This window comes from Pholis gunnellus, assembly GCF_910591455.1.
Source record: "Pholis gunnellus genome assembly, chromosome: 4".
In the NCBI taxonomy this organism is placed as follows: Eukaryota; Metazoa; Chordata; class Actinopteri; order Perciformes; family Pholidae; genus Pholis; species Pholis gunnellus.
In genome coordinates this window covers 685,919-758,007 of record NC_136530.1, presented here as the reverse complement: position 1 = coordinate 758,007, position 72,089 = coordinate 685,919, and the positions used below count along the sequence as shown (strand labels likewise).

General features: G+C 40.2%; 3 protein-coding genes across 3 annotated transcripts in view; 1 reads left to right on the top strand and 2 right to left on the bottom strand.

Annotated features, from left to right (window-relative positions):
- cnga3a (cyclic nucleotide gated channel subunit alpha 3a) overlaps positions 1-763 on the bottom strand; it is a gene marked incomplete at both ends in the record, with an annotated part of 8,387 nt that extends 7,624 nt beyond the window's left edge. Inside the window, 2 exons of the mRNA XM_079158155.1 lie at positions 484-561; positions 663-763. Of these exons, the coding sequence (XP_079014281.1) occupies positions 484-561; positions 663-763 (179 nt within the window). The remainder of the gene's footprint in view (positions 1-483; positions 562-662) is intronic.
- Positions 764-12,876: 12,113 nt separating this feature from the next.
- tmem131 (transmembrane protein 131) lies at positions 12,877-50,976 on the top strand. The gene is made up of 41 exons (XM_079158153.1): positions 12,877-13,060; positions 18,210-18,271; positions 18,390-18,430; positions 23,175-23,243; positions 27,055-27,175; positions 30,412-30,528; positions 30,615-30,737; positions 31,751-31,831; positions 32,294-32,444; positions 32,522-32,578; positions 32,663-32,724; positions 34,492-34,600; positions 35,307-35,415; positions 35,494-35,647; positions 35,870-36,040; positions 36,185-36,295; positions 36,893-37,027; positions 37,605-37,709; positions 37,785-37,871; positions 37,946-38,098; positions 38,229-38,304; positions 39,507-39,621; positions 39,744-39,882; positions 39,964-40,073; positions 41,650-41,722; positions 41,808-41,959; positions 42,666-42,808; positions 43,271-43,457; positions 43,843-44,028; positions 44,114-44,269; positions 44,806-45,260; positions 45,351-45,538; positions 45,990-46,120; positions 46,198-46,316; positions 48,074-48,226; positions 48,315-48,465; positions 49,177-49,292; positions 49,380-49,452; positions 49,572-49,675; positions 49,786-49,931; positions 50,043-50,976. The coding sequence occupies exons 1-41, from the start codon at positions 12,949-12,951 to the stop codon at positions 50,343-50,345; spliced, it is 5,406 nt and encodes a 1,801-aa protein (XP_079014279.1). The 5' UTR covers positions 12,877-12,948; the 3' UTR covers positions 50,346-50,976.
- Positions 50,977-68,830: 17,854 nt separating this feature from the next.
- Positions 68,831-72,089, bottom strand: part of LOC306695049 (inosine-uridine preferring nucleoside hydrolase) — a 5,512-nt gene continuing 2,253 nt past the window's right edge. Inside the window, 5 exon segments of the mRNA XM_079158160.1 lie at positions 68,831-69,417; positions 69,502-69,638; positions 70,134-70,245; positions 71,096-71,164; positions 71,168-71,278. Of these exon segments, the coding sequence (XP_079014286.1) occupies positions 69,055-69,417; positions 69,502-69,638; positions 70,134-70,245; positions 71,096-71,164; positions 71,168-71,278 (792 nt within the window). The 3' untranslated portion in view covers positions 68,831-69,054.

The following is a 72,089-nucleotide window of genomic DNA, read 5'->3' as shown; positions in this document are numbered from 1 at the left end:
GGCCTCAGATGGTCAACAGAGACGTCTGAGGGGTCCAGAGATCTTTAGATTCATATTTGGGACTGAATCTTTTCTTTTTTTTTGTTTACCTTCTTGGGCCTATATCATTATTTAATTGAAACCAGATGTTGGTTCCCTCTGGTTTATTATTCTACAACAACGTGCTTGTATTTTATTTAAGCTTATTGTTTTGTTTTTATGTCGTGTTTGTATGTAAATCCAGTCAGATTGTTCTCAATAAAAAGCTGTGCATTTTAATTCTTATATATTCCACAAAATCAATTTGTACGTAATCTACGAAACCGTAAACCGAGTCAGGTGACGTAGTGTGAAGAGCGATGAAGGCCTCTGACGTTCGTAAGTTCTGATCTGTTGTAGGAGTTGAACCCGGCACTAGATGTTAAATGAATGCGGTGGAGCAGAAGTATTAAAATACTGAGATCAACTCTCCACCACTGGTGCAACAACAGGTGTGATAGTTACCTGGCCATGGCCCCGCCTCCTGTGAGGGAGTCTGAGGACAACGCCGTCTCCGAGTTGTCTTCACAGAGAGACGGAGCCCTGTGAGGACGGCAGGGAGGGAAACGTTACGGAGACATGATGAAGATCCATTTCACACATGAAGCACTCAGAGGAGGAAGACGCTGCTGTGGGGTAGAAACCTGCTGTCCCCGTTTTCGATGACGGCGAGCTCGTCATCGGGCCGGTTGGAGGACAGACGCTGTCTGCTGCAGAAGGACTTCTCACAGCCGATCTTTGCCATGTCGTCTGCAGGCTCTGCAGCACACAGACACACAGACACACAAACACACAAACACACAAACACAAACATCACATGTTAAAGCTGTGTGGTCAACGTGTTTACTGAGTGTGTCTGAGAGTAGACGGCGCCTATAAATAGGAGCTCGTTATGTCCTTAACACTAAACAGGATCAGGGCCGCTCTCTCTGCGGACGATCAGCTGCTTTTTAAAATAACTAAGCTATGGCTTACAGGTGGAGACCAAAGAGTCGCTGCGTTCAGGCAGCGTGTGCGGCGGGTTAAGTCCATTAGAGCGCAACTTTAAGAACAGGTCCACCTGTAGGGGTGAAGATCTGACTCTGATCAGGGTTCAGGCTGCAGAAACAGCCTTATGCTGCATTCTGCATTCAAAAAGCTCTTTATGTTCATATATTCATGGTGCAGCATGGAGTCTAGAGATGCTCTCTGCTGGTGAATAATGACTCTGATCTCTGGGGGACACCGATGGTTGTGACACGTGCACACGTGCAGATTAGTGCTAATACCGGAGTTAACCAACCCCCACGACTTACCTCACAGAGGAGCAGAGTTCAGGTCTGAACACTGACTGTGAGTTGCACAATCAATCACCTCATGCACGCAGCACGTTATTGATCCTAACGATGCACGTTAATGATGGGGGGGGGGGCATATCTGATATTATATTGTTTTATTAAGATTCAGACTGGTGGAAATATCCGATATAGCACAAAACATTAAAGTGAAGTAAATACCACCTGATGCACAAAACCTCATATTTGACTAAAACAAATGATTATTAATAATAATAACGCTTTGATTCAGTGTTTAACTGCTATTAATTACTAATAGGCTACTTACTTATTAAAAATGCTGTACACTTAATATTTGGTTCTTCGTCATTGTCCTCATTTAATCCAGCAATAATATTAATCCACTTCTTATTACTAATAGTTTAAATGAATTAATTTCTCCATAATCTCCTGTAAAAGGTAAACATGTTCTATCAGCTTCCAGCCGCTGCTGAAGACTAATAATCACATAATGACTCTATTATATCTTCAGATCGTGTCGTTATCTGCGTGTTTTTCATGTAACACGTTGAAAACTAGGTTTAGTGCTTCAGACACTGAAGTCTTTAAAACACAGACTGCAGAACAGCTGAGAACAGAAACACCGACAGACGGTTTAACATGAACTCACCCGGTTGAAGCCGTTTCACGCTGACTTCTGTTTCCCGACAGAAGCGTTAATCCCACTCTGACCTCTTCTGTTTGATTCCATCCTCAGAAACACACCAACGCGATGAAAAGTTCTGCGCTGAATTATTTACGATCCTTTAGTTGAATCATTGGCGGCTTCGTGTCTTTAATTGGCTGCAGCGGCTCTGATGAAGAGACGAGCTGCTGAGCGCACAGGTCCCAGATCAGAGAGGGGGAGGAGACCTGTCCATCACTGAGCCCTCCATCTTTGTAGTCCAGTGCTGTAGTCCATCACTCTAGACCTGTTCATCAGTAGACCTGTTCATCAGTAGACCTGTTCATCAGTAGACCTGTTCATCACTAGACCTGTTCATCAGTAGACCTGTTCATCAGTAGACCTGTTCATCACTAGACCTGTTCATCAGTAGACCTGTTTACCAGTAGACCTGTTCATCACTAGACCTGTTCATCACTAGACCTGTTCATCAGTAGACCTGTTCATCAGTAGACCTGTTCACCAGTAGACCTGTTCATCACTAGACCTGTTTACCAGTAGACCTGTTCATCACTAGACCTGTTCATCAGTAGACCTTTCATCAGTAGACCTGTTCACCAGTAGACCTGTTCATCAGTAGACCTGTTCATCACTAGACCTGTTCACCAGTAGACCTGTTCATCAGTAGACCTGTTCACCAGTAGACCTGTTCATCAGTAGACCTGTTCATCACTAGACCTGTTCATCAGTAGACCTGTTCACCAGTAGACCTGTTCATCAGTAGACCTGTTCATCACTAGACCTGTTCATCAGTAGACCTGTTCATCAGTAGACCTGTTCACCAGTAGACCTGTTCATCAGTAGACCTGTTCATCACTAGACCTGTTCATCAGTAGACCTGTTCATCACTAGACCTGTTCATCAGTAGACCTGTTCATCAGTAGACCTGTTCACCATTAGACCTGTTCACCAGTAGACCTGTTCACCAGTAGACCTGTTCATCAGTAGACCTGTTCATCACTAGACCTGTTCATCAGTAGACCTGTTCATCACTAGACCTGTTCATCAGTAGACCTGTTCATCAGTAGACCTGTTCACCATTAGACCTGTTCACCAGTAGACCTGTTCACCAGTAGACCTGTTCATCAGTAGACCTGTTCATCACTAGACCTGTTCATCAGTAGACCTGTTTACCAGTAGACCTGTTCACCAGTAGACCTGTTCACCAGTAGACCTGTTCATCAGTAGACCTGTTCACCAGTAGACCTGTTCATCAGTAGACCTGTTCATCACTAGACCTGTTCATCAGTAGACCTGTTCACCAGTAGACCTGTTCATCAGTAGACCTGTTCATCAGTAGACCTGTTCACCATTAGACCTGTTCACCAGTAGACCTGTTCACCAGTAGACCTGTTCACCAGTAGACCTGTTCATCAGTAGACCTGTTCATCACTAGACCTGTTCATCAGTAGACCTGTTTACCAGTAGACCTGTTCACCAGTAGACCTGTTCACCAGTAGACCTGTTCATCAGTAGACCTGTTCACCAGTAGACCTGTTCACCAGTAGACCTGTTCATCACTAGACCTGTTCATCACTAGACCTGTTCATCAGTAGACCTGTTCATCACTAGACCTGTTCATCAGTAGACCTGTTCACCAGTAGACCTGTTCATCACTAGACCTGTTCACCAGTAGACCTGTTCACCAGTAGACCTGTTCACCACTAGACCTGTTCACCAGTAGACCTGTTCACCAGTAGACCTGTTCATCACTAGACCTGTTCACCAGTAGACCTGTTCATCAGTAGACCTGTTCACCAGTAGACCTGTTCATCACTAGACCTGTTCACCAGTAGACCTGTTCATCACTAGACCTGTTCATCACTAGACCTGTTCACCAGTAGACCTGTTCATCAGTAGACCTGTTCATCAGTAGACCTGTTCATCACTAGACCTGTTCATCAGTAGACCTGTTCATCACTAGACCTGTTCATCACTAGACCTGTTCACCAGTAGACCTGTTCATCACTAGACCTGTTCATCAGTAGACCTGTTCACCAGTAGACCTGTTCACCAGTAGACCTGTTCATCACTAGACCTGTTCACCAGTAGACCTGTTCATCACTAGACCTGTTCATCAGTAGACCTGTTCACCAGTAGACCTGTTCACCAGTAGACCTGTTCACCAGTAGACCTGTTCATCACTAGACCTGTTCACCAGTAGACCTGTTCACCAGTAGACCTGTTCACCAGTAGACCTGTTCATACATCCTCAACCCTCTCTGTAAAAACCTTGAACTCTATCCCGTCATGGCTCTAATTTTCACATTTATGTCCTAGAAATGTACAAAAATAATCACATATTTTAGAAAACTGTAGTGTATGAATTTAATTTCTATAAAATTAAAATCTAAATCTTAATGTAAGTATGATGTACAGCCCCCCCCCCCCCCCCCCCCCCCCCCACATCACCTGAAGGCATGAGGTGAAAAGAGAAATCCTTTGGCACTATACGGAGCAGCAGCACTAATCCAGCTTAGACCTGAGCTCCTGTTTCATGGATTTGCTCACTGAATACGACACTTTTGTACAACATTGTTCCCTCAGAGCCAACATTACACCGACTCATGAACAGCTGCTCTACTGATCATTATGACTCATGACCTCTGACTCTTCATCATATATATATATATATATATATATATATATAAATATATATATTCTACTCCAGACATGAACTGCTTCTTGGTTGTGTTGTTTTCAGCATCTGTGTTCGTCTCAAACTGAAGGGATTTAGCACCGTAATAGACTTTGGATTGTCCTCACTGAGAGTGGGGTTTAGGGCAATCCATTAATAGAAACACTGTACTGGATACCCAGAAAAGGTGCTTATATGCATGAGTCTGTGGACGCTTAGAGCACTGACACTAAACACGCTGAGCTGTGAGGTCATCGACAGCCACAACTTACTTTTGTTTTGTTTCTTTCACTCAGCTGCTGCTTTGGTCACATAAAGACCAATCACTCTCCCCTTCTCCAGACCGCATTAGGTTTAGTCTCCAGGTGCAGAGATCTATTGAAAGCCTCTTTACATCTCTGCCAGAAGGCACATGGTATTTACTGCATCCTAAAGCTCTCTCACACCGGGCGACTGTTGTCTGCATGCCGGCCTCTCTGTGCATCAAGTCACTCCGCCCGAGCAGCCTCTTCACGTGAATCACAGCTGAACCAGACCCCTCAGATCTCAGCCGTAGCATTTTTAAAGTATATAGTATTTTATTAGTAATATATATATTTTACATTTTTTCATTCTTTTTTTATTTTATTCTTATTATTCTTTTAATTTTCATTTTATTTCATTTTATTTCATTTTATTTCATTTTATTTCATGAGTTTGTTCTTATCATATAGGTTTTATTGTTTCATCTATCGTTCTGTTTAATGTTTAATGAAGCTCACCGTTGAGCTTTCTTTGTAAACAGTTGTTAAAGCTGCTGTATTAATAACGTTGTTATTATCTTGACTCTGATGATCACATGTATGTATTAATGAAGAACAGGACATGCCTGTGAGGTAGAACCGGAGCCACGTCTCCTCCTGAGTGGCCCTCAGATGTTCCTCTTGTGCTGATGAGTTGTTCATCAGATTCTGACGATGATCACTTGAACCTCGTTCTTTGTTTTCATCCAATCAGAGACGGCGATTCATCCTCCACGCAGCGTAACCACGACAACCTGAGTCAGGACAAACACAACATGTCGAGATCTTTTGTTTCATAATCATAATAATTGTGCCGTCATTTCACCGACTGTAATCAGTCTGTTCCCACTCTCAATCAGTGTGTGTTTGTGTGTGTGTGCGTCTGTGTGTGTGTGTGTATGTGTGTGCGTGTGTGCGTTTGTGTGTGTGTGTTTGTGTGCGTCTGTGCGGGTGTTTGTGTGTGTGTGTGTGACGACCCTCTCTGCGCTGTCTGCCTGTTCGTGTGGCTGCTCTCCTGGCAGGTGTGGCAGGTGTTGCAGGTGTGGCAGGTGTTGCAGGTGTGGCAGGTGTTGCAGGTAGTGCAGGTGTTACAGGTGTTGCAGGTGTGGCAGGTGTGGCAGGTGTTGCAGGTGTGGCAGGTGTTGCAGGTATGGCAGGTGTGGCAGGTGTTGCAGGTGTGGCAGGTGTTGCAGGTGTGGCAGGTGTTGCAGGTGTTGCAGGTGTGGCAGGTGTTGCAGGTGTGGCAGGTGTTGCAGGTGTGGCAGGTGTGGCAGGTGTTGCAGGTGTGGCAGGTGTTGCAGGTGTTACAGGTGTTGCAGGTGTGGCAGGTGTGGCAGGTGTGGCAGGTGTGGCAGGTGTGGCAGGTGTTGCAGGTGTTGCAGGTGTGGCAGGTGTTGCAGGTGTGGCAGGTGTTGCAGGTGTTACAGGTGTGGCAGGTGTGGCAGGTGTGGCAGGTGTGGCAGGTGTGGCAGGTGTTGCAGGTGTTGCAGGTGTGGCAGGTGTTGCAGGTGTGGCAGGTGTTGCAGGTGTTGCAGGTGTTGCAGGTGTGGCAGATGTGGCAGGTGTGGCAGGTGTGGCAGGTGTTGCAGGTGTTGCAGGTGTGGCAGGTGTGGCAGGTGTGGCAGGTGTTGCAGGTGTGGCAGGTGTTGCAGGTGTGGCAGGTGTGGCAGGTGTTGCAGGTGTTGCAGGTGTTGCAGGTGTTGCAGGTGTGGCAGGTGTTGCAGGTGTGGCAGGTGTTGCAGGTGTTGCAGGTGTGGCAGGTGTTGCAGGTGTTGCAGGTGTGGCAGGTGTTGCAGGTGTGGCCGAGGGTCGTCAGTGGAAATACCTGAGGCCATTAGCAGCACTGGTCCTGTGTCTCAGAGCACTCTGTATTAAAACCCTTTGGATCCTCAGTGGGTCGCTCTCTCCTTCAGAGACACCCGTTTTGGTTTTGGTTGCGGTTATGGTTTGTTTCTATACTATACAACACTGCATATACACTTTCCATGCACACACTCACTCACACTGCTGAAACCACTGACTTCACATGTCACTTAGTTTATGTTTGTCTTTTACGTTACTTTAAACCTAATAAATAATTGTTAAGCTGCTTCATTGAATGCATCTCTCTTTGTTGTCATAGCCGTTCGGCCTGGTTTGTGACGTGAGTGTGTGTGTGTGCGTTTGTGTGTGTGTGCTTACCTTGACTAATAAAATATTTCACCTGGTAAATTATTCACATGTAGCAACATTTTAGTTTGTTGTGCTGATTTAATTAAATAAGTCGGTTGATAAACATCTGAATTTCTTTTTGTATTCATATTGCATCTCTTCTTATTTGCTTTGTGTCTCTTTGTTGTCATTTGTCTCTTTGTAGTTCTTTTGTCTCTTTATTGTTGTCATTTGTCTCTTTGTAGTTCTTTTGTCTCTTTATTGTTATTTGTCTCTTTGTAGTTCTTTTGTCTCTATATTGTTGATATTTGTCTCTTTGTAGTTCTTTTGTCTCTATATTGTTGATATTTGTCTCTTTGTAGTTCTTTTGTCTCCTTATTGTTGTCATTTGTCTCTTTGTAGTTCTTTTGTCTCTATATTGTTGATATTTGTTTCTTTGTAGTTCTTTTGTCTCTTTATTGTTATTTGTCTCTTTGTAGTTCTTTTGTCTCTTTATTGTTATTTGTATCTTTGTAGTTCTTTTGTCTCTATATTGTTGATATTTGTCTCTTTGTAGTTCTTTTGTGTCTCTATGTAGATGATATTTTGTAGAGACTTTGGGCCCCTGTGCCCAGTAGGTCTGTTCAGTAATCCATCCATGACACATAGGAATAAATAAATAGGAACGTATGACCAGGTGTGTAATATTCAGGCCATGAATGTGAGACGGGAGTTAACTGGAGGATAGCGTGTCTATTGAGAAACTCTGGACTTTAACCTAAAATTGCTTTAAAGTCCTATTTGTCACACAATAAGCTCCCATAGCTTATATTTGATCAGACTTTTTATTTATTATGTTGTGTTGTTCACTCTTCCCTTTTTATGTCAAAACTGTGATGGAATCCTGAGAAAGGTTTGTTACACTTCTGCCCTCTGCAGGAGACTTTAGGAAATGCTCCCAGCATGTCATGACTTATGGCTGACGTGCTTCACACCAACTTGAATGTGAACATTCATGTGCATGTTGTAATCTCTGCTGCCTCAAATATTCACCTACAGGTTCATTTAAAAGCTGTTTTTCTACTTTGATGGCCTGTCAGGGTTTAAGGTCTCTTTGTTCTCAGAGTTCAGGTTCTGCAGCTTGTCCATCAGGCCTCCAGCTACAAACCAGTAAACAAGCCTGAAGCCTGAAGCTTGAAGCCTGAAGCTTGAAGCTTGAAGCTTGAAGCCTGAAGCTTGAAGCCTGAAGCCTGAAGCTTGAAGCCTGAAGCTTGAAGCCTGAAGCTTGAAGCTTGAAGCTTGAAGCCTGAAGCCTGAAGCCTGAAGCTTGAAGCCTGACTCTTTACAGGGTTTCTATTTTCTCTGACAGTGAACTCAACATGTTGTCTGGTTTTTAAACTCACCTATTAGAATATGTTCACTTGGTTTTCAGCAGGTGGAAGAAGAAGATCTACTAAAGTAAAAGTACTCATTGTGCAGAATAATATGTTATATTGTACTATAATTATTGATGCATTCATGTGTTCATCATTTTAATGTTGCAGCTGGTAAATGTGGAGCTCATTTCAATAATTACTGCCAGGTAGTTTAATAATTGATTACTTATATTTTATATCAATAATCAAAATTCACAAAGTAACTAAAGCTTTTGAATAAATGTATAGCAGTAAAAGTACAATATTTCCCTCTGAGAGGAAGGGGAGTAGAAGTATAAAGTACAAGTACTTAAAATTGTACTTAAGTACAGCCCTTGGATTAATGCACTTAGTTATATTCCCCTCTGGGTTTCATGTTCCACTTCGTTTTGACTTTATATTCACTAAACAATCAAAGGATTATTAACGAAAATAACAGTTATATATTTCATAATTAAAATAATGATTGCAGCCTTACAGTACTTCTATGGCAGAATAATATCAACTTTTTTCAAAAAAACTGGATAAAACAAAAACAAATAAATAAATAAATGAATAAGGTCTTAAAACTAGATTTTCAAACAGCCTTTGAAGCAGCTGTCCACCAGAACTGGCCTACATACAGTATATGATATATTAAAAAAAAATGTAAATGTTTATATTTGTATCTGCAGAAAAAAAGAGGATTTATAATATGTAGAAATTAAAGACAAAATAAAATGATGTATCACTTATTACAGCTGTGCATTTAAAGTAGACCTCATCATCTTAAAATGATACCCGACATACAAACAGTGACGAACTATTCATACTCTGTAAAAAACATATTAACAGTGTTGAGCTGATAATTAGAGGAGCAGCAGAAAGTCAACCTTTGTCACCCTAAACGTAATCATTACACAAGTAATAAATTATATCTTATCTCACTATGAGTTAGTCATACAGTCTGCTGAGATACAGTCCTTCTAGTCTGCTCTTTATTGTTGATATCGTACAATAACTGGGTAACATGACTCAGGCTCCAGTTTCTATTGATTGGTTAATCTCAAGTCAATTAAATTCAATTAACTTTTTGCAAAGCCCAAAATCACAAATTTGCCTCAGACAATAAACCTGAACCAGCCCTAACTATAAACCTGAATCAGTCCTAACTATAAACCTGAACCAGTCCTAACTATAAACCTGAACCAATCCTAACTATAAACCTGAACCAGCCCTAACTATAAACCTGAGTCAGCCCTAACTATAAACCTAAACCAATCCTAACTATAAACCTGGGCCAGCCCTAACTATAAACCTGAGTCAGTCCTAACTATAAACCTGAGTCAGTCCTAACTATAAACCTGAGTCAGTCCTAACTATAAACCTGGGCCAGCCCTAACTATAAACCTGAGTCAGTCCTAACTATAAACCTGAGTCAGTCCTAACTATAAACCTGAACCAGCCCTAACTATAAACCTGAACCAGTCCTAACTATAAACCTGAGCCAGTCCTAACTATAAACCTGAACCAGCCCTAACTATAAACCTGAGTCAGCCCTAACTATGAACCTGAACCAGTCCTAACTATAAACCTGAACCAGCCCTAACTATAAACCTGAACCAGTCCTAACTATAAACCTGAGTCAGTCCTAACTATAAACCTGAACCAGTCCTAACTATAAACCTGAGTCAGCCCTAACTATAAACCTGAACCAGCCCTAACTATAAACCTGAGTCAGCCCTAACTATGAACCTGAACCAGTCCTAACTATAAACCTGAACCAGTCCTAACTGTAAACCTGAACCAGCCCTAACTGTAAACCTGAACCAGTCCTAACTATAAACCTGAGTCAGCCCTAACTATAAACCTGAACCAGTCCTAACTATAAACCTGAATCAGCCCTAACTATAAACCTGAACCAGTCCTAACTATAAACCTGAACCAGTCCTAACTATAAACCTGAACCAGTCCTAACTATAAACCTGAATCAGTCCTAACTATAAACCTGAACCAGTCCTAACTATAAACCTGAACCAGTCCTAACTATAAACCTGAACCAGCCCTAACTATAAACCTGAACCAGCCCTAACTATAAACCTGAACCAGTCCTAACTATAAACCTGAACCAGTCCTAACTATAAACCTGAGTCAGTCCTAACTATGAACCTGAACCAGTCCTAACTATAAACCTGAACCAGCCCTAACTATAAACCTGAACCAGTCCTAACTATAAACCTGAACCAGTCCTAACTATAAACCTGAACCAATCCTAACTATAAACCTGAACCAGCACTAACTATAAACCTGAGTCAGCCCTAACTATAAACCTAAACCAGTCCTAACTATAAACCTGAGCCAGCCCTAACTATAAACCTGAACCAATCCTAACTATAAACCTGGGCCAGCCCTAACTATAAACCTGAGTCAGTCCTAACTATAAACCTGAACCAGTCCTAACTATAAACCTGAGTCAGTCCTAACTATAAACCTGGGCCAGCCCTAACTATAAACCTGAGTCAGTCCTAACTATAAACCTGAGTCAGTCCTAACTATAAACCTGAACCAGCCCTAACTATAAACCTGAACCAGTCCTAACTATAAACCTGAGTCAGTCCTAACTATAAACCTGAACCAGCCCTAACTATAAACCTGAACCAGTCCTAACTATAAACCTGAGCCAGTCCTAACTATAAACCTGAACCAGCCCTAACTATAAACCTGAGTCAGCCCTAACTATGAACCTGAACCAGTCCTAACTATAAACCTGAACCAGCCCTAACTATAAACCTGAACCAGTCCTAACTATAAACCTGAGTCAGTCCTAACTATAAACCTGAACCAGTCCTAACTATAAACCTGAGTCAGCCCTAACTATAAACCTGAACCAGCCCTAACTATAAACCTGAGTCAGCCCTAACTATGAACCTGAACCAGTCCTAACTATAAACCTGAACCAGTCCTAACTGTAAACCTGAACCAGCCCTAACTGTAAACCTGAACCAGTCCTAACTATAAACCTGAGTCAGCCCTAACTATAAACCTGAACCAGTCCTAACTATAAACCTGAATCAGCCCTAACTATAAACCTGAACCAGTCCTAACTATAAACCTGAACCAGTCCTAACTATAAACCTGAACCAGTCCTAACTATAAACCTGAATCAGTCCTAACTATAAACCTGAACCAGTCCTAACTATAAACCTGAACCAGTCCTAACTATAAACCTGAACCAGCCCTAACTATAAACCTGAACCAGCCCTAACTATAAACCTGAACCAGTCCTAACTATAAACCTGAACCAGTCCTAACTATAAACCTGAGTCAGTCCTAACTATGAACCTGAACCAGTCCTAACTATAAACCTGAACCAGCCCTAACTATAAACCTGAACCAGTCCTAACTATAAACCTGAACCAGTCCTAACTATAAACCTGAGTCAGTCCTAACTATGAACCTGAACCAGTCCTAACTATAAACCTGAACCAGTCCTAACTATAAACCTGAACCAGCCCTAACTATAAACCTGAGTCAGTCCTAACTATAAACCTGAACCAGTCCTAACTATAAACCTGAACCAGTCCTAACTATAAACCTGAACCAGTCCTAACTATAAACCTGAGTCAGTCCTAACTATGAACCTGAACCAGTCCTAACTATAAACCTGAATCAGTCCTAACTATAAACCTGAACCAGTCCTAACTATAAACCTGAACCAGTCCTACCTATAAACCTGAATCAGTCCTAACTATAAACCTGAACCAGTCCTAACTATAAACCTGAGTCAGTCCTAACTATAAACCTGAACCAGTCCTAACTATGAACCTGAACCAGTCCTAACTATAAACCTGAGTCAGTCCTAACTATAAACCTGAACCAGTCCTAACTATGAACCTGAACCAGTCCTAACTATAAACCTGAACCAGTCCTAACTATGAACCTGAACCAGTCCTAACTATAAACCTGAACCAGTCCTAACTATAAGCATTATCAAAAAGGAAAGTCTGAAGCCTACTCTGAAATGTGGTGAGGGTTTCTGCCCCCCGGACTGAAACTGTAAGCTGGTTCCACAGAAGAAGAGCTTGACAGCTGAAGGTTCTGGTTCCCTTCTTACTTTTTGAGACTCTATGAACCAAATTGGGCCCGTTTAGAATATGTATGTTGTTTTTGAAAACAATATAAAATGTAAAGACAACATATATCATTTAATTATTACTTTATTTGACCAAATAACGTAAAAATAAAGGGTCTGATTTGATTATCTCTGCACTGCATCTTCCGGTACGGTAGATGGCGGTACGCCCCCTAAAACCACCGACCACACACCACCACGGAACGAAAAAGAAGAAGCCGATCGAGAGAGGCCGACGTCCTGCTCGGTGGTTAGTTAGCTGGTCCCTCTCGGCTATGATTGACAGAGTCAGAAGAAGAAGAAGAAGAGCTTCACCCGCTCGGTTGTTGTCACCGTAACAGAAGAACAAACTGCGGCATGGCGAGTGAAGAACGAGCCCCGAGTTCAACAAGAAGAAGACCACCATGTTTCGGATTATTGAGGATGTTATTTATTGCTTTTATTCAAACCACGCGGGCCAATAAACAAGGTTTGTAAACTTAGCATGTAGCGCTAACTTCATTAGCATGTAGCGCTAACTTCCGTAGGCATATTCCTACGTAAGGCCCTTACGTAGGAATACTTTTTGACACAGCTAACTAACTTAGCTCCGGTAACGTCTGCTAGCTAACGCTTAGACACAGCTAAACGTAGTTATTTATCTTAAACATGTATCACGAACTGTCACTACAAACTGGAGCTGGGTTGACAGTTGATCAGTAAAGTGCTAACTAGCTTTCCGTTAGCTCTGTGTGGCCTGTTAAACGGTAAACAGTAAACGTTAGCTTCGGTTGTAGCTTGTTGTCATGTGTCCATATAAGGCTAAAGTCAGACTAACACCGTTAATCACAAACATAGAGAAGTAATCCGGAATAAGAGCAGCTTGTTAGCATCATAGCTAGCTGTAATGCTAGCTTCTGTTATCTATTTATTTATTTATTTATTTATTGGTTTATTAGGGACACATTAATACAAACATAACTGTAAATGCTCCAAGAGGCAGATGTTACAAAGTAAACCGTAAAACATAATATAAGATTACATTTGCAAAGTTATGCAATATTGACCCTTTACAATGAAAGAAGTGAGCATATTAATATCAGTAGAATCATCATTCAGGAGACTCTTGTACTACAATACTAACAAGACAAATGCGACACAGTGATAACTGTGTTAAATAGAAACATGGACGAAAGACAAGATTATGCTGCATTGTTAGACACTAAAACATCTACTGTGTGATCTTCATGTATTGGAATTAGTTTTAATTGCAACACGGTCTCAGGCTTCCTGACATTACTTCCTCTCAATAGAGGAAATGTTTGAATCAGTCAGCTGATATTTGTAAACGTGGCTGGGAGGTGTGATCGGTGGCAGGAGGTGTTCTGTTATTAATCCAGCTGTGTGATCTACTGATCATGTGAGGTCACAGGATGAGCTGCAGGGCCAACCTTTACTCCTGTAACGTGTTTACACTGGTCCCATTGCACATGCAACACAACCTGTGACTTTATCTTAAGACTTGAGCGATAAAGGAAGTTATCACTCAGATTCAACTTTATTGGCCAAATATGTGAACACATACTATGAATCTGTAATCTCTCTCAATGCATCACCTCCACAGACAGACACAGTTGGACAAATACAAGCAAAGCATAGACTCTTATGTACACTGGTATGTGAGTGTATGTTGAAATATATATATATATTATAAATATAAAGCATCAATGCAGCAGTGTTTGATTTATCTCTTGGTCAGCGTGACGTCCTGCAGGAGGAAGCTGTTCTTGTGTCTGTTAGTTTTGGGCCGCGTCGTTCTTCAACTCTGTGAAGCTTAGAAACCAGAGTCCGTGTTAACGCGCTCGCTGCTAGCTGTCTGTATCTAAACTACCCGCACCAAGTTAAACTGGTCCGTGTTAACGCGCTCGCTGCTAGCTCTGTATCTAAACTACCCGCACCAAGTTAAACTGGTCCGTGTTAACGCGCTCGCTGCTAGCTCTGTATCTAAACTACCCGCACCAAGTTAAACTGGTCCGTGTTAACGCGCTCGCTGCTAGCTGTCTGTATCTAAACTACCCGCACAAAGTTAAACTGGTCCGTGTTAACGCGCTCGCTGCTAGTTGTCTGTATCTAAACTACCCGCACAAAGTTAAACTGGTCCGTGTTAACGCGCTCGCTGCTAGCTCTGTATCTAAACTACCCGCACCAAGTTAAACTGGTCCGTGTTAACGCGCTCGCTGCTAGCTGTCTGTATCTAAACTACCCGCACCAAGTTAAACTGGTCCGTGTTAACGCGCTCGCTGCTAGTTGTCTGTATCTAAACTACCCGCACCAAGTTAAACTGGTCCGTGTTAACGCGCTCGCTGCTAGTTGTCTGTATCTAAACTACCCGCACCAAGTTAAACTGGTCCGTGTTAACGCGCTCGCTGCTAGTTGTCTGCATCTAAACTACCCGCACAAAGTTAAACTGGTCCGTGTTAACGCGCTCGCTGCTAGTTGTCTGTATCTAAACTACCCGCACCAAGTTAAACTGGTCCGTGTTAACGCGCTCGCTGCTAGTTGTCTGTATCTAAACTACCCGCACCAAGTTAAACTGGTCTGTGTTAACGCGCTCGCTGCTAGTTGTCTGTATCTAAACTACCCGCACCAAGTTAAACTGGTTCGTGTTAACGCGCTCGCTGCTAGTTGTCTGTATCTAAACTACCCGCACCAAGTTAAACTGGTCCGTGTTAACGCGCTCGCTGCTAGTTGTCTGTATCTAAACTACCCGCACCAAGTTAAACTGGTCCGTGTTAACGCGCTCGCTGCTAGTTGTCTGTATCTAAACTACCCGCACCAAGTTAAACTGGTCCGTGTTAACGCGCTCGCTGCTAGCTGTCTGTATCTAAACTACCCGCACCAAGTTAAACTGGTCCGTGTTAACGCGCTCGCTGCTAGTTGTCTGCATCTAAACTACCCGCACAAAGTTAAACTGGTCCGTGTTAACGCGCTCGCTGCTAGCTCTGTATCTAAACTACCCGCACCAAGTTAAACTGGTCCGTGTTAACGCGCTCGCTGCTAGCTGTCTGTATCTAAACTACCCGCACCAAGTTAAACTGGTCCGTGTTAACGCGCTCGCTGCTAGTTGTCTGTATCTAAACTACCCGCACCAAGTTAAACTGGTCCGTGTTAACGCGCTCGCTGCTAGTTGTCTGTATCTAAACTACCCGCACCAAGTTAAACTGGTCTGTGTTAACGCGCTCGCTGCTAGTTGTCTGTATCTAAACTACCCGCACCAAGTTAAACTGGTCCGTGTTAACGCGCTCGCTGCTAGTTGTCTGTATCTAAACTACCCGCACCAAGTTAAACTGGTCCGTGTTAACGCGCTCGCTGCTAGCTGTCTGTATCTAAACTACCCGCACCAAGTTAAACTGGTCTGTGTTAACGCGCTCGCTGCTAGCTGTCTGTATCTAAACTACCCGCACAAAGTTAAACTGGTCCGTGTTAACAGTGATGACGTGATGCAAATGAGAGAAATTATAATCGTCCTGCTTCCTTTCTGTTTGGCCACGAAACTCACGGTTGCACTCGGCCATCGTTCCAAAAGGATCGAGCACCGACGAGGATTTTCAGTTTGTTGTTTTGTTAGTGATGATTAGTGATGTAACTTCCTCTGTGGTTTGAACCTGATCTCAGGGGAAGGAGCATAACGAGCACGACATTTGAAGGACTTCCATGAGAACATACTTCAGACTTTTTATGTGTCATTTTACGCCACGCAGTTCTGTTCCACAACATGAAGACGTAACGCACGGGACTAACGCAGCTCAACAGCACTTTGGGACGTGGACACTGGTTTTATGTTTGACTCTCCCTCCACAGGTAGTCTTCCTCACATGTCATCCTCGTACGTTCACGCTCCAGTCATCACCGACCACACGGTGTAACAGGACACGCAGGAAGCATGAATGTTATTTTTTGCACACTAAATGTCGTTCGTGCAGCGTTCAGTGAGAGCAGGCTGAGCTCTGCTTTACTCTTGTGTTCTTCACAAAGACACCGTATGAAAAGCTCTAAACTCACCAGAAAAAGGTGAACTTGAAGCTCAGATGCTCACCCGTTGCAGAACATCTCTAGTGTTGGAGCTGTGGTGTGTAACGTGTGTAACGTCAGCAGTGAGATCTAAAGGAAAATGAAAGCGTGATGAGATGTGCTGAGACATGTTTTATAACCAGCAGCAGTTTGATTAACCAACACGTGAGCTGTGAACAGGATGTCCGTCGGGTGAGAAGCGTCTCAATAGAGTGAAAGCGTCAGAAGTACGGAGTCAAACTTCAGCTCCAAGCTGGAAGATTCCTCCGATCAGATCAGCACCAAAGACCCACTGAGGATCCAGATTCACTGATCCAGATCTCTTTGTTGGTTGATTACATCAGCCGGTCTACAAGGATCCAGATCTCTTTCCTTCTGTCTGTAAACCATCAAAAAACTAAATGTTTTACTTTGTTTTAGTAATTTAGTGTTTTTGTAGATTGTATTTTTATTGATTAAAACAAATGTCATTAGTCGTTTAATGATGTTATTACATTGAGAAAACCTTCAGGACTTTTCATTTGTCGGGTATTTAACACAAATACCTGGTGATTTAAAATCAGCTATTAGTTGAACTACCAGAAAACTCTTGTGTTCTCTCGTCCACCGGTACCGGGCCACAGAAAGAATAAATATTATATTATTTTCATTTTATTGATTATCAGAGTCTGAAAGAAGTTTTATTTTGAAAAATGACCGGATTCTCTCCCAATTTCATCCGCCTGAGCCTCTTGACGCGTCGAGAAGCTCGTGAAAATGAGTCAAACACTTCTGGAGGCTTCTTTGCAAAGAGGAAAGGCCACTAGAAGAAAGCTTCATTTAACAGACAATATCAGGAGTCTAATTAAATATCAGGAGTATTTCTGACGGCTCTGCAGAACAAGAGGCCACAGAGGAGGATCAGCTGCTGGAGGTTGTAGATGACGGAGGCCTTAAAGTCTGTTTGAGACAACAGCTCTGCTGGTGTTTAGATTAAAGGCTGAATATCTGAGATCTCCACTAAAGCACTGAAACCCTGCTTCCATGTCACACATCCTCTCTGTGAAGATGTTCTGCAGTGACCGCAAAACTAAACGCAGTAGTCTGGACATGAGGAACACCTCGGGTGTCATCGTCTCCCATTAACACAGACGGGACGTCTCGTTGCAGAGAAACCAGCTCAGGGCTCCACTGATTCATTGCGAGTTGTATTTTGTATGCATTTAGTTTTATTTTCATGCCGGTCGTATCATTTTATTTCGTCGTGTTTATCCGCCACACCTTGAAGGCCGGTCCGTTTGTGGACCTCAGCTGTAGTCCATGAAACACACTTCCACACGAAGACGAGCAGAACGAGTTTCTCTTTACTAGAAATATAACTCTGTGGATGATGAAGATCTGATGACTCGTGCTTTATAGATTGGGGAGACGGAGTCTTTTGCAGAAATCAATTTTTAGAAATGTTCACTTCTGTAGTTTCACCTTCAAGTGTTAAAACGGTCACACTGGTAATTAGAAACCGACTGTTCTGATGTGAGGTGATGATGGTGATGATACTGATTCGGTCTTCCTGTTTTTGTTTTTTACAGCATTCATCCAGTCAGACACAATTCTAGAAGTTTTACATTTTGGTGAAGGGAGCCTTTTACAGGTGAGCACCGTTGTGTTTTATTACTTTCTTTATTTCAATTGTTTCTACACTACAGATACAGAAATATTCACCTCTTGATGTCATGTATAGTTTAATCACTTCTCTTTTCTTTTTACAGACAGAGTCTGACATCGATTTTAGTTTATATCATCAACAAAGGTGAGTTTAACGTCCTCCCCTCAGACACATACTGTGTGTTTATGTACATGTCGTCATAGTTAGTGTACTACATGTAGTATTCAGTGCTCCACATACTAACCCTGCGCTGGCTGTTAAAGCGTCAGCGTGGAGGGTTTAGTGACATCTAAACCCTCCACGCTGACGCGTGACCCGGTCTCTGTTCTCTGTCCTGGCCCCACGATGGTGGAATGAAGCCCTGAGCCTTCCTCTCAGCACTGGTTGTGTTCATGCTAGTGTGTTTCTGTACGTCTGCTCTGGTTTCTGCTCTGAGATGTTTAAAGGAGATGAACTCATGACTTCTGGTGACGAGTAGTTCTCTTGAATACTATGTTGAATACACTGACTGTAAGTCTCTTTGGATAAAAGCGTCTGCTGAATGACAGTAATGTAATGTAATCTAGTTTAGAGGTTGCATAACAACATAAAAAGTCAGTTTGGTTTGTCCGTTGTGGCTTACTGTAGAAACGTGGAACATGGTGGAAACCACAGAGTGTTTATAAGAAGTGGACGTAGTCGTTTGTGGACGTTTTGAAGCCTCAAGTTCAGCAGTTTGGCCGTCGCCATCTTGTTCTTTTGCAACCAGTGAACAGGAAGTGACCATATTAGGACTGAGGAGGAGTGACGTAGAGACGCCGTATACGTCTCTGGTAGAGACCTGTCAATCACTGTGTAGCCCCGCCCCTAAAGCATCCCCTGCTTTATGGTCTGTTTGACTCTAAATGGACCATCATTTACTAAATGAACATCATGCTGTATTGAAGAAGACTTGAAACTAGAGATTGAGACCATAAACTCATGTTCACAATGTTTACTGAGGTAATCAATCAAGAGAGAAGTAGAGTAATTCTCTCATAGACTTCTATACAACCAGAGGAGTCGCCCCCTGGTGGACACTAGAGAGAATGCAGCTTTAACACGTGAAGCTTCGGCTTCACTCTTCACACCTGGAGGTTGCCGCCTGTTTAGAACACATAACTTTCACTACGTTCATGCGTAGCGTCCTCCCTACTGCAGCGTGTTAGAACCCAAAACAGAGACGTTTGAAACCTTTGGGGTCGTGTTTTATTCTGGTCGGGAGGAAACAGACCAACGGTCACTTCCTGTTTGGTTCTAATCAGTCATGACGTATCCTCTCTGATTCGTCACATGATCGCTCGACTACCAGGATCATTTCAACATAGTGTTGCTAACTAGGGCTGCAACAACGAATCTATAACATCGATAAAAATCGATTATTAAAAGAGTTGGCAACGAATTTCATTATCGATTCGTTGTGTCTGCGATTATTACGCCTCTCAATAAGTGGCGGAGATGTTTGAGTGTTCACAGCAGCAGGAATAACGGAACAGGACTCCGGTTCTGTAGCTGACGCTGACCGGCGTATAAACGTTGCCATGACAACACCGGAAGTTGATTTACCCGATTTGTATTATTTTCGCGTCATTCGCGCCGGGGACCTCTTCACCGCAAAGGTGTGTGAACACCAAACGCGATGAACGCGGCCGGTCTCTCCGGGGACTATTTGTGTTCATTCGCGTGCATCGCGCTGGACGCGGCGGAGAGGGGGCGGGGCTTATCGGCCTGAAAGCCGTTCACTGATGGATCAGCGCGTGCCTAGCCTTCACTGAGAGGCGTGGGTAAACCCGCTGAACCCCACTCCTGATATTAGTCCATTTATTGTTTTAAATAATGACTTTAACAGCTCAGGGATGTTCAACCTGTTTGTGCACTTTGTGAAGATGTGTTGCTCTGTGAATGTGCACTGAGGCTCTGTTTGTGATTAAAGGGTTGGAAATGAATGCTTTTTAGTTTTTTGTATCCGATTAATCGAACAAATAATCGACAGATTAATCGATTATTAAAATAATCGTTAGTTGCAGCCCTATTGCTAACCTTTATGTCTTTGCCGTTAGCTGTTGTGCAGTTTAAGTCATTTTATAAGCGAGGAGCTGTTATTTGAGCTCTCTGTGTATGTGAATGGTCATGTGATACTGGTTTTTAATATTTAAAATGTAGCCTTAAAAGAATACTTCACCACATAATGACCGTCTGTATATACCACTGTTTACTGCTGCAGGCATCGGTCTGTTGGGCCTCACCGTTGAGCTTTCTGTCGTTCTTTTGCCTCTTTGTGAACTCTTAAAGGTGCTTTATTAATGAAGTCGTTATCGTGTGAGAGTTTCTAAACGGATGATTTGTTTCACATAGTTTAGCCGTCGTTCACCGCGGAGGCCTGAGAGAGAACAATAAAGTTTTGAATGTAAAACGTGGTGAATAGATGGTTGTTTTGGTGGTGAAGTGCTCCAGCGAGTCCACACGGTTTTAAACAGCAGGTGTTTGTGTCGCGACCTCAGCTTCAGATCAATACTGTGATCAAAGTGTGTGTGTGTGTGTGTGTGTGTGTGTGTGTGTGTGTGTGTGTGTGTGTGTGTGTGTGTGTGTGTGTGTGTGTGTGTGTGTGTGTGTGTGTGTGTGTTGGTACAGTATGTTCTAACCCATAAAGGGTTATCTCCCACAGACATGGCAGGACCACTCCCTCCTAGTGGGGGAGGGTTGTTCAACTTCCCCTTTCTCCTGATTGTGAGTTAATTATTATGATCTCTCTGTTAGTCAGTGTGAACACAGTAGAACCTCCACAGTAGATTCAGAAGCATGTTGTTCTTATTTGAGCTTTATTCTGACTCTGGATGTATGCGGATCAGAGGCCAAAGAGGACTCGGCCCTCCTCCTCCGGTTACACCCTGACATTCAACACATGAGCTCTGCAAAAGGCCTCACACAAGGTTCACAGCCGGGATCCGTCTGGAGTCCTTCAATCCCTCAAGAATGTAGTCAGTAGTTGTATTAATGGGAGAAGTGAGGCTGCAGATGAGCCAGGAGGAGGTCGGGTCCTGTGTGTGGGTCACTGTGGACCTCAGACGGCCCTTTAGTCTGCTGCTGTACTCTATAGCCTGGTGGTGAAGAGGTGGAACAGATCTCTGGTGAATAGAGTGACTATAGACCAGTGGTGGCCGTCAGGGCCTGCAAAGCCTTCTCTGCTGGCCTAAACAGAATCACAAAGTTAGAGCTATTTTATAATTTAATAATGTTTCTTAAATACACTACATGTATTATAATTTATACAAATATGTGTCTCATCATCTTATGTTCTCATTGCACAGCTACTGTGCTCCTCAGCTGCTCTGCTTCAGTGCAGCTTGTTTGAAGTAGAGCTTTGATCCAATCAGAGTTCACCTCTGTGTCTCTAGGTAGAAGAGAGGCCCCAGGCCTGCAGACTCACCAGTGAATCCATGTGCAGGTTAAGTGAATGGGGACGATGTTGTTGATCGTCATAGTGTTCAACCAATCAGATCTTTAGTTTGACGTGGTGGGCGTATTCTTTGACGTGTCAGAGCTGCTAGCTGGCCTACAGCTACGTGATTGGTCAGTGGGCTAGCGTGACATGTTGGGCGGTGACGATCCCAACATCTGCTGCTCTGTGGAGCGACATGTTCAGCCTCAAACGCATTAAAACGTGTTCAAGAAACACAACTGAGGAGGCTCGACTGACTTCTTACTGGAACTAAAACACACGGATGTGCTGAACAACGTGAGATTAAACTCTATTAACAAAGAAAGGAGGATGGACTTTGTCTTTAAATAGTGAACAGCAGCTCTGGTTTATATAACTTGTTTATATATTATTATTTGTATGAAGATGGATTTGTTTGGTTTAATATGTGATAGGAACCATTGTTACGTCCAGTGTTGCTCTGGGGACATATGTAGCCGGTGCCAGTGTTGCCAACTTGGTGACTCTCTCGCTAAATCTGACGACTTCCCAAACACTCATGGCGACTCTTTTTGTCAGAAGCTACTAGCGACAAATCTAGCGACTTGTTCTGGTGTTGTTGGAGACTTTTGTGGTGTTTAGACGTTAAAGCTCGTAGTTCTGCAGCGTGTGAACGAGCAGCAGGAGCTGCCGTGAGCTCCTCAAAGCCCTCACAGAAGCCTCACGCTGCAGTCAGAGCAGAGAGGAGACGCTCTCTATCTACAGGAGTTCAGCTTCATTTTGACATGAAACAAATAATAACGCAGCTGCAGGACAGCAGTGAAGGCCCAGGTATAGAATACACGGCCCGCCACTGATATAGAGTGAGGCGTAGTACAGTAAAGTACAAGATGTACCTCTGAGGCGTAGTACAGTAAAAAGTACAAGATGTACCTCTGAGGCGTAGTACAGTAAAAAGTACAAGATGTACCTCTGAGGTGTAGTGGAGAGGTAGCGAGTACTCCAGTAAAGTACTAGAGTGAAAGTACTTGGTTCCAGTGTGTTTGTATATATAATAACTGGTATTGTTTTCACAATGAAACAATAAGCCCCGCCCTCATCCCTGATGATTTACATGGCGTCTCCTGTTACCGCGTAGTGAACACAAAGAGTTCTCCGTGTCTATTGTGAGGAGCCTCCTGTAGTCAAACAGGTCCGGTGAGTTATGACCGAGCTCTTCAGCACCAGCTGCCTCTGTGACACTCCGACCACGACAAGAGACGCACTTCAGCGTTCTCCTCCACTTCGTTGTTTATCATTCTAATACATGGATTCTACCCGCAGAGGCTTTTTAAGAGAGGGGCCCCTGTGGCCGTCTTAATGTTTCTCTGGTTTGTTTGAAGTGCACACAAACATGGATACATGTGTGTGTTGGCTGCTGCTGTCACTTCTTCTTCTTCCTGTCTCTCGCAGCGCGGCGCCGCACCGAGGGAACTGCCGCCCGATACGCTTCGAACCGCCGATGTTGGACTTCCACGAACAGTGAGTGTCAGATTGATTGTTTGTTTCTGTGTTTGTTGCTGCTGTTTGAGACACTTGCTGCTTCTGCAGTTTGAGCTTGTTGGTGTGTATGCAGAGACGTTAATGTCACAGAGCGTTTCAGAAGCTGAGGCGTTACACCTTCGTTAGGGTTGTGAGGTCACCGCCCTTCATTCTGCCAACTTGACTCATCACCGAGGAATCTTTAGAACTTCACCCGACTTCACCTGCAGAGCACTTATTAGACCACATTCCTGTGACTGTGGGTGCAGCTTCACCTGGGCGCTGTGGGCGGAGCCGAGCTTATTGTTATTATCAGACTTACTATTATTATTATTGTTATCGGATGTGCGTTATCCAAAATGTGTCTCGCAGCACAAGTGTTTTATGAATATCATGCTTTTATTGTGGGACACAAGTTTAGTTTTATTTAGTTTATTTTGCACAATTGAAACAATAAAAATAAACAAAGCTAACAGATGAATGATGTCTCAGAGCAGGAAGCCTCCACCTTTATAATATTAACATTTCACAATATCACAGAGAACATAAGATGAATATACACAAGATATGACGACGTAAAATACACAACTTGGAGTTTCTTTCTCGCTGTTTTTTGTTGACTTCCTGTTCGGTGGACGCTCTTTTCCCTCAGTACACACTCGCAGGCCGTCGGTGCGTTGCTATGGTTACAGGCATCGGGGTCGTTTGGTGGTCTTAAAGGTTAAAGGTGAAGTCAGAGTCTGTGGAAAGAGAATTATTCTTTTCTTAACTAATTGTCTTTTTTTCTACCCGTCCTCCGGTCTGAGACGCTTAGTTTGAATGTTGTGTGAACTCGACACAGACTTCAGCTTTGACCCCTGAACGTTCTGAGTGAATGAAGGTAAATCTGTGAACGACGTAAAGATCTGGACCGAGTGCTCGTAGTCCAGACTCACAAGTCTCTACGTGTTATAAATATGAAACTATTCACATGTTTCAGCCTCCTCTCCTCTCTCCTCTCCTCTCCTCTCCTCTCTCCTCTCTCCTCTCCTCTCTCCTCTCTCCTCTCTCCTCTCTCCTCTCTTTTTGTTTTTTCAGGCCCGCGACCCACTGAAAACTCCAGTTGAGAATCACTGCTTTAAACTCATCAGGTTCTTGTTAACAGCAGGATTCTCTTCACACAGCAGCAGTTATAACACAGTTATAATGATTCTGATCATAGATATTCAGCCGGTGTTCACAACTTTATCTTCATGTGTGTCAGAGATGAATTTAAATCTACATCTTGAAACCTGAAACCTATCTAAGTCATGTTTTAATGTTTGTTAAACTCTCAGTAGTGATAACTAAATGATATGATTATTATACATATTACAAACTAAACACTTTAAAAACTCAAAAAAAAATATTTGTATTAAAATTTTAAATTTAAATGATTCATTTTATTTAAATTTTTTGTTGGTATGTTGGTCAGACACTATGCTACGCTGATTAGCGTAACATGTGTGGTGTTTGTTATAAATGTACGTTAGTACATAGAGGGTGATAAGAAGCTGTACATGGAGGGACTTAGGACCCAGCGGAACGTAGGGGAAGGAAACGGGAAGAGACGCCACACAAACAGCTGTTCACCGCTCGCTGCTTCTTGTGTTAAAAATGTCCGCTTAATAATAAAAAAAGAACTGCGTTAGCACGCGATAAAATAATTGTCGGCGTTACTTAATTAATGCGTTAACGCGTTAACTTGCCCAGCACTAGTTTTTACACAATCTGGTTAAAGTAAACACTTCATATGAGGAGAGATTTATCATGAGAACATGTGGAATATAATGTTTTTGGTGAATTATGATTTTAAGCTTCTTTTTGGATTCTTTTTCTGATGGAAGCGTTGTTCACACATGATGTGTTCATGGACCGTCGGAAAGATGGAAATCTGACGATACTGCTCATTTTACAGCGTCTGGTTGTGATGAACGGTGAAGTTTTGGCGATTGTTTAAAGAAACCTGCGTTTCCCTTCAGAGGGTGACGTGATTTATTCAAATGGCTCCATCAGTGATCATTCAGTGGCTTTTATTCTCAAACCAAAGTTACTTCGTCTTTGCATTATTTTTGCATTTATGACCAGCGAAGTCGTTAGGAGTTTATTTTCATACCACATTGAAATGAACCTCCAGCTGCCTGAAGGGAGGAGCTCTCTGGACGATCAGGAGAGCGCAGCGTGTCGATAGGACGGTCGTAACGTGTGCTTCTTCATACACGAATGCGTCATTAATCACCAGGGAGCTGATGTGTGTAACACATCTTTATTATTTCTTTTTATGTGTCATTCATCTTCTGGTTACATCCAAATCATTTTACACCTTTTGTGTTTTCATGTGACGTTAATGTTTTCTGTTCACATGTTAGTGTTTCCTCTACAGACCAACAGAATGACACCAAACATCTCCAGTGTTTGTTCTGTGGTTAGTTCACATGTCTGTAGAAACCGCAGGACACTCAAGCATCTGTTATCTAAACTGCTAAAGTGGTTAAACGTTAAACTGAAGGATTCTGTATTTAAAGTGTTTTAGTCTGAGCTCAGAACGCAGAATATCCAGATGATAGACTGAGCACTAACAAAAGACTGTTTAAATAACGAGTCATTAAACTGCTTCAGACTGTTTAAATAACGAGTCATTAAACTGCTTCAGACTCTGTTTAAATAACGAGTCATTAAACTGCTTCAGACTCTGTTTAAATAACGAGTCATTAAACTCCTTAAGACTGTTTAAATAACGAGTCATTAAACTCCTTCAGACTGTTTAAATAACGAGTCATTAAACTGCTTCAGACTCTGTTTAAATAACGAGTCATTAAACTGCTTCAGACTCTGTTTAAATAACGAGTCATTAAACTGCTTCAGACTGTTTAAATAACGAGTCATTAAACTCCTTCAGACTGTTTAAATAACGAGTCATTAAACTGCTTCAGACTGTTTAAATAACGAGTCTTTAAACTGCTTCAGACTCTGTTTAAATAACGAGTCATTAAACTGCTTCAGACTCTGTTTAAATAACGAGTCATTAAACTGCTTCAGACTCTGTTTAAATAACGAGTCATTAAACTGCTTCAGACTCTGTTTAAATAACGAGTCATTAAACTCCTTCAGACTGTTTAAATAACGAGTCATTAAACTGCTTCAGACTGTTTAAATAACGAGTCATTAAACTGCTTCAGACTCTGTTTAAATAACGAGTCATTAAACTGCTTCAGACTCTGTTTAAATAACGAGTCATTAAACTGCTTCAGACTGTTTAAATAACGAGTCATTAAACTCCTTCAGACTGTTTAAATAACGAGTCATTAAACTGCTTCAGACTGTTTAAATAACGAGTCATTAAACTCCTTCAGACTGTTTAAATAACGAGTCATTAAACTGCTTCAGACTGTTTAAATAACGAGTCATTAAACTCCTTCAGACTCTGTTTAAATAACGAGTCATTAAACTGCTTCAGACTCTGTTTAAATAACGAGTCATTAAACTGCTTCAGACTCTGTTTAAATAACGAGTCATTAAACTGCTTCAGACTCTGTTTAAATAACGAGTCATTTCACTGCTTCAGACTCTGTTTAAATAACGAGTCATTTCACTGCTTCAGACTTCATGTTTTAACGTTTTTTAGTGTTTCAGGAAGAAGACAAGCAGCTAAAGAGACGTCTTTCTTTTTACATCTAATTTATGCTGTTATTCCACGTGTTCCCCTACGTTCACTCTTTATTTTCTGTAGATATGTTGTTGTTGTTGTTGTTGTTGTCGTTGTCTCACAGAAGCTCCTCCTCTTCCTCCACAGACCCGTTGGAATGCCCAAAATGGAGAAAGTTTATTTACATAACCCTAGCACAGAAGAAATTAGTTTGATATCAATATCAGCAACAACGGCACATTTTCACGCCTCCTTTTTCCAGAATAGGGTGAGTACTCGTCTTTGTTCGTGTTCATCTTGTTCTATCTGAAGGATTATTCTATAAGTGAGATCAGTGTGATGACTTTCTTATTCTAAACAGGAGATTAATGAGGATTCTGTCTCGGGTGCATCTGCTTCCTTTAGTCGTTGCTTCAGACTCTTCATGAACCAGCACACACACAGCAAACATGTGACCACACAATCAACTCTCTATTCAGCTTCAGTAGGAAACACAACCATCGATTATTACGACGCAATATTCAAATGCTTCATGTCCCTCAAATCTTACAGATAAAAGGTCGTAGACGTTAATGAACCATCATTATGGATAAAGTCATACATGATATGTACCTGATGCAGGTTTCTTCCTCAAAATAAATCTATTGAGAGAAGCTTCTCCAGAACTCAGCTGGACTCAGGGCAGCGCCATGTGGTCGTGTTCCTCTGACGTTATGTAACTGAACGATCACATGAGCGCCTCAATGACTCTCTGATGAAGACGCTGTTTACATGACTGAGGAAGAACATTTCATTTCTAGATGTTTTAGAAACAGGAAGTCTAAATATATATCAGCTCAATCAGATGGTTTCTTTATGACACATTTAATACTTGACTTGTTTCTTTACAGGGTTTGTATAAAGGTAATAAAGTAGTTCATGAATATGAGATCCTTATAATCTCTATAGTGGAGTTTAGTCGGTTACATCTTCAGTCTATGAGCAGATCTCTGAGTTCCTCTCGTTGTCCTCTTGATTCTTCACACTTCATTTTGTTTGTTGGTCCTCTGGAGTTTCACAGAGTATAAACTCCTTCGTTCATGCTCAGACACTCGAGTATAACCGGAGCTTTAGAGTCCTCTTGCTCGTTTAAAGAGCTCTAACAGAATATGTTGCTCTAACACTCAGATCCTCTACTGCTGGTTCCTGGTTCCTCAAAAGAAAATTAAAGGTTGAGATTTGTTTCAGTTATTCTCCCAAACTGTGGAAGAGTCGACTCAAAGACGTCCGAGAGGAAGCTTCTGTTTCAAAGCAGCTCTTAGAACACGTTTCTTTCTTTTTTTAATACACAGAATATATTTTTCCTAAACAATTCTGAATGTAGAAATATGGAAAAGAATATTTTTAGGAACAAATTACTTCTCAACAACCAACGTCGTACTTCTTAGTTACGTTGTGTAAAAGATATGAACTTGTTAATGTGACACACATCAAACAAGACCTTCAGAGTCTCTGTAAGTGTCCTCATGTGAGCTAGTATCCTCCAACACATGACGTCCATCCTTCTCTCCGCATCTTCTAGTGATGGAGGAGGTCCTCTGTAGCCCCGCCCACTCTCTCTGTACACCGCTCACATACTTCTGTTTCCTTCGAGGAAGAAGTCTCAGTGCAGACGTTTAAAGACGCTGTGACTTCTGTTTCACTGGATTTAAAAACAATCAGTTTAAAACAACGGAACGCTCCATTACCTCGAGTCAGAGGGTTTGATGACATCAAACTTTACATCAAACTTGCATTTTACTTTACATTTCTCTCTTTCTCCTCAAACAACCTCCTCCTTCTTCTGCAGCTCGTGCTCATCCATTAGTGATGATGTAACAACAGATATAAACATATATAAAGACATTTTAATGCAGAATAGCCCCGTAATATATCTTTAAAAGTCACGGTAACAGAGTCTGAGCGTTCATCAGGGCAACTCGTTTCTTTACTCATTTTTCTTTTGTTGTTTCTCAAATGAAGCAAATTAATCCGGTTTTCTTTCCTGCACATGAAGACTTCCCCTTCAGGACAGACGGGTTCGGTCGCTTCAAGCAGCGCTGCTGCATTTCCTAGTTTTAGTGTCGTTATTATATAAGTTCTGACAGCCAGAGGATTGTTGTTTCTAACGTCGTGTGCTGGAGGTGTTTCAGTGTTTCAGTCTGCAGAGAGTTTACAGGAAGCAGCGTGAGGCCTCTGTTCTGTTGCTGACATCTTCAGTTCAAATGTTTTATCTGATCACATAAAGACACCAGACTTCTCTGAGTTATTGGAAGCTTTAAGAACGTCTCAAACTCTTCTTGTAGAATCATAAAGACCTGATAAGAAAATGATTATCCTCGTGCTTTCTTTTAGTAAACATGTGTTTATTAAATCTTCCCGTTAAAGAGAACAATCCCAGAGATCTTTGCTGTGGTCACATGATCCCATCAACTCACCATGTTCATCAGCTGTGTACTAATACTCTGAAGTATAACTAACTAAACTCTTCTGCATATTATTTAGATTTAAAATGAACAAGCTGTACTTTTAGTTTCATTTAGTCCTAGAACGTCGATCAGAAGTCAAACACAGAGCTCTCTGGAGCAAAGATGCAAATACAAGATTATGCATCATCTCCATCAATGAAACTTTATTCAATTAGACGATACAAACCAAGTTCAGACATCGTTTCTATATGTTTCAGTAGAACCATGCAGAGGAAGTAGATTACCTCCAGAGAGAATGTCTGTGACAGTATGTAGAGTTTCCTGTCTGACGAACACTCTGAATCAGTCAGTAATAAACCGGTTACAGAGTTTAGTATCTGCTGAGCGGTGGACGTTAGAAATGGTTTCTGAATTCCTCCCGTCGGTGTTTACGAGACATTCTGAACATTCTGTTCTGTTCCGGTCACAATGTTTGAGTCAACGAGACGTTCACACGTTCTACAAACGTATTTCACTGAAGGTCCTTTTAGTCTCAACTCTAGACTTTAAATCTAAGCCAGTGTGTCACCTTGTTGTCGTCATTGTTGACTTTAAATTAAAGGAAAACTTCACCCCAAAATGTGCTTCATGTTTATCAGTTACTCTCCTCTAGTGAACAAAGAGTCAAAACCAGAGAAGAGTCAAGATGAAGTAAACAGAAGCTCCCTTAAACAACACGTAAACTATATAAAGTATTAACTGCAGAATAATAAGTCCTTCTGAGGTTGAACTGTTCCTTAAGTTCCTCTTGATGCTGTATTTTAATAAAAACAATGTTGTGTGGTCTCTTAAAGAGAGATTTTAGGTTGTTTGTATTATTTTTAATAATACATTTAAGTTGTTTCTTTGTCAACATTTGACGTTGAGATCGTCTCAGCTGGTGTTCGGTGACTCGTCGTCGTCTCAGTCGAGACATATTTAGTGTTTTTATTGAAACTAACTGAGGATTTAGAGTGAAACTGTGATGTGTTAAGATCTATATATTTATATATATTCATATATTGTGTTCTCTCAACAGATAATTCCACCAGGAGGAAACACATCTTTCGATGTCGTGTTTCTGGCTCGAGTAGTTGGGAACGTAGAAAACACTTTATTTATTAACACGTCTCATCACGGAGTGTTTACATACCAGGTATGGACCAAAGACAGTACGTACACTTGTGATGGTTTTTAATAGAAAACGTGACTGATCTTTCTCTCCTGGTCTCTGTTCTGGAGGTTTTTGGGGTCGGCATCCCAAACCCCTTCAGACTGAGGCCCTTCATCGGGGCCCGAGTCCCCGTCAACAGCAGCTTCTCTCCTCTCATAAACATCCACAACCCCTTCAGTGAACCGCTGCAGGTACAGTACTCTGTCTGTCTGTCTGTCTACATGACTGACTTACTGACTCATAGTCTGACCAATCTGAGCGCTTGTATGCTGCAAAGGGGCGGGACTTACCAAAAATACCCAGTGGGAATCGATAACACCCCCACTGAAGAGAATGGAGCAGCTGGTAGATGTGATGTATGTGATGTGATGTGATAGATGTGATAGATGTGATGTGATGTGATGTGATAGATGTGATAGATGTGATGTGATAGATGTGATGTGGTAGATGTGATAGATGTGATAGATGTGATGGATGTGATAGATGTGATAGATGTGATGTGATAGATGTGATGTGATAGATGTGATAGATGTGATGTGATAGATGTGATGGATGTGATGGATGTGATGGATGTGATAGATGTGATGTGATAGATGTGATGTGATGTGGTAGATGTGATGTGATGTGGTAGATGTGATAGATGTGATGTGATAGATGTGATGTGATAGATGTGATGTGATAGATGTGATGTGATAGATGTGATAGATGTGATGGATGTGATGGATGTGATAGATGTGATGTGATAGATGTGATGTGATGTGGTAGATGTGATAGATGTGATGTGGTAGATGTGATGTGATGTGATAGATGTGATGTGATAGATGTGATGTGATGTGGTAGATGTGATGTGATGTGGTAGATGTGATAGATGTGATGTGATAGATGTGATGTGATGTGGTAGATGTGATGTGATGTGGTAGATGTGATGTGATAGATGTGATGTGATAGATGTGATAGATGTGATGTATGTGATAGATGTGATGTGATAGATGTGATGTGATAGATGTGATGTGATAGATGTGATAGATGTGATGTGATGTGGTAGATGTGATGTGATGTGGTAGATGTGATGTGATAGATGTGATGTGATAGATGTGATAGATGTGATGTGATAGATGTGATGTGATAGATGTGATGTGATAGATGTGATGTGATAGATGTGATGTGATAGATGTGATGTAATGTGTTCATGTTCTGGCTCCAGGTGGTTGAGATGTACTCCAGCGGTGGAGATCTTCATCTAGAGCTTCCTACAGGTCAACAAGGAGGAACTGGAAAATTATGGGTCAGTTTCACGTCTCAATGTTTGTGTCGAGTCTTATTTTTTAATTTTGACACGTCCTCAATTCATCTAAAGAACCTTTGTTTTTTAGTTTTTTTACAACAATGAATGAGAAAAGCCTGTGACGGCGTAAACAGGAAACAGAAGTAAAGAATAAACTATTGAGACTCGTGAAGGAGCTAAAACCAGAATAATATCAATTCATCAGAAAATGATCCTTTCAGAATAATAGACGCTATACTCTTTCATAACCTCGTTTAACACTCTGCATTTGTTTGTTTCGCATATTTTATTGTTTGTTCCTCTTAGATTCTTGCTCTGTGCTTATTGTCTCTCACTAATCACTGATTCTGGAGACCTAAATGTTCAGACACGACCGAAATCATCAAAGTATCGTCACGTACCGGTAATAACGGAGGAATATTAGCCTTTAATATATAGACGTGGTCGACCTCGTCCCTGCAGGAGATTCCTCCGTTCGAGACGAAGGGGGTGATGAGAGCCAGCTTCTCGTCCAGAGACGTCGACAACCACACGGCGTTCATCAGGATCAAAACCAACGCCCCCAACGAAGACCAGTTCATCATCCTCCCCGTGGAGGTGGAGGTCACATCAGGTGGGTTTCTATTACTGTCACACTCTGTGTGGTCCCGTCAGCTCTCAGCTCAACCGTCTCTGACTCGTGTGTTGCAGCTCCGGGTATCTACTCGTCCACAGAGATGCTGGACTTTGGTACTCTGCGGTCACAAGGTATGAAACCCTACGTAAGAAGATTCATCTGAAGGTTTTCTGTCTCTCTCGCTGCTCACTGCTCTGCTCCTTTTTGTCTCTCAGATCGTCCCAAACTGCTGAATCTACACCTTTTAAACTCTGGAACCAAAGACGTTCCTATAACGGTAGGTCTCCTCCGCAGCCTTTCTGTCTTTCAAGCATTTTAGTGATGAAGGTTCAACGACAAACAAAGAAAACCGCACAGTCGTAGATCATCATCCTCCAAATGATTCCTGTGATAACAATTAAATAATATTCAATATTGTAGATCCCACAGTTGCAAAACCTTTCAGTATGATTTCGGCATATACAGGGTTCCAAACAGAGAAGAACGCGCTGCAGTTGTAGAACGTTATGAACCCAAGTTGAAACCGATGGTTCCGCTGTGAGATCCTCTCTTTAGAACCCTGTGAGCGTGTCTCTGGGTGTTAACCTTCATCCTCTTTAGAACCCTGTGAGCGTGTCTCTGGGTGTTAACCTTCATCCTCTCTTTAGAACCCTGTGAGCGTGTCTCTGGGTGTTAACCTTCATCCTCTCTTTAGAACCCTGTGAGCGTGTCTCTGGGTGTTAACCTTCATCCTCTCTTTAGAACCCTGTGAGCGTGTCTCTTGGTGTTAACCTTCATCTTCTTTAGAACCCTGTGAGCGTGTCTCTTGGTGTTAACCTTCATCTTCTTTAGAACCCTGTGAGCGTGTCTCTTGGTGTTAACCTTCATCCTCTCTTTAGAACCCTGTGAGCGTGTCTCTTGGTGTTAACCTTCATCCTCTCTTTAGAACCCTGTGAGTGTGTCTCTGGGTGTTAATAACCTTCATTCTCTTTAGAACCCTGTGAGTGTGTCTCTGGGTGTTAATAACCTTCATTCTCTTTAGAACCCTGTGAGCATGTCTCTGGGTGTTAATAACCTTCATTCTCTTTAGAACCCTGTGAGCATGTCTCTGGGTGTTAATAACCTTCATTCTCTTTAGAACCCTGTGAGCGTGTCTCTGGGTGTTAATAACCTTCATCCTCTTTAGAACCCTGTGAGTGTGTCTCTGGGTGTTAATAACCTTCATTCTCTTTAGAACCCTGTGAGTGTGTCTCTGGGTGTTAATAACCTTCATTCTCTTTAGAACCCTGTGAGCATGTCTCTGGGTGTTAATAACCTTCATTCTCTTTAGAACCCTGTGAGCATGTCTCTGGGTGTTAATAACCTTCATTCTCTTTAGAACCCTGTGAGCGTGTCTCTTGGTGTTAATAACCTTCATCCTCTTTAGAACCCTGTGAGCATGTCTCTTGGTGTTAATAACCTTCATCCTCTTTAGAACCCTGTGAGCGTGTCTCTGGGTGTTAATAACCTTCATCCTCTTTAGAACCCTGTGAGCGTGTCTCTGGGTGTTAATAACCTTCGTCCTCTTTAGAACCCTGTGAGCGTGTCTCTGGGTGTTAACCTTCATCCTCTTTAGAACCCTGTGAGCGTGTCTCTGGGTGTTAATAACCTTCATCCTCTTTAGAACCCTGTGAGCGTGTCTCTGGGTGTTAATAACCTTCATTCTCTTTAGAACCCTGTGAGCATGTCTCTTGGTGTTAATAACCTTCATTCTCTTTAGAACCCTGTGAGCGTGTCTCTGGGTGTTAATAACCTTCATCCTCTTTAGAACCCTGTGAGCATGTCTCTTGGTGTTAATAACCTTCATCCTCTCTTTAGAACCCTGTGAGCGTGTCTCTGGGTGTTAATAACCTTCATCCTCTTTAGAACCCTGTGAGCGTGTCTCTGGGTGTTAATAACCTTCATCCTCTTTAGAACCCTGTGAGCGTGTCTCTGGGTGTTAATAACCTTCATCCTCTTTAGAACCCTGTGAGCGTGTCTCTGGGTGTTAATAACCTTCGTTCTTCACTGTTCTTCTGCTCCTCAGAGTGTACGGACGACTCCGTCAAACGAAGCCGTCACCGTAGACTTTAAAGCCGTCACGCTGAAAGCCGGAGAGAGCCGATACACCAAAGTAGCAAGTATTAGTTTTGATGGTAAGTTGTGTTTTATTTTTCATATTTGACGCGATGAAGGTTTTAGCGTTGCCCTGGTGATTATCTTTGAATTCTTGAGGTGTTTCTATTATTTTGTCCACCCCATTCATGAAGCGACCGCATCCCGACTCTGAGATGAGATTCAGAACATCATCTTCAAGATGAATTCTATTTTGATGCTCATTTAAAACTATTACATCAGAAAAGCTGCACAGAAACAACAAAACTCCATAAAACTTCCTCAATTCAACAAAAGTCTTTTTGCTGGTTTGAGGCGTTTCATGTGTGTTGATGAAGTGAGTAGATTGTGAAGAAGTTCTCTTCAGACCGATCAGTTTGACGGTTAGTTTATTTAAATCGTTTCCTCTGAAGCTCGGCTCTTAACCAGGAAACTCTGAACGGCTTGACCTCAGTTTCCTCTAAAGACTCAAAGAGTCTTCTGCATGAGAAGTTCAACTTCCTCTTTAAGAACTATTCCATTTCAATGTGTCGGGTTTATTCTCCTCACAGTAACATATTCATGAATCATCACATGTAGCACAGAGTGACTGTTTGTGGACATTGTTCAACACGTTTCCATCGTGTTCTTAAACTGCAGTGTTGTGTTTTAGAACGTTGCACAACTTCCTCTCTGAGGCCACGTCTCCTTCTTTGCAGTTTGCTTATCTGTTGTTTTTGATCTGTGTTCGTGTTTTTGTCGTTGCAGCCTCAAAGGCGAGGAGACCGTATCAGTTCTCTGGTAAGATAACGGTGAAAGCGAAAGAAAAGAGTTACTCCAAGCTTGAAATCCCTTACCAGGCCGAGGTTCTAGACGGGTGAGTTGTTGAGACAGCCGGTGGCTTCATGCGTGAGGAAAGGTTCAGGTCTCTAAACGTGTCCCTGTCCTCTGGCAGATACCTGGGCTTTGACCACACGGCCACGCTGTTCCACATCAGGGACAGTCCTGTGGACCCCGTGGACAGACCCATCTTCCTCACTAACGCCTTCAGCTTCGCCATCCGGATACACAACGTGTCTCTACCAGAGGAGGCCAAAACCATGTTCAATGTGAGAGAGAGAGAGAGAGAGAGAGAGAGAGAGAGAGAGAGAGAGAGAGAGAGAGAGAGAGAGAGAGAGAGAGAGAGAGAGAGAGAGAGAGAGAGAGAGAGAGAGAGAGAGAGAGAGAGAGAGAGAGAGAGAGAGAGAGAGAGAGAGAGAGAGAGAGAGAGAGAGAGAGAGAGAGAGAGAGAGAGAGAGAGAGGTGTGACGTCTCTTCTTCTCTGTTTTTAGGTGCAGAACCTCAGCGCTCCCATCCTCATCCCTCCTCATGAGTCGCGCTACATCTTCTCGCTCCTCTTCAGGCCGGTCCGACCCTCCATCCACATCGACGGCAACATCCTGCTCATCACCAACGCATCCAAGTTCCACCTGCCGGTCCGAGCCTACACCGGCTTCTTAGAGGTCAGAGATAGATCTATAGATGTGTATGTATGTATATAAAAATACTCTTCATAGGTAGATGACTCACTTACTGAACAAAGAGGGTGGAGGAAGCAGTAAAGCTGCTACTACCACACAGTATTGATCCTCTGCCTCCTGTCTCAGCCTCTGGTCCTGCCTCCCAGTCTGAAGGAGAACCTCCTGGACTTCGGGGTTCGCAGTGCAACAGACACCAGCAGCATCACGTTCGTGGTGGTCAACAGTAATCCTATAGAGGTGAGACCACGACCGTGCACATCAAACCGCTTCCTGTTTCTCATCCATTGAACACTACAGCAGGGGGCTTCTCAGGCCTATATGTTGTATAAGATGGTGTTTTATATTAAACTGGGCCTGGTGCCGTGTATACACACAGCTCTTTATTGTGCGTTCAGCACTAAGCTGTTCAAACACAGGTTCATGTGTTCATGTTGTTGAACATGTGGAGGTGCAGTGAGGGGGGGGGGGGGCCGTGTCACTGACCTCTAGAAACACCTTCAGCTGATGCCAACATCAACATCGTCTGTTCATCGATAATCATACGAGCTCTTCAAACAGACTGCCACTGCCCCACACACACACACACACACACACACACACCTGTTACCTTCACACAACACTGAACTGTTACAGTAACGGACACATGTTGTGGACCCCCTGCAGCACCTCCGTGGACCCCCTCGGGGTCACGACCCCCTGTTGAAGACCTCTGCTCTCGTGCGTTTCGTTCTTCATGGTCTTTTAAATGTGCTGACTCGTGTCTCTGGCCTTCGTGCCGACGTGCTCTCGTTGTTCATCGCTGCGTTCTTCATCTCACGGCTTTGTGTCCTCCAGCTGGAGATCAAGTCCTGGCTGGTGACGGGAGACAGTTTGTCGATGGAGCTGCTGAGGACGGAGAAAGGAAACTCCACCGCGGCGCTGAGTCGCCTACGAGAGCTGCAGAACACCTCGACCTCCCCGCAGAAGACCGTAAGACCTCCACCGAGTCCTGATCACTTAGAGAAACCACAAACCTCATTAGTACAAGTACTACGACCACACACACACACACACACTCTTCCTGTTTCTCGTACTTCTCTTCTCACACTGACACAGTGTTGAATTCTCAAACAGAAGCTCGTTCTTCTCCAGGCTGTTGATCTGAATACCATCTCGTTAGATTCACAGGTTTGACTTTGAACAAGAACGAGATTATTTAATCACAACACCATCAACTCCTGCTGTGAAGCTTTAAGGCTGTGCTATTAATATTATTATTATTATTAATATATATATCTGTCATTACCACAGCCTGTCTATGAGAAGTGGACGTAGTCGCCCTTTAGTTTGACGGTTCAACACGCAGTGAAAGACACAGACCGCCTGTCAATCACTGTAGCCCCGCCCCTAAAGCCTCCCCTGCTTTATGGTCTGTTTGACTGTGAATGGACCATCATGTACTAAATGAACATCAGCAGCAGTTGACACCTTGTTATCTCTGATATTCTTCAGCCTGCTGGTGGTTTTGCATTAAAGCAGACGAGTGCTCCGTGTGTTTGTCTCAAAGGTCATCTTGGCGTCGGGCTACTACGCGGCCTTCAGAGTGACTCTCGTGGCCAAAGCGCTGGAGGGAACGTACGACGGAGCCGTGCACATCACCACAGACTACGAGGTAGGTGGAGTCGGCCCGCGGTGTGTTTTTAAGAGGCGGAGCCTTCGGCCTCACGGTGACGCTCTGTCTCCTCAGATATTAACCCTCCCGGTGAGAGCGCTCATCGCCGTGGGAACGTTGAACAGCTCTCCCAAGCACATCGTTCTGCCGTCTTCATTCCCAGTGAGTAGCACCAGCATGTGTGAAGCTGATATTCCTTTAAGAACACGTCTTCATCAGTGACCTTTGACCCTCAGGGTAAAGTCGTCCACCAGAGCTTCAGCATCCAGAGCTCCTTCACTCAGAAGGTGCGTCTGCAGCAGATCCGCTCTCTGACTGAAGACATTCGCTTCTACTACAAGCGGCTCCGCAGCAACAGAGACGAGCTGGAGCCTCGACGCAAATCCAAGGTAGAGCCTCAGTGAGCGCACGAGCCTTCAGCGTCCTCACACACACACACACACACACACACACACACACACACACACACACACACACACACACACTGATTCTTCTCTTTCTCTCCTTCATCTGTTTCAGGTGGCAAATATTTATTTTGACGCCAGCTTGCAGTGTGGTGATCACTGTTATGTGGGGCTGCCCTTTGTGCTTAAGTGTAAGTTGTTTGAGTGACATTTACATCTACGGCGGCGTACGAGGGTCATTGTGGGAACATCCCATAATAGTAAATATGAAGGCGACGGGGTTATAATAATACACTTTAAGAACTGTTTTTAATTCACATGAAGAAAACTTTGATATTCTCTAAGATTGTAACGTCATACATTTGAGAAAGTCCTAAATAAATATAGATATACAGTATATAGATCTATACAGTATATAGATATACAGTATATAGATATACAGTATATAGATATACAGTATATAGATATACAGTATATAGATATATACAGTATATAGATATACAGTATATAGATATACAGTATATAGATCTATACAGTCTATAGATCTATACAGTATATAGATCTATACAGTCTATAGATCTATACAGTATATAGATATACAGTATATAGATCTATACAGTATATAGATCTATACAGTATATAGATATACAGTCTATAGATCTATACAGTATATAGATCTATACAGTATATAGATCTATACAGTCTATAGATCTATACAGTATATAGATCTATACAGTATATAGATATACAGTATATAGATCTATACAGTATATAGATATACAGTATATAGATCTATACAGTATATAGATATACAGTATATAGATATACAGTATATAGATATATACAGTATATAGATATACAGTATATAGATCTATACAGTATATAGATCTATACAGTCTATAGATCTATACAGTCTATAGATCTATACAGTCTATAGATCTATACAGTATATAGATATATACAGTATATAGATATGCAGTATATAGATATACAGTATATAGATATACAGTATATAGATATACAGTATATAGATCTATACAGTATATAGATCTATACAGTATATAGATATACAGTATATAGATCTATACAGTATATCTATAAGGAGCCACATCACACCGTCGCACAGTGCAAAGATCACACTTTATTATTATTTATTCATGTTATATAACTGTCTCATCACTCGGAGCTCGTCCTTTTTGCAAATGTATGACTTTAATCTCAGAGAATATTTGAGGGTTTTTCTTGTTAATTTCCGACTTTAATGTCGTAAATTCCGATTTAATGTAATTTATTTCTGAAGGTTTTTCCCTACAATGGCCCTGGTGCACCTTCGTATACATCTCGTCCACCTCCCGAGAGTCCAAATAAAACAAAACTCTCGTCCTCTTCACAGCCGAGTCCAAACCTCACGGTCTGGCCTTACAGGAGGACATCTGGGACGCCGACGTCGACCTCCACCAGAAGCTCCTCCGGAGGTGGAAGGAGCTCAAGGAGCGATCGGGCCACAAGTCAGTCCACCAGGAGCTTGGCTCCAGAGATCTTTGGGCTCCGGTTATCTCCGGTTCTCACATTTCTTCTTGGTAAATGAGTTCCCGTTGTCACAAGATGTTTTCTTCTGTTCTCACTGAAGCATCGAAGCCGTCTTCGAGGTCAACACGGACCTCCAGAAGAACGTTCAAGCTAAAATCACGGCTCACCTGAGCTGGCCCTCACTGGTCAACTCCTCCCAGAGGATCCTGTTTCCTCTGACCAACACCAACGGCTCCTCCGTGAGTAGAACCCTCCAGACCTCTGCTGCTGCCACACAATGCAGGGAATGTCTTTACTGACGTCTGTCTGTGTCTCTGCAGGAAGAGGAGGTGATCCTGCAGAACCCCGCCGACGTCCTGGTCTACGTCCAGGTCCTCCCTTTGGCCCTGTTACCCAACCCCTCGGTGTTCTCTGGGAAGCTGGCGGACAGGTGGGAACATCTCCACACACGTTATATTCCCACCAGCCTCTGTAGTGTTCAACGTGACACTCAGCATGTTTCACAGTTACGTTTGATGACGTTATGATGTAGCTTCAGCCAGTACTCATGTTCACTGAGCAGAGCCTGAAGGCATCATGATGTCACTGAATGAACCTCGTTGGTTAGCCGTTAGCGGTGCTGCTAACGTTACTAGCTCTCCTCTGATTGGTTGTTTACAATGAAACATGATCAGAGATCAGAGACTAGAAACAAGTTCTACTGAGTCAGTGAAACTTTATTTACACTCTGATGGTTAACAATAAACTTTATTAATACTCTGATGGTTAACGATAAACTTTATTTACACTCTGATGGTTAACGATAAACTTTATTTACACTCTGATGGTTAACGATAAACTTTATTTACACTCTGATGGTTAACGATAAAACTTTATTTACACTGTGATGGTTAACGATAAACTTTATTTACACTCTGATGGTTAACAATAAACTTTATTAATACTCTGATGGTTAACGATAAACTTTATTTACACTCTGATGGTTAACGATAAACTTTATTTACACTCTGATGGTTAACGTTAAACTTTATTTACACTCTGATGGTTAACGATAAACTTTATTTACACTGTGATGGTTAACGATAAACTTTATTTACACTCTGATGGTTAACGATAAACTTTATTTACACTCTGATGGTTAACGATAAACTTTATTTACACTCTGATGGTTAACGATAAAAATTTATTTACACTCTGATGGTTAACAATAAACTTTATTTACACTGTGATGGTTAACGATAAACTTTATTTACACTCTGATGGTTAACGATAAACTTTATTTACACTCTGATGGTTAACGATAAACTTTATTTACACTCTGATGGTTAACGATAAAACTTTATTTACACTCTGATGGTTAACAATAAACTTTATTTACACTCTGATGGTTAACGATAAACTTTATTTACACTCTGATGGTTAACGATAAACTTTATTTACACTCTGATGGTTAACGATAAACTTTATTTACACTCTGATGGTTAACGATAAAACTTTATTTACACTCTGATGGTTAACGATAAACTTTATTTACACTCTGATGGTTAACGATAAAACTTTATTTACACTCTGATGGTTAACGATAAACTTTATTTACACTCTGATGGTTAACGATAAACTTTATTTACACTCTGATGGTTAACGATAAAACTTTATTTATACTCTGATGGTTAACGTTTAAACTGATTAATCATGGAGGTTCACATGAGAACTGAACTGTGAGGAGGATCACGGATCAGCTACAGTCCGTTACTCCATTCATTTATAATGTTAATGTATCAAGACTACATGAAACTACAATAATCAAATCTTCAGCTCTGATGTTCTACATTAAACTCATTTTGCATTAAAACATGCAACTGATTAAGACAACATCACAACATGTCGTCAAACAGTTGGGCTGCTCTTGTGAGAGTAAAGATAGAAGATGTTACACATGTAGATGTGTAGATGTTCATCCCCTCATCTTCCTCTCTCTGTGGTCTTCTCTGGTTTTCTCTGTCCAGGCTGCCGTTAGGAAATCTGTCCAACATCAACATCGACACGAGCACCTTAGAGTTCCAGGTCCACAGGAATCACGTGAGTGACGCTGGACTTCCAGAGAATCGTCCGCAGCACGTAGGAGCTAACGGGCGCTAACGGGCGTCTGTGTTTGTTTTGGCAGACGTCGGTGATGAAGAGCAGCTCGGGCTTCGTAGAGGGATCCACCAGACCTTTCGTGTACAACCTCCTCCTGCTGCCCGGAGAGGTGAAGGCCTTCAGCGTGAGGTTCACGCCCTCCAGCAACCACAGCGTCTCCTCCCTCCTCATCGTCAGGTAACGGGACAAAGCACAAAGCCACTAAAACGTTCTTCTGGTCAATTTACAGATTATTTTCTATTTTTCCTCCATAACGCTTCTTCTTTCAGAGTAGAGGAAATAAAACATTTATTTAACACTTTGTCTGTTTGTTTCTCATAATTCACCAACAGTCACCATCACATAATGCCTCATTTGCATATTTAAACATCACATGTCAGTGAACGTGTAACTCAGTAACTCCTCCTCTCAGTGTGAGTGATGAAGTGGTGAAGCTTCATGGTGAATCTATGAGTTCATGTTTTATTCACCTGTAGAGTCTCTAAACGTCTGGAATGAACTAAACGTCTCTTTAAAGGACGTTTTCTCTCAATGAGTTTGTTCTCAGACTCTGATGATGAATCTTCAGCAGCTCTTAATACACCAAACCTCACACGTTCACTCCTCTCTGTGAGCTGAAGGTTCACTCACACACACACACACTCATCTATACGTGTATTAATAGAACATGGAGATAACAGTGTTGTCTGACTGGAGTGAAAACTTTTAAGGACTCAAACATGTCAACAACATGAAACGATCACTTTGAACTTTATCCAACGTTCACATTGATGTTCTATGTATGAAAATGTGCTGATTTGCATATTTAAACCCTTCTGTGGATGTGTGTCGCTGATATCTCTGCGTTGAAAGTTTGACCCTCTTCCTCCATGAACGTGTTCAGGAACAACCTGACGGTGATCGACACCATCTTCCTCCACGGTCGAGGAACGACGGAGAGCCTGAAGGTAGCCGGGAAGCCTCCGGGACACGGCAGCTCTCTGAGGTTCAAGATGACTGAGGCGCTGCTGAAGGACTGCACCGAGAGTGAGCTCAGACCATATATATATATATATATATATATATATATATACTCATATACTCATATTATATGTGATTTAACCGCTGTGCCTCCCTGGGGACGTTCTGGGAGTGATGTCATCAGTCTGTCTGTTTGGACTCGTCTTCTATGATAAACGACGTCGTGCTTCCTCTCGTTCCCCCAGAGTCACTTCAATGGGGGGGGGGGGGGTTAATCTAAGAAAACTTTAAATAACCGTAAGATTACAGTTCTACATTTACGAGAATAAAACTCTGATATTCTCTAAGAACATGGTGATCTATTGTCTCATGTGAGTCATTGCTCACGTTCAGCCAGAGCTCCTTTAATAACATGCGTATAAACGCTGTAACACATCGAGTCTATACTAACTCAGCTGCATTAATATTTCCCACAGCAGGTTAACACACTTTGATTTATTCCGTTATTATTTCTTCACTTTCTCTCAGAGGTCAAAGTCAAAGAGCCAAACTTCACCCTGAAGAGGACGTTCAGAGTGGAGAACACGGGTCTGCTCACCATCACCGTCCGGTCGGCCGAGATCAACGGACAAGTGTGTGAAGGATACGGATTCAAAGTCCTCAACTGTCAAGAGTTTGCACTGAAGCCCAACGCGTCAAAAGACCTCATCATACTGTGAGTCCTCTCCGCTCACACGTTCCTCTGTGGTCTACAGACCTTCATCTATAGAAGCAGAGGACTAGAACACAGCTATGACATCAATCATTCAAAAAGAGGAAAATACAAGTTGCATTTCTTTGATCATTTCTTTTATAAAAATTGGAAAACAATATAATCTATGAATCCAACATGTTTCAAAGTGTTCTTAATGTTGGATAGAACGATGTCGGCCCTTCGTGTTACACTGTGACAAATACACAACATGAACATGCAAAGATGTCACATAAAGAACTATTCATTCTGGCAAATCATGCAAAGTTCTTTGAGGCACTGATCCACAGACCACCTGTAGGTCAGCCAGGTTTCATATTACATCATCGTTTAAACTTCAACCCTTCAGGTTTACACCCGACTTCACCTCGTCTCGAGTGATCCGGGAGCTGAAGCTGGTGACGTGCGGAGGCTCAGAGTTCGTGTTTGTCCTGAACGCCTCGCTGCCGTACCACATGCTGGCCTCCTGCGCAGAGACTCTGCCCAGACCGAGCTGGGAGCTGGAGCTCTACGTCATCGTGTCTCTCATCATGAGGTGAGCGCCTCAAACACAACGCCGTCATAGATTCTGTTAGTGCTGCAACCCGACCGACGGTCTGTCGTTGTGAACGTCTCCTCAGCTCCATGTTCCTGCTGGTGATCGCCACGGCGTACCTGGAGGCTCAGAGCATCTGGGAGCCCTTCAAGAGACGCGTGTCTGTGGAATCCAGCTCCTCCATGGAGACCGGGAGGCCGTTCAATCTCAGGGAAATAGTGCAGATTCACAGTGAATCAAAGTAAGTGGAACACGAGGGGAAAGGCTGAGCTGCATCTCAGACAGTTTGATTAAACTTCACGACGTCATGAGTGAACAGATGTATCGGAGGGAACGTTGTGATGTTCTGAGGTTCTGCTGTGGACGTATGTTAGACTCCTAACAGAATGTCTATCAGTGTGAGTGAACGCTGTATTTAGAATGTGTTCACCTCTTCACCTTGCTGTCAGACAGACCTTTCTGAGGGAACTGAAGCTGTTCTCTATGATCTCTACAAAGACACCAGACTCATTCACTGAGACACTGATTCTACCTCACAACACAGGAGCTGCTGCTCTGCTGCTGCTAACATCTGTTGGTGACTTTGAGTTGTTGAGACTTTAGTGAATCTGAACTCTTTGAAACACTAAAGTCTCAACAACACCAACAGATGTAGGCAGCAGCAGAGCAGCAGCTCCTGTGTTGAGCAGTAGACTCATGATGTGAAGGGATCCACATCATGTGACCGGAGAGGCAGCTCGTGAAGTGTCATGTGACACCTTTTCTTTGTCCCGTCAGGTTGAGTGATTACGGCGACCCTCCTCAGAACTCCAGAGGAGCGTACGCCTCCAGTAACGGAGCGGCTCGGATCGGAGGCCGACAGGGAAACGGCCGCACCTTCTCCGACTCCGACGGCCAAGACAAGAGGTCCAGGATCACCTTCGGCCGCCCGGCTATGCAAACCGCTTCCTCACTGCCGACCAAAGGAAGCACGACCTCGGGCCCAGAAGCTCCTCCTCCCGCCTCCTCGGCCTGCCAGCTGACCAACCGGAAGGCTCGGAGCACCAAACAGCCGGAGCTCCAGAGTCAAAGTTTAGCCGGGATGTCGACGTCGTCGCCTCACAGAGGCCTCAGCCCCGAGGAGGCGGAGTACGCCAACCTGATCGGAGCCATGGACAACGACCTGGACCGGCCAGACCCTCTGAGCGGCGAGACTCTCCAGGAACAGAGCGCTCAGACGATGCAAAACAAAGGTACCCGCATCTGTTCATGTCACCAGAGACCAGGTCCAGTTCAGGTCTTTGAGCCTGTGTGTGTGTTTGATGGTGTTGTTGTTTCTCCAGTGTTTGAATCCAAAGGGAAGCTGCGGGGCAAAACAAAAGCCCAGAAGAAGAAGGAAGAGAAGGAGAAGAAACCGTCAGTAAAGACGACTCAGGGAGACGAGCTGAAAGACAACATGGCCGACAACGACGACAGCTCCTCCACCACCACGGAGACGTCCAATCCCGACGTGGAGACCAACGTCAAAGAGGTACAGAGTGAGCTCTTCAGCTGTAGGTCAGATATCACGTCTACCGCACTCTCGCAGCAGACGAGTCCAGTTCTACTCCAGTAGATGCTGAGAACTCTCGTCTCAGACACAATAAAACCCTCACGAGCAAGTTCACCACAACATGAGACCAACAAGCAGAACAACAGTAGTGATGTCATAGGGTAGTGATGTCATACGGAGTTTGATCACTGAGATCATTGATGAGCTGAGAATATATTTTAAAGATTTTAGAACTTCACGTGTTGCTGCTCAAGACAGAATATTCGTTCATATGCAAGAATAATAAAGAAATGTGGATTCTTTTATTTTTATCTCACTAAATAAAAAGAACCGATGAATTACTTTTTTGTGATTCATTGTATTTTTTATACCAGCATTGACTGGAAGTGACATCATATTGATGGTGCTGTTATTGAACATGTTCTTTCAGGAACCTGTGAAAAAGAAAGGCCGGACAGTAACGACAGCTAAAGTAAAAGAAGAAACTTCAGATTTCCTCATCAAGCCCAAAACCAAGAAACAAGGACCCACAAAGAAAGAGAACCCGGCAGAGAAGTCCAGGTGAGTCTATGACGTCATCACATGTGATCACATCGTCTTCTGTTTTATTTTTCATGACTAATCTTTGTTGTTGTCAGTTCTCTGGAGCTGCCGTATGTCACGCCGCTGGAGAACAAACAACGCAAGAGCTTCACATCCAAAGCTCTGCATCCTCTGGGCAGCATCCCGAAGACCAGACCGCTGCAGAAACAGAGATGTGAGTGTCTTTAGCCCTCATCACCATCTTTCACTCTGTAATGTCAAGATCATTTTGTCTGCTCCGATAATAAGTCTATAATAAACTGTGTAGCCAAAATACAGACATTCAGACCCTTACAGACAAAGAATGTCCCATTAAAACCACAGTGTTTGATCCCATTACAGCATAAAATCAATTATTCTATTATATCAGACTTTAAAGCTGGAATTCTGACTTCTAAACTGAACTTTTTACTGTTTTTCAACCAGATTGTCATTTTCTCACGTTTATCTATATAGAGATAATACATGTTATTCTCCTGGTGTCCACTAGAGGCATCACTGCTGTATTATAGAGATAATACATGTTATTCTCCTGGTGTCCACTAGAGGCATCACTGCTGTATTATAGAGATAATACATGTTATTCTCCTGGTGTCCACTAGGGGCATCACTGCTGTATTATAGAGATAATACATGTTATTCTCCTGGTGTCCACTAGAGGCATCACTGCTGTATTATAGAGATAATACATGTTATTCTCCTGGTGTCCACTAGAGGCATCACTGCTGTATTATAGAGATAATACATGTTATTCTCCTGGTGTCCACTAGGGGCATCACTGCTGTATTATAGAGATAATACATGTTATTCTCCTGGTGTCCACTAGAGGCATCACTGCTGTATTATAGAGATAATACATGTTATTCTCCTGGTGTCCACTAGAGGCATCACTGCTGTATTATAGAGATAATACATGTTATTCTCCTGGTGTCCACTAGAGGCATCACTGCTGTATTATAGAGATAATACATGTTATTCTCCTGGTGTCCACTAGAGGCATCACTGCTGTATTATAGAGATAATACATGTTATTCTCCTGGTGTCCACTAGAGGCATCACTGCTGTATTATAGAGATAATACATGTTATTCTCCTGGTCTCCACTAGAGGCATCACTGCTGTATTATAGAGATAATACATGTTATTCTCCTGGTGTCCACTAGAGGCATCACTGCTGTATTATAGAGATAATACATGTTATTCTCCTGGTGTCCACTAGAGGCATCACTGCTGTATTATAGAGCTAATACATGTTATTCTCCTGGTGTCCACTAGAGGCATCACTGCTGTATTATAGAGATAATACATGTTATTCTCCTGGTGTGCACTAGAGGCATCACTACTGTATTATAGAGATAATACATGTTATTCTCCTGGTGTCCACTAGAGGCATCACTGCTGTATTATAGAGATAATACATGTTATTCTCCTGGTGTCCACTAGAGGCATCACTGCTGTATTATAGAGATAATACATGTTATTCTCCTGGTGTCCACTAGAGGCATCAATGCTGTATTATAGAGATAATACATGTTATTCTCCTGGTGTCCACTAGGGGCATCAATGCTGTATTATAGAGATAATACATGTTATTCTCCTGGTGTCCACTAGGGGCATCACTGCTGTATTATAGAGCTAATACATGTTATTCTCCTGGTGTCCACTAGAGGCATCACTACTGTATTATAGAGATAATACATGTTATTCTCCTGGTGTCCACTAGAGGCATCACTGCTGTTATTCTCCAGAAAGTGAATGAATATTTGGTAGTTATGATCGGAACTGATCTTAGTGAAAGTGGAGAAATAAATAATATAACTTTGTTCTTTAGATGCAGACATTTTTGTCCACTTAATGCAACTTTTTTTAAAGTGATGCACGAGAATGAGATGTTGTCGGTACCAGCTGTGTCTGAGACGTGTTTGTTTTGTAGTCGATGGGAAGCTGGAGGAAGGACGCCCGTCTCTGTTGGCCAAGTTGTTGTCCAGCGGCCCGATGCCGGAGCTCGGCCACAGCAGCAGCTCAGACGGCGAGAAGGACTCCGCCGCTCCAGAGTGGGACGTCCCGCTGTCCAAGAACTGTGTCCGTGAGTAAAGACGCGAAGCCGCCGTCCCGTCGCCGGTCCTCCTAAAGACTCACCGGTCACATGTTCTCCCGTTCTTCTTCTTCTCCAGAAGCAGACAGTCTCCAGCAGATCTCCCTCCAGACCATCAACGCAGACCCTTTCCTGAAGAGATCCTCTACAGCAGAGACCTGCTCCCCTCCCCCGACCTCCCCCATCCTGCTGTCCCGAGGCTCGTACAGCAGCGTGCTCAACAGCAACAGGTATCAAACCGTTTAAAGATCATAAAGAGAGAGATTAGTCACAAATATACGAGAAACTATTAAAAAATAGTGTTTACGAGTAAAGTTTGGACCGACGTCATCGAACCACAGAATCAAATGATGATGTTCAATAAAGAAACGCTCACTTCAGCAGAACCACCAGATCCTTGTAGACGTCTCTGTGGAGACGTTTCTCTACTTTGTGGTCGATTCAGGAAGAAAACATGATTTGAGATTTTGATCTGGTCTTTTGTTCCTGAATATTATCGCCTCGCCCAGATCTGTAATTATAATTATGATGTTTTAAACATTTATTTGACTTATAACGGTTGAATATGTCACAGCAACAGATCCAGAGACCGACCCACAGAGTTTACAGGTTATTAAATATCAGACCCGACGTGTTCCAACGTTGATCGTGAGGACGTCATGTGAGCTAAACTCTGAACGACACAGTCGTGTCATCAAGTCATCAGATATTCTACATTTCTTCAGGAGGTTTTTTGTCCCGTTAGAAACCTCCATAAATAACTCGTAACTCAAGCGCTTTCTGATCCGGTTCAGTCTGGTATTTAGTGTAATACAGGAAGCGACGGTGTCCTCTAGCTGTTGACTGAACCCTGTGTGTTTGTGTGTTTGTGTGTTTGTGTGTGTGTGTGTGTGTTTGTGTGTTTGTGTGTGTGTGTGTTTGTGTGTGTTTGTGTGTGACAGTGAGGGGAACCAGAAGAAAGCTCCAGGAAGTAAACTGTCGGCAGCGACTCCTCTACCGGGCACGAACGGGACCCCCACCTTTGCTGCTGTCGCCGCCGGTTACGATAAAAGTCCAGGTGAGCGTGAGACCCGACACCCGGTCTCTCAGTGAGGTCTGGTTCTGGTTCTGGTGGGACACTCATGTGGTTTCTGTCCCGGTTCAGGTGGATCCGGTCCAGGTAAACCCGACAAGGCTCTGGCTCACATGACGTCGGTGGAGAGCGACAGCTCGGACAGGTAACGAGAGGAAACAACGTTTTATCCATTTATTAAACGTTTATATACCGTTTATATGAGATCAATACATCATGTTCTAATGTGTGTGTGTGTGTGTGTGTGTGTGTGTGTGTGTGTAGCTCTGGACTGTGGAGCCCCATCGACTCGGCCAGCAGTCCAAACTTCCATTCTGCAAACTCCTTCTCTGCTTTTGGACCCAACAGCTCCTTCAACCTGACCAAAGGTAACCCGTGCACCAACGAAGAAGAACTAGCGGGACACTAGTGGTGGTTGGCTTTGTTCTAACGTGTGTGTGTGTGTGTCTGTGTGTGTGTGTGTGTGTGTGTGTGTTAGTTTTCAGTGGGATGAACGTCCCTAAGTCCTCTGAGCCTCAGCAGAGCTGGCCTGAGTTCAGCTCCCCCTCGTCTCTCTGGGACATCATGCCGAGCAGCGACTCTCTTCACTCGTGGCCCTCCAGCTCCCCGACGGCCCCGACCGCAGTAAGAGCCTCCTTCATCTTCAATATATCATATTTAGATCATATCCTGTTGTAGACTGTGTTTCCCGCTGTGACGTTATTACATTAAATCTCATCGTCTCGTGTCTTTCAGTCTCTTCTGGGTAACGGTCGTAGCCCCTGGTCCACCACGACGCCCTTCGGCAGCTCCATCTGGTCCACGAGCGCCGACTCCGCTCTTCACCCGTTCCCTCCGACGACCGGCTCCGCGGTGACGCTGACCGATCTGGTCGGCGGTCCCGCCTCCCCGACGTTGTCGCCTTCGCCGTCGTCGCCGTCGGCCATCGCCGCTCCGCCCGAGCTGAGTCGGACCTACAACCCGTGGAACATGTGGAGGCCGACGCTGAGCCGGCGCAGCTCCGAGCCGTGGCCCAGCTCCCCCGACAACGGCAGTTAAACTGCTCCACCGCTGCACTGACCGTGCTCCGTACGCTAACGTCTTCTAATCAGAGAATCCCAACAGAAAGCGATGTTACCTGAAGTGTGAGAGGGTTCGGTGGCTCAGTGCTGCAGGTTCACCGACCGGCCGTCTAGTTCTCTGCAGCTTTTATTCATGGGGGGCAGAAGTGCTAACTTTTTTATTTGTATTTGTTTTAACAGGTGCCCCTAAATTAACGAAATGCTGGTAGCATGGTATGCTAATGCTGGTAGCATGGTATGCTAATGCAGGCGCGGACATTTAGCTCTTAAAGTGAAGCTGGTGGTGCTGCTCCTTTCAAACCTTTGGTTCATGGCGCAGAGTCTCTGATGTTCAGTATTCATGTTGGAACAGACGTCTGATTTTAAGCCACGTGTCTTGTTTTCACCATCGTTTTGGTTTCTTACAAAAGTCAAAAGGATTTTAATTCTTTTATTTGGCATCTAAGAAGTGATTCCTCCGAAACACCGACGGCCTGAACGTTTAGTTTCCATTAAAACGTCACCGAAGTCCTCTGACAGTAAACTGGTGATCAGACACTTGAGTTTGAGGTTTGTACTGCACATCGCCTCTATCGGTCAGCAAATTTAAATAAAGGTTTTCAGCAGAACATCTTGTGTTTCACGATTTCTTTCTTGTTCTTTTACAACATTAACACGTCACCTTATATGGCAAACAGATGCTGCTTTGGATCTATTGTTGGAGTCATTTGTGTCCACGTTATTCAATTCCAATATTTCATCAAAAGTAAGAAGTCACAGGATGTGACGACCCCTTCCTGTTTCCTGTTTCCTGTTTGTCTCTTTCTGTTGTTCAGGTTGTTGCTCGTCAGCTGATGAGCTGGTGGGCGGAGCTATGAAGGCACCTGAACAGCTCTGCTCGTCTTTACGCCGACGCTGCTGCTCGTTTGTGTTCTTTAAATAAATGTTTATTCATTTTAACTCGTAACAGTACGTCATGAAGTCATAGTATAGTATCTATCAGCTGTGATTATAAATTCAATGTTGCGCTCATCGTTTTTGGGGCACCACTTCCTTCTGGAGGAAAATAAATTAAATTAAAGCTGCAAGCAGCGATGTACGGGCCCTCGTGTCCTCCCGCACGTCGGAGGTACTGGCGGGATGCCGGCAGAAGCGGCCATAAATATCTGCGACCATCAGACAGCGAGCCCACAAGGTAGACGTATTTTTAATGATTGGACTGTGTGACACTGGAAATTATGTAGTGCAAATATTTCACCAGTTCCTGTATCCACTATGTAGCGCTAGAGAACACGCGCAAACATGCATTATGTTGCTCTATATCAAGTATAGACCACATCGTGTAAATCCAATTCAGTGTGTCATAACGACACACGACATAACTAAAAAATTAAAGTAACTTTAAAAGTAACTAAAAAAGTAAAGTAACTAAAAAAGTAACTAAAAAGTAAAGTAACTAAAAAAGTAACTTTAAAAGTAAAGTAACTAAAGTGACTTTAAAAGTAAAGTAACTTTAAAAGTAACTAAAAAAGTAAAGTAACTAAAAAAGTAACTAAAAAGTAAAGTAACTAAAAAAGTAACTTTAAAAGTAAAGTAACTAAAAAAGTGACTTTAAAAGTAAAGTAACTTTAAAAGTAACTAAAAAAGTAAAGTAACTAAAAAAGTAACTTTAAAAGTAAAGTAACTAAAAAAGTAACTAAAAAAGTAAAGTAACTAAAAAAGTAACTAAAAAGTAAAGTAACTAAAAAAGTAAAGTAACTTTAAAAGTAACTTTAAAAGTAAAGTAACTAAAAAAGTAACTAAAAAAGTAAAGTAACTAAAAAAGTAACTTTAAAAGTAAAGTAACTTTAAAAGTAACTAAAAAGTAAAGTAACTAAAAAAGTAACTAAAAAGTAAAGTAACTAAAAAAGTAACTTTAAAAGTAAAGTAACTAAAAAAGTAACTTTAAAAGTAAAGTAACTTTAAAAGTAACTAAAAAAGTAACTTTAAAAGTAAAGTAACTAAAAAAGTAACTTTAAAAGTAAAGTAACTAAAAAAGCAACTTTAAAAATAAAGTAACTTAAGTAAAGTTATGACTTTTCGACATGGTACACTGACTTTTTCATGACTTTTTTCGACATCCTATACTATGCTGTTTATAACTCCGCAGCAACTCCCTTCATCAACATCGATTGTCTTCCTTCAGGATGGAGTCCAATCGCCAAAGACGTTGCACTATTCACATTTGTACAATGTGTAATAAATTATTGTGAAATTCTAATGAAGTCTCTCCTGATTGAATGACTGTTTTGACTGTTTTTCGACTTTAACCCCTGTAGAACAAACTGAAAAAACACAATTGGGTTTCATCATTAAATTCTTTTCTTTACTGCATTTGCACATAATTCACTGAACACACGGAAGTCCAGAAGCATCCAATACATAAACTGACCGATGAAAACAAGGTAAAAACAATACGTCTGTAATAAAATACACTTTTATGTTCTTATATGCATAATATAAAAACAATAAAGGAAAATATTTAAATTGCAGTAATTACTATTTAGAAAAGGCATTTTCTTTTAAAAGGAACTTTTACAACTTCAGTACCTAAAATAAATCAAACTATATGCAGGTCAGGTGCAGTAGTACAAAAAGGCTTTGATATCAGGAGAGTAAGGTGACAGTTTTACAGCAGGACAGAAAGGCGGGATAAGGCCTGATGAACATTAGGTAGCCTGGAGGAGTTCACCAATGAGGAGCGAGTGCTTTTCCTCCGTTTCGTCTCTGGCCGGTCCAGGTTGCCTTCCAACCCAGCTGATATCACGCAGAAGTTCCAAATCATCAAGGTTGATAGGGTGAGGTCATCGCTAACGGAAATAACGAGCCTGTTGACGAGGGCATCTCCCATGCCATGCACATTATGCACTGAACACAGACTTCTATTCGCCAAACCTGTAAGGTAGTGTACTGTACTGTTTATATGTTGGTTGAAATTAAAGATATGTGTAGTTTTGGTTTTCCAAATGTGCAAGGTGTTGTAATTAATGCAGTGCTTACTCTGAATCAACACTACAGGGATACGTAATAAGAGTTTTTCAAATAAAAATAAAGTAACTAAAAAAGTAACTTTAAAAGTAAAGTAACTAAAAAAGTAACTTTAAAAGTAAAGTAACTAAAAAAGTAACTTTAAAAGTAAAGTAACTAAAAAAGTAACTAAAAAAGTAAAGTAACTAAAAAAGTAACTTTAAAAGTAAAGTAACTAAAAAAGTAACTTTAAAAGTAAAGTAACTAAAAAAGTAACTTTAAAGGTAAAGTAACTAAAAAAGTAACTTTAAAAGTAAAGTAACTAAAAAAGTAACTTTAAAAGTAAAGTAACTAAAAAAGTAACTTTAAAAGTAAAGTAACTTTAAAAGTAACTAAAAAAGTAAAGTAACTAAAAAAGTAACTTTAAAAGTAAAGTAACTAAAGAAGTAACTAAAAAAGTAAAGTAACTAAAAAAGTAACTTTAAAAGTAAAGTAACTAAAAAAGTAACTTTAAAAGTAAAGTAACTAAAAAAGCAACTTTAAAAGTAAAGTAACTAAAAAAGTAACTTTAAAAGTAAAGTAACTTTAAAAGTAACTAAAAAAGTAAAGTAACTAAAAAAGTAACTTTAAAAGTAAAGTAACTAAAAAAGTAACTTTAAAAGTAAAGTAACTAAAGAAGTAACTAAAAAAGTAAAGTAACTAAAAAAGTAACTTTAAAAGTAAAGTAACTAAAAAAGCAACTTTAAAAATAAAGTAACTTAAGTAAAGTTATGACTTTTCGACATGGTACACTGACTTTTTCATGACTTTTTTCGACATCCTATACTATGCTGTTTATAACTCCGCAGCAACTCCCTTCATCAACATCGATTGTCTTCCTTCAGGATGGAGTCCAATCGCCAAAGACGTTGCACTATTCACATTTGTACAATGTGTAATAAATTATTGTGAAATTCTAATGAAGTCTCTCCTGATTGAATGACTTTTTTGACTGTTTTTCGACTTTAACCCCAGTAGAACAAACTGAAAAAACACAATTGGGTTTCATCATTAAATTCTTTTCTTTACTGCATTTGCACATAATTCACTGAACACACGGAAGTCCAGAAGCATCCAATACATAAACTGACCGATGAAAACAAGGTAAAAACAATACGTCTGTAATAAAATACACTTTTATGTTCTTATATGCATAATATAAAAACAATAAAGGAAAATATTTAAATTGCAGTAATTACTATTTACAAAAGGCATTTTCTTTTAAAAGGAACTTTTACAACTTCAGTACCTAAAATAAATCAAACTATATGCAGGTCAGGTGCAGTAGTACAAAAAGGCTTTGATATCAGGAGAGTAAGGTGACAGTTTTACAGCAGGACAGAAAGGCGGGATAAGGCCTGATGAACATTAGGTAGCCTGGAGGAGTTCACCAATGAGGAGCGAGTGCTTTTCCTCCGTTTCGTCTCTGGCCGGTCCAGGTTGCCTTCCAACCCAGCTGATATGACGCAGAAGTTCCAAATCATCAAGGTTGATAGGGTGAGGTCATCGCTAACGGAAATAACGAGCCTGTTGACGAGGGCATCTCCCATGCCATGCACATTATGCACTGAACACAGACTTCTATTCGCCAAACCTGTAAGGTAGTGTACTGTACTGTTTATATGTTGGTTGAAATTAAAGATATGTGTAGTTTTGGTTTTCCAAATGTGCAAGGTGTTGTAATTAATGCAGTGCTTACTCTGAATCAACACTACAGGGATACGGAATAAAAGTTTTTCAAATAAAAATAAAGTAACTAAAAAAGTAACTTTAAAAGTAAAGTAACTAAAAAAGTAACTTTAAAAGTAAAGTAACTAAAAAAGTAACTTTAAAAGTAAAGTAACTAAAAAAGTAACTTTAAAAGTAAAGTAACTAAAAAAGTAACTTTAAAAGTAAAGTAACTAAAGAAGTAACTCTAAAAGTAAAGTAACTAAAAAAGTAACTTTAAAAGTAAAGTAACTTTAAAAGTAACTAAAAAAGTAAAGTAACTAAAAAAGTAACTTTAAAAGTAAAGTAACTAAAAAAGTAACTTTAAAAGTAAAGTAACTTTAAAAGTAACTAAAAAAGTAAAGTAACTAAAAAAGTAACTTTAAAAGTAAAGTAACTAAAAAAGTAACTTTAAAAGTAAAGTAACTAAAGAAGTAACTAAAAAAGTAAAGTAACTAAAAAAGTAACTTTAAAAGTAAAGTAACTAAAAAAGTAACTTTAAAGGTAAAGTAACTAAAAAAGTAACTTTAAAAGTAAAGTAACTAAAAAAGTAACTTTAAAAGTAAAGTAACTAAAAAAGTAACTTTAAAAGTAAAGTAACTTTAAAAGTAACTAAAAAAGTAAAGTAACTAAAAAAGTAACTTTAAAAGTAAAGTAACTAAAGAAGTAACTAAAAAAGTAAAGTAACTAAAAAAGTAACTTTAAAAGTAAAGTAACTAAAAAAGCAACTTTAAAAATAAAGTAACTTAAGTAAAGTTATGACTTTTCGACATGGTACACTGACTTTTTCATGACTTTTTTCGACATCCTATACTATGCTGTTTATAACTCCGCAGCAACTCCCTTCATCAACATCGATTGTCTTCCTTCAAGATGGAGTCCAATCGCCAAAGACGTTGCACTATTCACATTTGTACAATGTGTAATAAATTATTGTGAAATTCTAATGAAGTCTCTCCTGATTGAATGACTTTTTTGACTGTTTTTCGACTTTAACCCCAGTAGAACAAACTGAAAAAACACAATTGGGTTTCATCATTAAATTCTTTTCTTTACTGCATTTGCACATAATTCACTGAACACACGGAAGTCCAGAAGCATCCAATACATAAACTGACCGATGAAAACAAGGTAAAAACAATACGTCTGTAATAAAATACACTTTCATGTTCTTATATGCATAATATAAAAACAATAAAGGAAAATATTTAAATTGCAGTAATTACTATTTACAAAAGGCATTTTCTTTTAAAAGGAACTTTTACAACTTCAGTACCTAAAATAAATCAAACTATATGCAGGTCAGGTGCAGTAGTACAAAAAGGCTTTGATATCAGGAGAGTAAGGTGACAGTTTTACAGCAGGACAGAAAGGCGGGATAAGGCCTGATGAACATTAGGTAGCCTGGAGGAGTTCACCAATGAGGAGCGAGTGCTTTTCCTCCGTTTCGTCTCTGGCCGGTCCAGGTTGCCTTCCAACCCAGCTGATATCACGCAGAAGTTCCAAATCATCAAGGTTGATAGGGTGAGGTCATCGCTAACGGAAATAACGAGCCTGTTGACGAGGGCATCTCCCATGCCATGCACATTATGCACTGAACACAGACTTCTATTCGCCAAACCTGTAAGGTAGTGTACTGTACTGTTTATATGTTGGTTGAAATTAAAGATATGTGTAGTTTTGGTTTTCCAAATGTGCAAGGTGTTGTAATTAATGCAGTGCTTACTCTGAATCAACACTACAGGGATACGGAATAAAAGTTTTTCAAATAAAAATAAAGTAACTAAAAAAGTAACTTTAAAAGTAAAGTAACTAAAAAAGTAACTTTAAAAGTAAAGTAACTAAAAAAGTAACTTTAAAAGTAAAGTAACTTTAAAAGTAAAGTAACTAAAAAAGTAACTTTAAAAGTAAAGTAACTAAAGAAGTAACTCTAAAAGTAAAGTAACTAAAAAAGTAACTTTAAAAGTAAAGTAACTTTAAAAGTAACTAAAAAAGTAAAGTAACTAAAAAAGTAACTTTAAAAGTAAAGTAACTAAAAAAGTAACTTTAAAAGTAAAGTAACTTTAAAAGTAACTAAAAAAGTAAAGTAACTAAAAAAGTAACTTTAAAAGTAAAGTAAATAAAAAAGTAACTTTAAAAGTAAAGTAACTAAAGAAGTAACTAAAAAAGTAAAGTAACTAAAAAAGTAACTTTAAAAGTAAAGTAACTAAAAAAGTAACTTTAAAGGTAAAGTAACTAAAAAAGTAACTTTAAAAGTAAAGTAACTAAAAAAGTAACTTTAAAAGTAAAGTAACTAAAAAAGTAACTTTAAAAGTAAAGTAACTTTAAAAGTAACTAAAAAAGTAAAGTAACTAAAAAAGTAACTTTAAAAGTAAAGTAACTAAAGAAGTAACTAAAAAAGTAAAGTAACTAAAAATGTAACTTTAAAAGTAAAGTAACTTAAGTAAAGTTATGACTTTTCGACATGGTACACTGACTTTTTCATGACTTTTTTCGACATCCTATACTATGCTGTTTATAACTCCGCAGCAACTCCCTTCATCAACATCGATTGTCTTCCTTCAGGATGGAGTCCAATCGCCAAAGACGTTGCACTATTCACATTTGTACAATGTGTAATAAATTATTGTGAAATTCTAATGAAGTCTCTCCTGATTGAATGACTTTTTTGACTGTTTTTCGACTTTAACCCCAGTAGAACAAACTGAAAAAACACAATTGGGTTTCATCATTAAATTCTTTTCTTTACTGCATTTGCACATAATTCACTGAACACACGGAAGTCCAGAAGCATCCAATACATAAACTGACCGATGAAAACAAGGTAAAAACAATACGTCTGTAATAAAATACACTTTCATGTTCTTATATGCATAATATAAAAACAATAAAGGAAAATATTTAAATTGCAGTAATTACTATTTACAAAAGGCATTTTCTTTTAAAAGGAACTTTTACAACTTCAGTACCTAAAATAAATCAAACTATATGCAGGTCAGGTGCAGTAGTACAAAAAGGCTTTGATATCAGGAGAGTAAGGTGACAGTTTTACAGCAGGACAGAAAGGCGGGATAAGGCCTGATGAACATTAGGTAGCCTGGAGGAGTTCACCAATGAGGAGCGAGTGCTTTTCCTCCGTTTCGTCTCTGGCCGGTCCAGGTTGCCTTCCAACCCAGCTGATATCACGCAGAAGTTCCAAATCATCAAGGTTGATAGGGTGAGGTCATCGCTAACGGAAATAACGAGCCTGTTGACGAGGGCATCTCCCATGCCATGCACATTATGCACTGAACACAGACTTCTATTCGCCAAACCTGTAAGGTAGTGTACTGTACTGTTTATATGTTGGTTGAAATTAAAGATATGTGTAGTTTTGGTTTTCCAAATGTGCAAGGTGTTGTAATTAATGCAGTGCTTACTCTGAATCAACACTACAGGGATACGGAATAAAAGTTTTTCAAATAAAAATAAAGTAACTAAAAAAGTAACTTTAAAAGTAAAGTAACTAAAAAAGTAACTTTAAAAGTAAAGTAACTAAAAAAGTAACTTTAAAAGTAAAGTAACTAAAAAAGTAACTTTAAAAGTAAAGTAACTAAAAAAGTAACTTTAAAGGTAAAGTAACTAAAAAAGTAACTTTAAAAGTAAAGTAACTAAAAAAGTAACTTTAAAAGTAAAGTAACTAAAAAAGTAACTTTAAAAGTAAAGTAACTTTAAAAGTAACTAGAAAAGTAAAGTAACTAAAAAAGTAACTTTAAAAGTAAAGTAACTAAAAAAGTAACTTTAAAAGTAAAGTAACTAAAGAAGTAACTAAAAAAGTAAAGTAACTAAAAAAGTAACTTTAAAAGTAAAGTAACTAAAAAAGCAACTTTAAAAATAAAGTAACTTAAGTAAAGTTATGACTTTTCGACATGGTACACTGACTTTTTCATGACTTTTTTCGACATCCTATACTATGCTGTTTATAACTCCGCAGCAACTCCCTTCATCAACATCGATTGTCTTCCTTCAGGATGGAGTCCAATCGCCAAAGACGTTGCACTATTCACATTTGTACAATGTGTAATAAATTATTGTGAAATTCTAATGAAGTCTCTCCTGATTGAATGACTTTTTTGACTGTTTTTCGACTTTAACCCCTGTAGAACAAACTGAAAAAACACAATTGGGTTTCATCATTAAATTCTTTTCTTTACTGCATTTGCACATAATTCACTGAACACACGGAAGTCCAGAAGCATCCAATACATAAACTGACCGATGAAAACAAGGTAAAAACAATACGTCTGTAATAAAATACACTTTTATGTTCTTATATGCATAATATAAAAACAATAAAGGAAAATATTTAAATTGCAGTAATTACTATTTACAAAAGGCATTTTCTTTTAAAAGGAACTTTTACAACTTCAGTACCTAAAATAAATCAAACTATATGCAGGTCAGGTGCAGTAGTACAAAAAGGCTTTGATATCAGGAGAGTAAGGTGACAGTTTTACAGCAGGACAGAAAGGCGGGATAAGGCCTGATGAACATTAGGTAGCCTGGAGGAGTTCACCAATGAGGAGCGAGTGCTTTTCCTCCGTTTCGTCTCTGGCCGGTCCAGGTTGCCTTCCAACCCAGCTGATATCACGCAGAAGTTCCAAATCATCAAGGTTGATAGGGTGAGGTCATCGCTAACGGAAATAACGAGCCTGTTGACGAGGGCATCTCCCATGCCATGCACATTATGCACTGAACACAGACTTCTATTCGCCAAACCTGTAAGGTAGTGTACTGTACTGTTTATATGTTGGTTGAAATTAAAGATATGTGTAGTTTTGGTTTTCCAAATGTGCAAGGTGTTGTAATTAATGCAGTGCTTACTCTGAATCAACACTACAGGGATACGGAATAAAAGTTTTTCAAATAAAAATAAAGTAACTAAAAAAGTAACTTTAAAAGTAAAGTAACTAAAAAAGTAACTTTAAAAGTAAAGTAACTAAAAAAGTAACTTTAAAAGTAAAGTAACTAAAAAAGTAACTTTAAAAGTAAAGTAACTAAAAAAGTAACTTTAAAGGTAAAGTAACTAAAAAAGTAACTTTAAAAGTAAAGTAACTAAAAAAGTAACTTTAAAAGTAAAGTAACTAAAAAAGTAACTTTAAAAGTAAAGTAACTTTAAAAGTAACTAGAAAAGTAAAGTAACTAAAAAAGTAACTTTAAAAGTAAAGTAACTAAAAAAGTAACTTTAAAAGTAAAGTAACTAAAGAAGTAACTAAAAAAGTAAAGTAACTAAAAAAGTAACTTTAAAAGTAAAGTAACTAAAAAAGCAACTTTAAAAATAAAGTAACTTAAGTAAAGTTATGACTTTTCGACATGGTACACTGACTTTTTCATGACTTTTTTCGACATCCTATACTATGCTGTTTATAACTCCGCAGCAACTCCCTTCATCAACATCGATTGTCTTCCTTCAGGATGGAGTCCAATCGCCAAAGACGTTGCACTATTCACATTTGTACAATGTGTAATAAATTATTGTGAAATTCTAATGAAGTCTCTCCTGATTGAATGACTGTTTTGACTGTTTTTCGACTTTAACCCCTGTAGAACAAACTGAAAAAACACAATTGGGTTTCATCATTAAATTCTTTTCTTTACTGCATTTGCACATAATTCACTGAACACACGGAAGTCCAGAAGCATCCAATACATAAACTGACCGATGAAAACAAGGTAAAAACAATACGTCTGTAATAAAATACACTTTTATGTTCTTATATGCATAATATAAAAACAATAAAGGAAAATATTTAAATTGCAGTAATTACTATTTACAAAAGGCATTTTCTTTTAAAAGGAACTTTTACAACTTCAGTACCTAAAATAAATCAAACTATATGCAGGTCAGGTGCAGTAGTACAAAAAGGCTTTGATATCAGGAGAGTAAGGTGACAGTTTTACAGCAGGACAGAAAGGCGGGATAAGGCCTGATGAACATTAGGTAGCCTGGAGGAGTTCACCAATGAGGAGCGAGTGCTTTTCCTCCGTTTCGTCTCTGGCCGGTCCAGGTTGCCTTCCAACCCAGCTGATATCACGCAGAAGTTCCAAATCATCAAGGTTGATAGGGTGAGGTCATCGCTAACGGAAATAACGAGCCTGTTGACGAGGGCATCTCCCATGCCATGCACATTATGCACTGAACACAGACTTCTATTCGCCAAACCTGTAAGGTAGTGTACTGTACTGTTTATATGTTGGTTGAAATTAAAGATATGTGTAGTTTTGGTTTTCCAAATGTGCAAGGTGTTGTAATTATTGCAGTGCTTACTCTGAATCAACACTACAGGGATACGTAATAAGAGTTTTTCAAATAAAAATAAATTAACTAAAAAAGTAACTTTAAAAGTAAAGTAACTAAAAAAGTAACTTTAAAAGTAAAGTAACTAAAAAAGTAACTTTAAAAGTAAAGTAACTTTAAAAGTAACTAAAAAAGTAAAGTAACTAAAAAAGTAACTTTAAAAGTAAAGTAACTAAAAAAGTAACTTTAAAAGTAAAGTAACTAAAAAAGTAACTTTAAAGGTAAAGTAACTAAAAAAGTAACTTTAAAAGTAAAGTAACTAAAAAAGTAACTTTAAAAGTAAAGTAACTAAAAAAGTAACTTTAAAAGTAAAGTAACTTTAAAAGTAACTAAAAAAGTAAAGTAACTAAAAAAGTAACTTTAAAAGTAAAGTAACTAAAGAAGTAACTAAAAAAGTAAAGTAACTAAAAAAGTAACTTTAAAAGTAAAGTAACTAAAAAAGTAACTTTAAAAGTAAAGTAACTAAAAAAGTAACTTTAAAAGTAAAGTAACTAAAAAAGTAACTTTAAAAGTAAAGTAACTTTAAAAGTAACTAGAAAAGTAAAGTAACTAAAAAAGTAACTTTAAAAGTAAAGTAACTAAAAAAGTAACTTTAAAAGTAAAGTAACTAAAGAAGTAACTAAAAAAGTAAAGTAACTAAAAAAGTAACTTTAAAAGTAAAGTAACTAAAAAAGCAACTTTAAAAATAAAGTAACTTAAGTAAAGTTATGACTTTTCGACATGGTACACTGACTTTTTCATGACTTTTTTCGACATCCTATACTATGCTGTTTATAACTCCGCAGCAACTCCCTTCATCAACATCGATTGTCTTCCTTCAGGATGGAGTCCAATCGCCAAAGACGTTGCACTATTCACATTTGTACAATGTGTAATAAATTATTGTGAAATTCTAATGAAGTCTCTCCTGATTGAATGACTTTTTTGACTGTTTTTCGACTTTAACCCCTGTAGAACAAACTGAAAAAACACAATTGGGTTTCATCATTAAATTCTTTTCTTTACTGCATTTGCACATAATTCACTGAACACACGGAAGTCCAGAAGCATCCAATACATAAACTGACCGATGAAAACAAGGTAAAAACAATACGTCTGTAATAAAATACACTTTTATGTTCTTATATGCATAATATAAAAACAATAAAGGAAAATATTTAAATTGCAGTAATTACTATTTACAAAAGGCATTTTCTTTTAAAAGGAACTTTTACAACTTCAGTACCTAAAATAAATCAAACTATATGCAGGTCAGGTGCAGTAGTACAAAAAGGCTTTGATATCAGGAGAGTAAGGTGACAGTTTTACAGCAGGACAGAAAGGCGGGATAAGGCCTGATGAACATTAGGTAGCCTGGAGGAGTTCACCAATGAGGAGCGAGTGCTTTTCCTCCGTTTCGTCTCTGGCCGGTCCAGGTTGCCTTCCAACCCAGCTGATATCACGCAGAAGTTCCAAATCATCAAGGTTGATAGGGTGAGGTCATCGCTAACGGAAATAACGAGCCTGTTGACGAGGGCATCTCCCATGCCATGCACATTATGCACTGAACACAGACTTCTATTCGCCAAACCTGTAAGGTAGTGTACTGTACTGTTTATATGTTGGTTGAAATTAAAGATATGTGTAGTTTTGGTTTTCCAAATGTGCAAGGTGTTGTAATTATTGCAGTGCTTACTCTGAATCAACACTACAGGGATACGTAATAAGAGTTTTTCAAATAAAAATAAAGTAACTAAAAAAGTAACTTTAAAAGTAAAGTAACTAAAAAAGTAACTTTAAAAGTAAAGTAACTAAAAAAGTAACTTTAAAAGTAAAGTAACTTTAAAAGTAACTAAAAAAGTAAAGTAACTAAAAAAGTAACTTTAAAAGTAAAGTAACTAAAAAAGTAACTTTAAAAGTAAAGTAACTAAAAAAGTAACTTTAAAGGTAAAGTAACTAAAAAAGTAACTTTAAAAGTAAAGTAACTAAAAAAGTAACTTTAAAAGTAAAGTAACTAAAAAAGTAACTTTAAAAGTAAAGTAACTTTAAAAGTAACTAAAAAAGTAAAGTAACTAAAAAAGTAACTTTAAAAGTAAAGTAACTAAAGAAGTAACTAAAAAAGTAAAGTAACTAAAAAAGTAACTTTAAAAGTAAAGTAACTAAAAAAGTAACTTTAAAAGTAAAGTAACTAAAAAAGTAACTTTAAAAGTAAAGTAACTAAAAAAGTAACTTTAAAAGTAAAGTAACTTTAAAAGTAACTAAAAAAGTAAAGTAACTAAAAAAGTAACTTTAAAAGTAAAGTAACTAAAAAAGTAACTTTAAAAGTAAAGTAACTAAAGAAGTAACTAAAAAAGTAAAGTAACTAAAAAAGTAACTTTAAAAGTAAAGTAACTAAAAAAGCAACTTTAAAAATAAAGTAACTTAAGTAAAGTTATGACTTTTCGACATGGTACACTGACTTTTTCATGACTTTTTTCGACATCCTATACTATGCTGTTTATAACTCCGCAGCAACTCCCTTCATCAACATCGATTGTCTTCCTTCAGGATGGAGTCCAATCGCCAAAGACGTTGCACTATTCACATTTGTACAATGTGTAATAAATTATTGTGAAATTCTAATGAAGTCTCTCCTGATTGAATGACTTTTTTGACTGTTTTTCGACTTTAACCCCAGTAGAACAAACTGAAAAAACACAATTGGGTTTCATCATTAAATTCTTTTCTTTACTGCATTTGCACATAATTCACTGAACACACGGAAGTCCAGAAGCATCCAATACATAAACTGACCGATGAAAACAAGGTAAAAACAATACGTCTGTAATAAAATACACTTTTATGTTCTTATATGCATAATATAAAAACAATAAAGGAAAATATTTAAATTGCAGTAATTACTATTTACAAAAGGCATTTTCTTTTAAAAGGAACTTTTACAACTTCAGTACCTAAAATAAATCAAACTATATGCAGGTCAGGTGCAGTAGTACAAAAAGGCTTTGATATCAGGAGAGTAAGGTGACAGTTTTACAGCAGGACAGAAAGGCGGGATAAGGCCTGATGAACATTAGGTAGCCTGGAGGAGTTCACCAATGAGGAGCGAGTGCTTTTCCTCCGTTTCGTCTCTGGCCGGTCCAGGTTGCCTTCCAACCCAGCTGATATCACGCAGAAGTTCCAAATCATCAAGGTTGATAGGGTGAGGTCATCGCTAACGGAAATAACGAGCCTGTTGACGAGGAAATCTCCCATGCCATGCACATTATGCACTGAACACAGACTTCTATTCGCCAAACCTGTAAGGTAGTGTACTGTACTGTTTATATGTTGGTTGAAATTAAAGATATGTGTAGTTTTGGTTTTCCAAATGTGCAAGGTGTTGTAATTAATGCAGTGCTTACTCTGAATCAACACTACAGGGATACGGAATAAAAGTTTTTCAAATAAAAATAAAGTAACTAAAAAAGTAACTTTAAAAGTAAAGTAACTAAAAAAGTAACTTTAAAAGTAAAGTAACTAAAAAAGTAACTTTAAAAGTAAAGTAACTTTAAAAGTAAAGTAACTAAAAAAGTAACTTTAAAAGTAAAGTAACTAAAGAAGTAACTCTAAAAGTAAAGTAACTAAAAAAGTAACTTTAAAAGTAAAGTAACTTTAAAAGTAGCTAAAAAAGTAAAGTAACTAAAAAAGTAACTTTAAAAGTAAAGTAACTAAAAAAGTAACTTTAAAAGTAAAGTAACTTTAAAAGTAACTAAAAAAGTAAAGTAACTAAAAAAGTAACTTTAAAAGTAAAGTAACTAAAAAAGTAACTTTAAAAGTAAAGTAACTAAAAAAGTAACTTTAAAGGTAAAGTAACTAAAAAAGTAACTTTAAAAGTAAAGTAACTAAAAAAGTAAAGTAACTAAAAAAGTAACTTTAAAAGTAAAGTAACTAAAAAAGTAACTTTAAAAGTAAAGTAACTTTAAAAGTAACTAAAAAAGTAAAGTAACTAAAGAAGTAACTAAAAAAGTAAAGTAACTAAAAAAGTAACTTTAAAAGTAAAGTAACTAAAAAAGTAACTTTAAAGGTAAAGTAACTAAAAAAGTAACTTTAAAAGTAAAGTAACTAAAAAAGTAACTTTAAAAGTAAAGTAACTAAAAAAGTAACTTTAAAAGTAAAGTAACTTTAAAAGTAACTAAAAAAGTAAAGTAACTAAAAAAGTAACTTTAAAAGTAAAGTAACTAAAGAAGTAACTAAAAAAGTAAAGTAACTAAAAAAGTAACTTTAAAAGTAAAGTAACTAAAAAAGCAACTTTAAAAATAAAGTAACTTAAGTAAAGTTATGACTTTTCGACATGGTACACTGACTTTTTCATGACTTTTTTCGACATCCTATACTATGCTGTTTATAACTCCGCAGCAACTCCCTTCATCAACATCGATTGTCTTCCTTCAGGATGGAGTCCAATCGCCAAAGACGTTGCACTATTCACATTTGTACAATGTGTAATAAATTATTGTGAAATTCTAATGAAGTCTCTCCTGATTGAATGACTTTTTTGACTGTTTTTCGACTTTAACCCCAGTAGAACAAACTGAAAAAACACAATTGGGTTTCATCATTAAATTCTTTTCTTTACTGCATTTGCACATAATTCACTGAACACACGGAAGTCCAGAAGCATCCAATACATAAACTGACCGATGAAAACAAGGTAAAAACAATACGTCTGTAATAAAATACACTTTCATGTTCTTATATGCATAATATAAAAACAATAAAGGAAAATATTTAAATTGCAGTAATTACTATTTACAAAAGGCATTTTCTTTTAAAAGGAACTTTTACAACTTCAGTACCTAAAATAAATCAAACTATATGCAGGTCAGGTGCAGTAGTACAAAAAGGCTTTGATATCAGGAGAGTAAGGTGACAGTTTTACAGCAGGACAGAAAGGCGGGATAAGGCCTGATGAACATTAGGTAGCCTGGAGGAGTTCACCAATGAGGAGCGAGTGCTTTTCCTCCGTTTCGTCTCTGGCCGGTCCAGGTTGCCTTCCAACCCAGCTGATATCACGCAGAAGTTCCAAGTCATCAAGGTTGATAGGGTGAGGTCATCGCTAACGGAAATAACGAGCCTGTTGACGAGGGCATCTCCCATGCCATGCACATTATGCACTGAACACAGACTTCTATTCGCCAAACCTGTAAGGTAGTGTACTGTACTGTTTATATGTTGGTTGAAATTAAAGATATGTGTAGTTTTGGTTTTCCAAATGTGCAAGGTGTTGTAATTAATGCAGTGCTTACTCTGAATCAACACTACAGGGATACGGAATAAAAGTTTTTCAAATAAAAATAAAGTAACTAAATAAGTAACTTTAAAAGTAAAGTAACTAAAAAAGTAACTTTAAAAGTAAAGTAACTAAAAAAGTAACTTTAAAAGTAAAGTAACTAAAAAAGTAACTTTAAAAGTAAAGTAACTTTAAAAGTAAAGTAACTAAAAAAGTAACTTTAAAAGTAAAGTAACTAAAGAAGTAACTCTAAAAGTAAAGTAACTAAAAAAGTAACTTTAAAAGTAAAGTAACTTTAAAAGTAACTAAAAAAGTAAAGTAACTAAAAAAGTAACTTTAAAAGTAAAGTAACTAAAAAAGTAACTTTAAAAGTAAAGTAACTTTAAAAGTAACTAAAAAAGTAAAGTAACTAAAAAAGTAACTTTAAAAGTAAAGTAACTAAAAAAGTAACTTTAAAAGTAAAGTAACTAAAGAAGTAACTAAAAAAGTAAAGTAACTAAAAAAGTAACTTTAAAAGTAAAGTAACTTTGAAAGTAACTAAAAAAGTAAAGTAACTAAAATAGTAACTTTAAAAGTAAAGTAACTAAAACAGTAACTTTAAAAGTAAAGTAACTAAAAAAGCAACTTTAAAAATAAAGTAACTTAAGTAAAGTTATGACTTTTCGACATGGTACACTGACTTTTTCATGACTTTTTTCGACATCCTATACTATGCTGTTTATAACTCCGCAGCAACTCCCTTCATCAACATCGATTGTCTTCCTTCAGGATGGAGTCCAATCGCCAAAGACGTTGCACTATTCACATTTGTACAATGTGTAATAAATTATTGTGAAATTCTAATGAAGTCTCTCCTGATTGAATGACTTTTTTGACTGTTTTTCGACTTTAACCCCAGTAGAACAAACTGAAAAACACAATTGGGTTTCATCATTAAATTCTTTTCTTTACTGCATTTGCACATAATTCACTGAACACAGTTTGTTTGAAAGGGTCCAGCCAAAAAGCCATATGAAATATTTATTTCCATCACCTATGGCACCTTCCTTGTGCCAGTAGGTGGCGCTATGACTTTGTGAAAATGTTGGCATGGAGATGTGTTCAGGCCTGGACCAGCATCATGCAAAACAAGTTTGGGGCAGATTGAATAAAGTACCTTGTAGTTACAACAACTTCGTCTTTCATGGCGAACGGCACGAAATGTGACTGACATGGGCGCCACATAAAACGAAGGTCGTTCAATGTCAGTACACCATTTCAGTAACTTTTCATCATTAATGTCTTTAGATCATCTAGACCAAATTGGAAGTTGATTGTATAAATTCTGTGGGAGGAGTTCGTTAAAGTACAATGCCTGAAAACTATGAAAAATGCCGAAAAATGCCAAGAAATGAGAGTATTACTGCATTGGCCCCTAGTGGTTGTATGGAATAAAAATTTGAGGGTATGTTACAGGACACAATGTGAACATATGCTACAGATTTCGTGATGATAAGCCACATGGTTTTGAAGTTATATATATTGCTGTAGAAGGCCAACTCCTCATGAAATTCATTGGTCCATATATTCTTAATGCAATAAGATATCAAGAAACTTTTCATAACTGTTGATGATATATATCCAATAATGATTCACAGCAAATTTGGTACCAATCAGACCCAGGGTCTAGGAGAAGTGATTTTTTTTTTTTTTTACAAAATTCAAAATGGTGGAAAATGTTGGTAGGCGGAGCTTAGGGTCCCAAGAGGATTTTTTGTAGAACTCATTCAGTTGCTCATGTCTGTAAAATCTTAAGTAATTTGGACATACGGGCTGTTGGGGCTTGCCTTTCCATTATCTAGGTGGCGCTAGCGAGTAATTTTGTATGCTCGAGCATTGGACCCATAAAATATCAAAATTTCCCGCAGTCCCGATATGCTCGCCAAATATGGGGAGGTTGGGGACATGTCAGATACCCTTAAACGGTTTTTCATCATAGGGTATAATAATAATTCCTACAGATACAATAGGGACCTCGCGGACCCGACGTTGTCGGTGCTCGGGCCCTAATGAATTCAACAAGTTGATCATCAATGAATCAGTCTCACTAGAGTTCATTGATCTTTAGTTCCCGCTTTGAAAGAATATGACGGACGACGACTTGGCGATAAATGAGGTTTATTTATAATAAAATCAAATGAAAGAATACATTAAGAAATGAACTTGTGAAGGAAAGATGTGATGTCCTATAAGATACTCTAAACTATAAATGTAAATATTAAGAACTCTTCATCATATTGGAAGATGTTTCCTAACACCTTGCAGTGCTCAGCGGGTCGTAAAAAGTCATATTTTTATTTGACTCACTGAGCCGTACGGTCTCATCAGTGATCACGTCCTCGGTTGTCTAACAGACTCCATGAGCAGCTGCCTGAACTTGGCCACGTCACACTTGGTCAGAACGAACACGCTGTGGCTCTTCTTCAGCTCGTTGGTGCGATCCAGAGCCATCATGCCGCGAGAGATGGAGCCCTGCAGCTCCACCCGGACGGGACACTCGATCCTCTCCGTCACCACGCTGCCGTCGATGCAGGCGGCCATCGCGTAAGCGTCGTAAGAGACGAAGCACGGTCCGAAGTACACGTCTCTCTTGTTAAACAGAGCCTCTTTGGAGTAAGCCCGGCATTTGGACGTGATCGTCTTCATGAAGGCTGCAGCGGGCGCGTCCTGATTCATCAACTCCTCGAAGAACTCCTGTACAAGTGAAACCAATGAGTCAGGTTGAAGTGCAACAGTCGTGCAGGTTTACGTAGTTCTTCCCCCGAGTACACGTCTTACCCACGTCAGCGCGTTCCTGCACGCGTACTCCCACGATGCCACGTGTGTCGGGCAGAGGAATTCTTCAAGAACAATGTAGGCGGACTCTGCATCCATCGCAAAGTTAAACTCTGCACATAGTGTCACATTTCCTTTTCCTACAAAAGACATAAAAAAACAAGTTATACAAGCCTGCACGTTTCAAACTCAAACCCTGTAATAGTGCGGCAGCATTAAGGGTTCACACGTCACGTTGTTTGCGCCCTAAAATCCCTCGTCGTCAATGTCGGCGTGCGTAAGGATCGCTCAAAAGCGAGAGTTCACGAGTACCTCGGGCGCCGGTTGCACCCCGATATTAAGACGGTTTCAACTTTTCAAACTGATATAAAGAGCTGCAGTGTGCTACGCATGTAATGTGATCACAGCTGGCAGAAATCTTTTCCTTCTTCCATAAATATCAGCCAGCAGTAAATATGTGATGAAGCAGTTCATCATTGTAGTGCAGGACGATGCAGAGCTTCACGCTTTAGCCAAACTGAAGATGAACGGAGCAGTGAAAGCTGCTGTGAGGGATTCTTTCTGGAGAACTGGAGATTAATTTACATTTGTTGCTGAATTGAAGCAACATCGTCGTCATAGTCATCGCCCCTCACCTTCCATGTTGCCACCCATAATGTACAGATCTTTGAGCTTTTGGGGAAAACCTGGATCCAGTCTGACAGCCAGAGCCAGATTAGTGAGCGGTCCAAGAGCCACCAGGGAGACCTGTGAGGGCACATTTTAGTGGTACAACACAAACTATCAGCAAATGTGTGTGTCGGGTTGTGTAGCTGTAGCTCTATCCCTGTGTGCCAACATACATCTGTAAATGCAGACATGAATAATATTGGATGAAATGTTGCTTCAAGTCCTGGAAAAACAGCATATATATATATATATATATATATATACTGTGTATATATACTCATGAAGTATATATGGCTATGCAGCCCAGCAATATCACGCTTCAAACACTGGACGCTAACACCGACGGGTGGTGAGTCAGCTGTGTAGATACTGAGGCCCAGTGTGGACAGAGCGGATCCGTCATAATCTCCTCACACATTCAGATCACAAGTGAGTCAAAGGTCACGAGTGAAGACGGCCGGCTGAGAGATTCTAATGATTTACAGGTTTGTCTACACATTTACAAATATACACACACATGGATTGAGATAGTTACACAACTCTTCACACACATTTGCAAATAGTTTTGCAACAATAATGCAACAGCAGAGAGCAGCCACACACACACACACACACACACACACACACACACACACACACACACACACACACACACACACACACACACACACACACACACAAACACTTTGTCAGCAAAATTACCCCACAAGTGTAAGTTCCCACATCACAATACCACCGATGACCACTGGGGGCGCAGACAGAGTTGTTGTCAAGAAACCTGCACCAGTCACATCAGCAGGCTGTTTTCTATTGACTGCGATGCTCGTGCATGTAAGGACCAGGACTCGGTCCCCACGGCGTGGGTGATATGTCATGGACCCCACCAGGATAGAAAAACAAAGACACACACACACAGAGGTTCTCTCACCTGCTTCTGGTTTTCAGTCACCAGCCTGATCATTGCATTCACTGCATGCTCCTTCTGGATTTTCTTCTCTCACTGCGGGTCCTGGTCTTCAAGCACGTCCCCGAGTCCGTCCGTTCCAAAGTGGTCACTAACTGGTTTCCTGGCTCCGACTAGCGGACCACCACAACCCCGAAACACGGGGATCTGCAGGAGGAAAGCTTCACAGTTATCAGTTGACAGACATGCATCAGATAATCTTCAGAATACTAAAGTTTAAACCCCGATGTTCATTTCTCCTCATTATGAAATGTCACCATCTTTTAAATCACAAGAATGTCAAATAAGAACTTTTCTACTTTTCAAGCTTCTAAATGATAAAATACTTAATCTGGTCATCAAGTCAGGCCTGCCGGCAAAACGACACCGTTTATCACAACCAGACGCTGTAAAACATCTTCAACACGTCATGTGTGACGAACGCTGCAGAAACGGCTTCAAGCTTAAACTTGATTTCATCAGAAACATCTTGTTCTTCATGTTCAAGAGAGGAGACACTCTGAACTACAGGAAGAGGAGAGGAGAGGAGGAGAGAGGAGAGAGGAGAGGAGAGAGGAGAGGAGAGAGGAGGAGAGAGGAGAGGAGAGTAGAGGAGAGAGGAGAGGAGAGAGAGGAGGAGAGAGGAGAGGAGAGGAGAGAGGAGAGGAGAGGAGAGAGGAGAGAGGAGAGAGGAGAGGAGAGAGGAGAGGAGAGGAGAGGAGAGAGGAGAGGAGAGAGGAGAGGAGAGGAGAGAGGAGAGGAGAGGAGAGAGGAGAGGAGAGAGGAGAGAGGAGAGGAGAGAGGAGAGGAGAGAGGAGAGAGGAGAGGAGAGAGGAGGAGAGAGGAGAGGAGAGAGGAGAGGAGAGAGAGGAGGAGAGAGGAGAGGAGAGGAGAGGAGAGAGGAGAGAGGAGAGGAGAGAGGAGAGAGGAGAGGAGAGGAGAGGAGAGGAGAGAGGAGAGAGGAGAGGAGAGGAGAGAG

Coding starts and splice junctions, on each gene's coding strand:
- tmem131 (XM_079158153.1), top strand. CDS start 12,949: ATGGCGAGTGAAGAACGAGCCCCGAGTTCAACAAGAAGAAGACCACCA. Junction 30,738..31,750: donor CCTTCAGTGAACCGCTGCAG/GTACAGTACTCT, acceptor TTCTGGCTCCAG/GTGGTTGAGATGTACTCCAG. Junction 43,458..43,842: donor TCAAAAGACCTCATCATACT/GTGAGTCCTCTC, acceptor TCAACCCTTCAG/GTTTACACCCGACTTCACCT.